At 43.1% G+C, this 60,948-nt stretch overlaps 1 protein-coding gene across 1 annotated transcript; it reads right to left on the reverse strand.

The window, feature by feature from the left end:
- Nucleotides 1–21,887: 21,887 nt before the first annotated feature.
- On the reverse strand, nucleotides 21,888–58,608 carry ANAPC4 (anaphase promoting complex subunit 4). The gene is made up of 29 exons (XM_045997089.1): nucleotides 58,508–58,608; nucleotides 58,281–58,419; nucleotides 55,793–55,898; nucleotides 53,909–54,041; nucleotides 51,605–51,679; nucleotides 51,231–51,257; nucleotides 51,094–51,138; nucleotides 50,362–50,446; nucleotides 49,578–49,682; nucleotides 47,434–47,517; nucleotides 46,242–46,328; nucleotides 45,742–45,806; nucleotides 44,988–45,030; nucleotides 44,801–44,877; nucleotides 43,063–43,163; nucleotides 42,931–42,982; nucleotides 37,211–37,266; nucleotides 34,691–34,737; nucleotides 33,409–33,465; nucleotides 32,999–33,055; nucleotides 30,931–31,024; nucleotides 27,140–27,237; nucleotides 26,489–26,550; nucleotides 26,372–26,410; nucleotides 26,171–26,272; nucleotides 25,303–25,377; nucleotides 24,245–24,418; nucleotides 23,469–23,592; nucleotides 21,888–22,968 (listed from the first exon to the last, which is right to left on the reverse strand). The coding sequence occupies exons 2-29, from the start codon at nucleotides 58,407–58,409 to the stop codon at nucleotides 22,741–22,743; spliced, it is 2,427 nt and encodes an 808-aa protein (XP_045853045.1). The 5' UTR covers nucleotides 58,410–58,419; nucleotides 58,508–58,608; the 3' UTR covers nucleotides 21,888–22,740.
- Nucleotides 58,609–60,948: the final 2,340 nt, after the last annotated feature.

Consider the following 60,948-nt stretch of genomic DNA (forward strand, 5'->3'; position numbering starts at 1 on the left):
AATAAGGACCGAAGCCCAAAAGACAGCTGTTCCGGTGAGCTTTGGCCACCAAATTCAGGTCCTGTTTGGTGCCAAATTAGCTACCAAAATCAGTACATGGCTTTTGGGTTTCAGAGCCCTTAGGGTGTCCACACAGAGCATCGGGGGCTCTGAAGTGACAATGGTGGGGAAGCCAGCTGGGACCCGGCGCCCCCACATTCCCACGTTGGCATGGCCCAGACCACGGGAAGGGAGGTCAAGGCGGCCCATTGCTTATGGCACCAGCTCCCTCCCAGGGAAACAGTGGCTGGCCACATGCACACCAAGGGCGATGCGGGCAGAGAAGGAGACAGGAAAGCCCCAGGTGACAGAATAAGCTACCCAAAGGACACCTTTCAAGGACACCTTTCATTTCCACTCTTCCTAGTGGGCTCTTGCTAGGCTGAGTTGGGAGAGATCACGAAGCATCTTTCCTTAAATGAGAAATCACCCAGGGCCTGTGCCTTGGTCCTCCTGCCCCCATCCCTACAGAGAAACGCAAACCAATTCCAAGCCCTTCCGTGGGCACCCCCCCCCACCCTGCTGTAGCCCCCTTTCTCCTCTGCTCAGCCCCTTAGGAAGGCGAGACCTGGAGTGAGGCAGAGGACACTGGGTGGAGGGTCAGACTTGGGGAAGAGGCATTGGCCATTGTCCCTACACTAGGTCAGGTGGAAACTCGGTCTTCGCTTGAGTCTGCTCTAAGATTCTGAGGCTCAAATGGTCACACAGGTTTTCCTTGGGAGATTGGAAAAGAGTCATTCATTCATTCATTCATTGATCCATTCTAGATGTTTCTCGAGCTCCTACTATGTCCCAGCGGTTTAGGAGACATCTGTGAATGAAATAACAGAAGTCCTCGTCCTCACTGGAGACAGAAGTCACACCTGGATTCCAATGCCCTGTGCAAAGACAATGAGAGCCTTGGAGGGAGAGAGTAAGGGAGCTCAGGAGCCTGGGGAAGGAACTGCAGTTTGAAATAGGGCATCAGATTGAGCCAACAGGCTCAGGAGAAGGAGGGAGCCATCCCGATGGTCGAAGGGAGAGTGTTTCTGGCAGAGGGCACAGGACAAAAGCCTGGAGGGGAAATGTGCCTGGCAGGTTCCAAGAGCAAGAAGGAGGCCAGTCGGGCTAGAGCAGAATCAATATAGGGAAAGGAGAAAGTTAAGTGTGTGTGAAAGTGGCGGGGCGGAGTGGGGTGCAGAATCTCTCAGGGGCTGGTCCCTGAGGGCTTTGTCTTTTACTCTGCAGAAAGGAACTGTTTGAGGCTTTTGAGAAGAGCAGAATCAGCATGTTGGTTAAAGGACTCACGCCGGCACCTCTAGGACCTGAAAATCATCAGACTAGAGCTGTGAGCCTCTGAGTAAAGAGGTCCACTATGACCCCAGGATTGTAGGATGATAAGTAGGGTATGGAGAAGAGCTGGGAGGGAGTCTGGGAGACCCGTGAGGAGGCTGCTAGAAGTTCTGGCCTGGAGCAGTCAGACGGTGGCACTGGGGGTGGACAGTGGGGCATGAAACCCGGGAAAAACTTCAAAAGCATAATCCAGACAGGGTGCAGTGATCAGTGAAAGGAAAGCATCCAAGACAAGCCATTGGTTTTTGGTCCAGGTACATGGGCTGTGGCACATGTTCATGAAATAACAAAAATTAATACATTAAACATGAACACTTTTTTTTTTTTAAAGTAGCTCCATGTCTAGGGCGGAGCCCAATGTGGGGCTTGAACTCACCACCCTGCAATCAAGACCTGAACTGAGATCAAGATTTGGGCACTTAGAAATAAGTCAGTTAGAGAAAGACAATTATGATCTTACTCGTATGTGGAATTTAAGAAACACAACAGAGGATCATAGGGGAAGGGAGGGAAAAATAAAAACAAGATGAAATCAGAGAGGGAGACAAACCCCAAGAGACTCTTAATCATAGGAAACAAACTAAGGGTTGCTGGAGAGGAGAAAGGTGGGGGATGGGATAACTGGGTGACGGTCATTAAGGAGGGCACATGAGCACCGGGTGTTATAGAAGACTGATGAATTACTTTGCCTCTAAAACCAATAATACATTATATGTGAATTAATTGAATTGAAATAAAGAGTCAGCTGCTTAACCCGCTGAGCCACCCAGGTGCCCTGCCATGAACAGTCTTCAGATGACACGCCTCGTGACCTCATGCCAGGGCCTGGGCTCGCTCTGCTTGCCTTTGAATTCGAGGTATCCCACAGATGAAACTGTGTGGTTTCAGTTTGCCACGCAGTTTTCCCTTTGAAGAAATATGTTAAATTGTGATAACCCATGTGACGTAAAATGTGCCTTTGTAGCCCTTTTCAAGCGTGCCATTCGGTGGCCTTCATCCTTTCTTCTCCTGTGTCCACCTCAGTCACACCAGCCCTCAGGGCGTCCCCTGCTCCTCCTCCATGGGACCCCCAGACCCCCTTTCCCAGCCGACAAATCATCCAGTCCAGCTTCTGGCCCCAGACTCCTCAGGGCCACCCCCATCATGTGTGGGCAATGACCCTCTGCTTGTCACCGAGTCACCTGAAGTGTGTGTGCTCCATGAAGTGCTGGCTCCATCCCCTGAATCTCTGACTCAGCAGGTCTGGGGTCAGCCTGAGAATCTGCATTCCTAGCACATTCCCAGGTGATGCCCCCAGGACCCCACTTCGAGAACCATTGGCCTGGGGGATACGGCAGATGAAATCTGACCACCTCTCATCCCTCCACTGCTCCCTCCTCTGCCCAGCCAGAGACCTTGTGCTCTGCTGTTGCAAGAGCCTCACAGGTCACCCTCTCTCTGCCCTCTCTCCCCTACACTTTGTTCTCAACACAGCAGCACGAATGATTCTTCTGGAACAGAAATCAGGTCATGTTCTTTCTCTGATTAAAATCCTCCAGCGGTGTCCCATCTTGGTCAGGATAAAACCCACAGACCTTGCTCTATCTGGCCTCTACCACCTCTGCCTGCCCCCTCCCTGCCCCCATGTGCAAACCACAGGGCCTCTGCAGGTGCTGTTTCCTCCATCAGGAATGAATCTATCCCAGATATTCACCTGGACTCCCCTCCCACCTGATTCAGATCTCTGCTAGAAGGCCCTGCCTAACCTAAAATAGCAACTTCTTTCCTCTTCCTTCCTTCCTTCCTTCCGTCCTCCTCTTGAGCTCCTTAATCTGCTTCATACTTCTTTACAAGCAGTGCCATTATCTGAAATAATCCTGCTCATGTATTTGTTTACTTCATGGTCTGTCCCTCCCCCCATTAGCATGTAAGACCATCAGGGCAAGGATGGAGTGTCAATGGATATCTATCACAGTGCCAACAGTGGTGAGAGCACATAGAAAGTGCTCAATAAATGTTTGTCGAATGAATAAATGACATCCTAACTTCTTAGCATGACACACAGTCTCTCCATAATCTGGCCCCTGCCCACTTCTCCAGCCAGATGTCCTGTCCTTCTCTCCAAGAATACTCCAACAATACTGAACACTGATGGGCTGGGGAGGCGACCCAGTCATTGACTGCACCCAAGCCCTTTGCTCAGAATGTACTAATGGTCTGGAATGCCCTCCCCTCCCTTGTGAGTCTGCAGACAGCTTACTCTAGTTCTAGTTCTAGTTCTAGTTCTAGGTCAGCTCGAGCTCTACATCCTGACAAAGCCTTCCCAGGCTCCCACGGACCAACCTACCCCTCTCACCCCTCTGTCTGGTACCTCCCATACTCCAGCCTCTACACCTCTTTTCTCACCTAGGTGCTTGTCCATCTGTGCCCTCCTCCAGCCACTTAAGGGCAAGGCCAGGGCCTCCTTCATCTTGAATCTGCAGGAGCCAACTGAGAGCCTGGTACCCACATGTACCCAAGGGGTGTTGGCTGAATAAGAGAAAGAATCAGCCAAACCTTCTGAGTTGCATTTCTCTTAACATCACTCTTAAAATTACAAAGGTAATCCATGCTAATTAGTTGTGCAAATACCCAAGTGTGCATATACAGGGAAAAGTAAAATTCCGAATTTTTCAGGACTATCTCGAGCTGCTTCTGACCCCAAGCACTTCCTCTTTAGCTTGGGGGAGCCCAGGCAGAGAGCCAGACAGTGCAGGGAAAGGAGCCAGCCCCAGGACCTGGCCATGGCCTACCCGGGTCTGCCGTGCACATACCAAGTAGAAATGAGAGTGAAATCCCCCGGTGAGGAGGTTGAGGCTGACACAGCAGACTAGCTGACCCCTCTACTAGACACCTGTGACCCCCTCTGCCTTCCCCTCCCCCCAGTCCAGGAGAAAATGTGTGGATGCCCCTCTCTTATCCCTTTGGGGTTGCCCACATTAAAACTTCCCGGAGAAGTTGCTAACATTAGCATCAGGAAAATGGATTTGTTCAAAGTTTGGCCTTTCTATTTCTTCTTCTTCTCCTGGTTTTGGAAATAAACAGATTCTTTCTCAATCTGGACCCTCACCATGGCCTTGGGATTCCCCTTTTTCAGAAATCAAATGCTACCACCGAAGGCCCTTGGCGGCCAGGCCCACACAGCACTCCAAGGCAGCCTGTCCTTCTGGTAGACCCAGGTGAGCCAGCCAACTTACAGCTCAAAAGTTGGCATGCAGCCCAATTTTACTACAGAAAAATGATGTCCTGGTTGGCAGAAATGAGTCCCTGAATGGTTCGAAAATTGTACTTCTTAATGTATGTTGTGATTTTTTTATTTTTTTCATTCCTAAAAGAACTCTGGGCATTAGCTTTCCAAAGTCTACTCCATGTCCCTTTTACCACTTTCGCCACGGTGCCTGGCTCTGGCCCCCAAGGTTGACACTTTGCCAAGGTCTCCTCTCACTGGTTTGCTTGACCAAATGTATCAGGTCCACACCTCAATATAAATCATAATTCACATCTGCCCGATACATAAGGTTCACGATTTGCTTTTGCATCAATTATCTGACTGCACCCTCTCCTCGTGGGGAGCGGAGACCCATCTTACAGGGGAGGAGACTGAACAGCAGAAAGGGACAGTGATTCGCTCAAAATCGCACAGCGGGTTACAGAGTGCACTGAGACACGGACATGCACAGTTTGATCCAGAGCCGGATGCTTCTCCGTCTACACTGCAGCACACCAGGGGAGATCATCTGCTTTGTCTGACATACAGAGAAGAAGCTCCCTGGGCTCAGACCTGGTTTGCGGAGACAGGGCTGAAGGCACCACGGTCAGAATCCTCAGTAAATACGGAGCCAGCATGGTGCCTTGCACAGAAAAATGATGACAAGATTGCACTAAGCCAGCACACTGAGCACACTTGCGCCTCCAGTGGCAAAACCAAGATGAAAAGACGAGCCTCGGGGATCCCACGCTGTGGTTCTTGCTCCATCTGGGAGCCTTCTTCTCCCTCTCCCTCTGCCTTCCCCTCTGCTCATTCTCGCTCTCCCTCTCTCTCACTCTCCTTTTTCTCAAATAAATAAATAAAAATCTTTTTTTAAAAATGAAAAAAAAGAACTATAGAGAAGACTAAGAGAGGTGTTAATTGCATCATTTTAGATTATTTATTTATTTATTTTAGAGAGAGAGAGAGAGAGAGAACACAGCAGGGGGAGGGCAGGTAGAGAGAGAGGGAGAAGCAGATTCCCCCTGAGCAAGGAGCCCGATGTGAGGCTCCATCCCAGGACCCCAGGATCATGACCTAAGCCGAAGGCAGACACTTGACTGACTGAGCCACCAGGCGCCCCAAATTTCATCATTTTAATAAGCATCACAGGGTGGGCAAAGCACTGTAATGAGACTCAGTAGAAAGGAGAGGATTATGTCAATTCTGACCAAATGTACGACTTGGGCCCGGCAGGGCTGGTTCATTTAGCTTCAGTAGCACTATGGCCAATGTCTTCTCGGGTGTTACGGAGTCAGGCTGTGCTCCAGCCGATGGTGGGAGCTTGACATTTCAACGGCCCAGGACACACAGCAGGCTTTCCACGAGTCAGGCTAGGACACGGTCTTCACGAGCTATCATCTGCCTTACGGGTCCCAGCTCACGTGAGGGATCGAGTCTCCTGGCAGGCACCATGTCATGCAAAAGAATTTTGCAGCTCCGGACATCTCAGAATAATGGGGTATTGTTTCCCAGTCACCCTGGAGTCAGTCCTTACATTTCAATAAAATGGTAGCCCCAAAGTCCTCACGGCTTTACCCTGGCCCATCTCTGGATTCTTTCCCATCCCACTTCCCCAGGTAAGACCCTTGAAACAGCTCTTGACCAAAGATGACTTGTAAATGGCCAATAACCACAGGAGAAGGTGTTCAGCTTCACAAGTCCTATGAAAATGCATGTGAAACCACAATGGGATAGCACCACACATCCAACAGAAAGGCCAGGGTGAAAGACGGGGGCGATGCCCAGTCTCAGCGAAGAGACGGTGCAGCTGGAACATTCCTACACTGCTGGAGGGAGTGTAATTGGTACGACCATTGGAAAGACTGCTGGCATACACCTCGTGCCTCACTCCTAGGTATATGCCAGCAGAAATGCTTATATGGGTTACCCAAAATACATGTACAAGGATGTCATGGCTTCCTTGTCATTTTGAAGAGCCTTTCACTGAAAACTACTCAATGTCTATCAGCAATAGAACAGAGCAATACATTCTGGTATACTCAGACAATGCAATATGATAAGCCAATGAGAATATCGGATTGTCACTCCATGTAACAGAAGAATCTCACAAAGACGCTGTTGAGAGAAAGAAATTAAACACTTTGCAAAAAAATACATATAGCCTGCATATAGGTCTGCTTATATGAAGTTCAAGGGCAGGCAAAGGTAATGGATGGTCAGAACGGGATTCCCGTGGGGAGGGGTCATCGCAGAGGCTTCTAGGATACTGACAACATCCTGTTTCTTCATCTGAGGCCTGGTCACCTGAAGTTCTCGGGTCCTGATAATTCATCAGACTACACGGCCATGATGGGCTTACCTTTCTGATTGCAGGTAATACTTCCCCAAAGGATTTTAAGACTCTGTTAGTTTAATAGGAACAGAGGATAAATACAGGCTTCAGGGGTTGAGGGTTGGAATGATATAGACAATCACATCTTTCCCTGTTGGTGGAGCGGGTTACTGATTAGAGTCATGGGTAGGTGGAAACAGTTACAGACGGAGTAGCCTGGGCACTACAAATAGAACAAATAGAAGTCTGAACAGGAGTCAAAAGACAGAATGGATGGCAAGTAGCAAGAACAGCGCGTGGTTGGCTGTTGGTCTGAACCATGCCTGCAATACAGACACGGATCACGGCCACAAGCCCCCACGTTCAACACAGTGGAAGCCTTTTTAATAGGCCCCAGGTGACTATCTGCCAAGGCAGGTGTCTGCTGCCCAGATCCATCCATTTATTCACCTTCTCTTCATTTACCAATCCCATCTAATATACTGTTTCTCAAACAAGGTCCCCAGGATACCCGAAACCCGAAAGGTTCACTGATGGAAAACTCTCAGCGGTCTGTAAAAATTTTTCCTATAAAGGATGCCATAAATAACTTAAGTTTCAGAAATCCCGAGCAAGAGGCTCAAAACTTTGTTCTAACATCAACAAGAGACTCAGAACATGTAAGTTTAAGTCCCTTGAAAATCAGGTCACAATCCGGTTGTCCCTCTCCCTCTGCTCTTCCCCCTCTTTCTTTCAAATAAAAAAATAAAATCCAAATATATATATATATATGTATATATATATATATATTCATATTCACAGCCTTCTGTTGTGGGTAACATGATAATCCTCAACTTACAGATAAGGAAACTGAGGCACAGAGCAATTCGGTGACTGACTCAAGGTTACTCAATAAGCATTGCGTGGGGAGGGAGGGGTGGATCTGGGGTGTGGTGCGGGGTCCTAGGACCACCAGAGTTCTCACTCCTTCTTTTGCCCACAGCAGGGGCTGCTAATATTTCTGAGCACATCTCCAAGAGCATAGGGAACTTCACACTTTCCACCCCTTGGCTCACGTAATTCTTTCACACCCTCTGTGGGCCCATCTGCCCCCAGTTTCCCACTGAAGGAGCTGAGGTTTCGTGAGTGAGCCAAGGCCTCCTAAGAGGGAAGGGGGCACCAGGACTCACAGCCATCCAGTCCAGGCCTGGCCCCCCTCCCACCATGGGCCCACCCAACTTCTGTGTGCTTTTGGATGAACATTTATCCAGGCGGTGGGATTTCAAAAGCAAGCCTGGGCTCACTGTTTTCGCCCCACATTTTCCGGGAATAGGGACGATGAGGCTCGTGACTGTAAGTGGGGAAAGGAACACAAGGGCGAAAAGGGTCCAAGATCTCTTTCTAGCTCAGTCTGAAGTTAGCCCATGACCAAAGACCCGAGACTTCTCATCCCTGTCACAGACCCCCTGAGGAGTCAAAGTGGGTCTTGCCAAGGGGGTGACATTTCCTCAGAAAATGGGACAGGACAACCAAAGCATTGTGGCTTGGGGTCCACCAGCCATAGCGATGTGCTATGAAAAAGGAAAGCTGGGAACACTTGGAAGTTGTTCTGATGAGGCTGGGGGTCCTGCCGGCCCCTTCCCTGGGGTGACCTTGGGCAGTTTACCCCTGGAGCCTGTGACTCCCCTGCGAATCGCTGACCTTGGCATTGTTGCAAGACTTAAAGACAGTCCACAGGGCACCACGACTGTCCCCAGGAGTCCACCCGCACTTCCTGTGAAGGGCAACACAGTGAGGAAAAGACACGGGTCCCAGTGCCACATGTGGTAGGTGCTAAGGACACAAATGCATGTGGAGAGGAAAAGCAGAAGGTGCCAGGAAGGAAGGAGGATGTTGATGTGAAAATATCCCATCTTGGGAGTATGAGCTCAAAAGGCATGGAACAAAATGGAAATGAAGAAGAGGCAGACACTTGGGTCTCAACGACAAGCCACAGAGGCACCTGGGTGGCTCGGCTGGTTGAGCATCTGATTTTTGCCTTTGGCTCAGGCCAAAATGGTCTCAGAGTCATGAGACCAAGCCCAGAGTTGGGCTCCATACTCAGCAGGGAGTCTGCTTAAGATTCTCTCTTTCTCTCTGTCTTCCTCTTCCCCTGACCCCCTTTCTCTCTCTCTCTCAAACAAATAAATAACCTTTAAAAAATAAACAAATACATGATGAGCCACAAACCACTCCATGGGATTTCTCACCAGAGGAGTCTTCACTCCCTATCTTACCAGGCCTCTCAGAATCTTCGACACTTGACCACCTCTCCTTCCAGAAAGCCCTACCTGGCTTCTCTGACCGTTCTGTGCCCGGGCTCCTCCGACCCTCCCACCTGCTTCTTCTTAGGTTCCTTTGCAGCTCCTTCCCTTTCACAGAGTTCCCACATCTGGGAGGACTACAGACAGGTTCTACCAAGACCCTGTGCTTATCTTATTCTCCGTTCCCTCCTTAGATCATCTCATCACTCTCAGCCCAATTTCAGGAGTTATAGTCAACTTTTATTTTTCATTCTTCATTTTTAATTTTTTTTTAAAGTAAGCTCTGGACCCAACATGGGGTTTGAACTCATGACCCCAAGATCAAGAGTCTCATGCCCTATGACCTGAGCCAGACAGGTGCCCCTATATCCCAATTTTAAACCACTCTTCTGAACACCACCGATAGCCAACAACCACACTTGGATATATCGAAGGCACCTCCCATACCATGTGTCCAAAGTCAAGCTAAAGATTATGCTTGGAAATAAAAACTACACACACCCCCCTCAATTGCATACATTTTCAGGGACATCAGACAAGACAGAGAAACCCACGAGACAAGGAGACAAGAACAGGATCTTGGGTGTAGAGGAGGAAAATCTTAATAATCGAAGAACAAGAAAGAGCTCTTGGAAATTAAAATATGCTAGAAAAAAATAAAATTAATTCAAAGATTGGAAGACGAAGCTGAAGAAATCTTTCAGAAAATAAAGCCAAAAAGCAGTGATATTTTTTTAAAAAGGAAGAGAAAAAATATTTTAAAAATAAGAAAACCAGTTCACACAAATTCCAGGAGAACAGAGAAAAATGTAGAGAAGAAAAAAGTCAAGAAATCATAATTTTTTTTTTAAGTCCCAGAGCTGAAGGACACAGGTTGCAGGGGTAAGTGGGTGTGGCCTTATTCTGACCTGTGACAGCCACTTTTTAAATTTTCAGGAGTTTTTCAAGGTGTTTTCTAAACACAACTACTAAGAAAAAAGACATATGTAAACTTACGATTAAATAAATTATATTAAAAACAAATGTAACGAACATTCAAAATGCCTTACTTCTCATTAGTTTGCGACATTTTATGAATTACTATTATTCTCTGTGCCTTCGAGGTTGTTTATACCTGTTGTGTCTGCAACGTACAATATCTTTGCTGTCTGACTTTGTCTTACTCTTTAACATGAACAGAACAGCAACCAACAACCCTTCCAGAAGTACACAGGTTCATCGATGGCACGAACGCCCCCTTGACTGAACTGGCCAATAAACCCATAGTCTGATTTTGTCCAGTCACGCCTGAATTGGAGCTAATGGTTGGTTACAATTTAAGAGTTCAGCAGCAACGAGGAAAGCACTCTTCAAGAATCGATTGGCCATGTAGAATTTAGAGCAAAGCCTACCGCATATTTTATTCTTCTTTGTAAATGGAGGGTCTGGCTTTCCAGATGAAAGCCCGTTAAGGTCCCAATAAACAAATGCAAAGAGTCCCACATGGAAACACATCACGGAGATCTCAGAATACTTGGGCGGGGAAAAGGATGATGCTAAATGAATCCAGAGGAGAAAACAGACACAAACCCACAGCCCAGGTCATCATGTAGGAAGGACAGGTCACTGGCCAACACAAGCTGCTGGGGGATAAGGGAGAAGTACCTTCTAAACCCTGAGCAGAAATGGTTTCTAAGCTGGAAACATGCACCCAACTAAAGTGTCAATGGATGTCACAGCAAAGACTTTTTCAGACACAAGACGTTTCAGGCTACTCTCATGTACCCTTCCTTAGGAAGCTTCTGGAAAACGTGCTCCTCCTAAATGGGGGGTTGACCCAGAAAGAGGGAGGAAAGGGACCCAGGAAACAGAGATGAAGAGAATCCTGGGGTATTGTTGGTAGCGGGGAGAGTGCCAGCTCCAGCCACAACAGCTCCAAGGCAAACCAGAGCAGGACAAAAGCCTCGTCTTGGTTTATGTACATTTTTGACAGTCATCTCCCACGTCAATTATAAGCCTGGTACTTGTGTTTGAAAAACCCGTGGGTCAAAAACCTTTGGGTTTGGTTCAATCAAAAGAAAGTGCATCTGAATCTTGTTTTCTTGTCTGTAACTCAGGTATTTTCAGGCTTTCCAGAGACTTTCGTGAGGGCTGCAAAGTACTGAAGGAGGGTAGGTGGGATGGACACCCCCAAGAAACTGGGGCCGGGGGCCCATGGCCAGGTAAGGCATTTAGTGAGCACTGATTCTGTTTCTCTGGCCACTCAGAACCAAGGTGAGCACCAGGTGTTTGCAGAGCATCACAACCTCATTGTCCCACAAGTCACCCACACCGGGACCCGCCAGATGCAACAGTCTTAAAACTGATAGTGTCACAGGGGGGAACGGGGGACACCTGGTGTGGAGGAAGGGGGCAGTACCCATGGGGGCTGGGTAATCCATGCCTAATCCATGGCTAATCCGTGCCATTTACTGTATCCACAGCCCTTCCCCAATACTCTGCTTTGGAGGTGAGACTATAGAGTGGGGCAGCTTCTTCCAAAATAACCCCAGTCCTGTGCATACAAATAAGCTCTTGCTCCTTGCAAATGGCCACAGGGGAGGCCACCTTTCTACTCCAGCCCAAACTACTGCTTTTCCCAAAGTTCAGGGAGGCCCTCCTTGGCTGCTGCCCACAGCCCCCTGTGGCATATTCTCTTGAATCCCCTCCATGGAGATAGGCTATCATCCTTTGAGAGTTTGGAGGGCATTCACAGCCATGATGTCCCAGGTGATAGGAAATAGGAATATTTTTTGACCAGAAAGCAAACCTGAACCCCAGCAGTGAGGTGATAGTGCTGATCTAGAGCAAGGCCCACAGGTGAGCGGGTTTGCAGACTGTGGGTCTGGGCCTGGACCCCAGCAGTGCAGGACCGCTGTCCCATTTCACAGACAAGGAAGCTGAGGCTCAGGGAGGGTAAGTAGTTTGGTTAAGACCTCGTGGCTACTAGGTGGCAGAGTGTGGCCTGGGAGCTGGCTCTGTCTGCTCCCCAGGCTCTGTCAGGGCTGGGGAAGGGGCTGGGAGACCGCTGCTTGGGGAGGCTGGCTTTGTGCAGGGTGCTGACACAGAAGGCCTGACGTGGGCGGAGGATGGAGGAAAGTTGGGTGACCCTGGGAGAACTGTGACATGGGGAGTAGCGGCTAATATGGACAAAAAAGCCTCAACACTTCCATGCAAGGGTTTAAAAAGCCATATGCCGCTTTTTTTGCAGTGAGTCCTGATTAGCAAATTATTGTAAAAAGTTTCCATTTTCTTGCTTCTGAGAATTTCAGGGGCCCTGGCGTGGCTACAAGGGTAGGCGAGGGGAGTCTCTGCCAGAATGTGGATTTGCAAACGTGCGGAGTTCCCCAGGTGAAATCCGAAACTGGGCCCATACACAAGAGGGCAATGAGGCAGTGAAGAAAAAGGCAACTCCAGACTGGTAGGTGGCAAGTGTCATCAAGTTGCAAGACCTGTAGATCCCCGCCCCCACCCCTGCCTGCCACAACCGTAAAACTTTATGTGGAGGCTTTAACGTGGTTCAGTTACATCTAGACCATCCAGATGGTCTCAACACCAAGACTACATCCTTGAAACAGCTTCCCCTGTGGGAACAGTGGGCAGAAGTACATTCCAAGGCCAGGGGAAGGGGGTGAGGATTGCTGGATTGCGACGGGGAGGGGGGGGGCAGCTCCTGGGTCAACCAGAAGTCACATCCTCTTAAGGATCTCTTCCAACAAAGGAATAGCAAAGAATGCCTTGAAATTGGGTTTTACACTTGTAAGGTCATTCACTGGTTTTGTATTAACACGGTACTGCTGAGATGCTTGAAAATGGTGCTTTTGCAACCGATTAAGTATTACCCTTCTCCCTGCAAACTTTTTGCACAGTGCATTTGCTTAGCAAATCTTTTTTTTTTTTTTTCCCAAAAAATAGACCAAAACTTCTCTACTTAAAATGAACAGGATCCGAATTAGTAAGATTGGAGTGGAGGTAGACGAGCGTTTCAGCCAGCACTTACCGCAGACTCACACGGCCCAGAAGACACCAGCCATGCCAGGATGGAAAGAGCAAACCAGGTTTTCCAGCTTGAGAAGGAAAAGAGCTCGTCAGTCAGGCCCTGAGGGCTTTCTTCCCAGTGCCTGGGCTGCCCACCCCCAACCCGCCCAAGGTCCTCAGTTCCTAGGGACTGTACCATCTCCCAGTCTAAGTAAAAGTTGGGAAACCTGCAGCTCGATGAGCCTCCAGCCAAAACCACACACAAGCCTGCCTGGTCATGAGTCCAAAGATGAACCCGGGAATGATGGCCTTTGCAGGGCTCAGGATGACGTGGAAATATGGAAACCCCTGTCCAGAATCCCTGGGCAGCGACAGCAGGGTGACAGACTGAACCTACAAATGGATGGTCAGTGGGCAGGAGCATGTATAAAAGGACTCTGGCCCCCAGCCTGCAGCAGCCTGGCCAGGACACCAGCACCCCACCCACCACGCTCAGCCTAGGGAGGCAGCCTGCCCGCTGTCATTCCTGCAGGAAGTCACACTACTCTCTCTTGTGACAATCCGGGAGACCAAACAATAATGCTTGTAATAACCCTCCCCAAGTGGCCAGGACTTGATCAACAAGCAACAGCTTCCTTAGTGTCTGCTCCCAGTTCCCACCTGGCACCGCCCAGAGGACGCCCAGGCTTCACCTGCATTGGTCCCAGAGGCGGCCCAGTTTCCAGGTCGCCTGCCTCCCGCTTCCCCGCCTGGACCCTCCTCCCCTCTTCTGCCCTCCAAAGCTTCCCCACCCCTCTGTCACCTTTGAGTCTCTGCCAAGGGATGGGGCTGGCACCCCTGCTCAGGGTAAGCAGCCTTTGCTTCAGCTCACTTGGTTGGCCCTCATTTAGCCCCAGTTAAGCCTGGCCCTTCCGAGCTCAAGGCCCAGCCCGACTGACAGGTCGCCCAGCTGAGCCTCACACAAATGAGCAAACAAGCGAACTACTGCCCTCTGCCGGGAATTCCGACCTCCTCCAACTGCCAGGCCAAGAAGACCTCGGGGACCCCATTTCCGGATGGGGATGGGGAGCCTCCCACACAATCTCCCCTTCGGGGATATCCATCGCAGGCCCCTGGACCTGGCAGAGCACTGCCTGATGACCAGGGTAAGCCAGAAGGCCCATGCTGTGCCTGGGTTGCCTGGGTGGAGGCATTCCCGCAGAGCACCCTCAGAAAGCCATGTGGCCGTGGCCGTGGCTGTGGGGAGCAGTCCCTCCTACCTTGGATGGCTGGCTCTGTGGACCTGGCCCTGTGGGCTGGGAGCCTCGTGCGCTGGCCCATGAGGAGCTCAAATGAGCTTTCTCAGGCCCCGGGGCGGGGGGGCTCTGGCTTCCCAAAAAGGCCTCGGGGAGCCCAGACCCCACCTGTTTCAGGGGCAGAGCTTCCCAGGGGCCACGGATCACGAGTGAGTGGCATTGTTGAGCCAATCTGCAAATCTGTTCCTTTAACTTCCACCTCTCAGATGGAAGCTGCATTATTACATGGCCCCGCTCTGCCACACGGCCCCCCTGCCCCTGCCAGTCTCTCTCACCCCATCACACCCCCTTTACCTGTCAGGTGAGTAAGCAGCATCGTTGGCCTGTGGTGTTCCGAGCTACTTTGTGCAAAAACAGAAGATGTCCCTGGTGTTTCCTGATGCTTCATTATCACAGTTTCTAGCCTACAATTAATGGCCTGAGTGTGTTTTGCTTGGGTTTCATGGAGTCTCACCGTCTTCCTCAGGGTTCACAGCTGACCGTCCTGGGTTCAATGGCTTGCCTGCCGTAGACTGCAGATTCGCCCTCTGCTTGGCCCATGTTTTCAGCCTGAAGATCAGCTCCCTGCCTCTCCCAAGCTCACCCGCTGTCCATCCGCTGCGGGCGTCCTTACCCACAGAAAGTCCGCAGACGAACAAAACGCAGCACAGTCTTGATGAATTGGGCCCTGCTGGGGAGAAAGCATGGCTCTCTCTCTGACACATGGACCCACACCTTCCAGAACCTTTTCAGGAGGAGAAGGAAGAGGACACGGGCGTTGGCTGTGGGCAGTACTGCCTGGGAGGAAACCACCCTCCTCTTGGGAGTCAGAACTTGGGCTTCGCGTCCTGGCTGGACCACATGCCACCCCCATTCAGTAGGAGGAAAAGCATTGCTCCACCTCGCAGCCTGTCTGCTCACAGAGCTGACAGCAATCCTGAATGAAGGAGCTCGGCCTAAGCGGAAGGTGCGTCGTCATCTGGTCCACGTGGCACAGACAGGATGGTGACCGGGCCATTGAGGGAAGACTGTGCTCAGGAGACAACTGTGGGCAAGGCAGCTGGCAGGGAGGTGGAGGGGTCGCGGAACAACCCAGACCCCAGATGCAAGGGTCCTGCCCTGCACCGCCTGGCCTCACCCCCCCACCACACCCCCTGCTGCCCGTGTCACTGCCATGGACAGGTTAGAAAACTGCCCTCCACCTCGGTTTCCTCATCTGTGAATTAGGGATGGTGTCAGTAAGAGCACTTGCCTTGCAGGACCATGGTGGGCGTCAGTGCATTACTCATGAGCGGTTGCTGGCACAGCGCACAGTGCCTCCTAAGACCTCGAACACGGTCAGCAATCGTTGTTACCTGGGCTCAGATCGTCGGTGTTGCCTCTGGGCTCCACCACCTAAGAGTGTGTCTGAGACACAGCAAAGCCCTCTGAACTTACTTTCGTTTCTATAATAAGGATAGCAGTGCCTTGGTTGCAGAGCTCATCAGAGGATTCTAGGGGACCTTGCAGTCCTTCCCATGCTGTTCCTCCTCTGGGACAGATGTCTGCATAGGAGAACCTAGACAAGCCGCAGGTGGAGACGTATGAAGGGGATGGACGTCCACAGGTGCAGGAAAAGACTGGGATGACGAAGGCCTCAGACCTGGCCCCAGAAGGCCTGTAGCCCCAAGCACAGGGATTTTCACGTACAGCCTGGCAGACCTGTAGGTTCTCAGAGCCAGGTCTGCCGACCCAGAGCCAGCAGGCCCTGCCCAGCACCTCCGCACAGTGGGGCAGGCAGATGGCTCTGTTTGAGCTCTTCCAGGGCCCTGTCTGGCCCTTGAGCCAGGTTCCTCAAGCCTGAAGCAGTCCCTTCGTGGCCTGCACGCTCTACCACACAGCTGTTTCCGCAAGCAGCCCTGCACCAAGGGCAGGATTCGGCCAGACGGCCATCTTAGACGCAGCATGGTTATCTGTTTCCAGCTCCTCTGGGGCAGTTGGCATGGGACCTGGGAGCTGGCATGGCCTCAGCCTGCCTAGGATCAAATCCCAGCCTCATCACCTACCAAGTAAGTGAGTTGCTGACCCCCTCCTGGCCTCTGGAAGCACAGACAGCTTCCCGTCTCTGCTGTTGTGCTCAGTCCTGTCCTCGCCACTCACAGGCGACCTCTGGTCCATGCCCTCCTCCTTCCCCATCATCACAGCTGTCACTGCTCGGGGACTGTCATAGCCATTCCCAAATCCCGGCTCCTCCATTCTTGACCCACCTGGCTCCAGTGAGTCCCTCATTCCCGGGGGCAGCCCCCAGCCCCACAGTCGCCCTGCAGGAAACACATGGGCTCCATCAGTTCTGGAACAGTCCCTGAAAATGGCCCTCTCTGGCCACCATCTCTCCTTGTCCTCCCAACACTGATTCCAGAATCCCACAATTCCCCACCCTCCAACCCCCTGCCCCTGTCACAGGGTGACTACCTTCCCCATCCCCTCACCCTCTCTATCTGGTCCTAATGGGTTGACAAAACCCCAACCTGGATTAAACTCAACGCCCCAGTGGAGAAGAAGATCCCATGAACTGGACCCCCCTGAAATGGACACCACAGGTCTCCTGGGCGCCCTCGACATTCCCACCTCCCCAGCAAGCAGGGGGAAGCCACAGCTCGGGGCTCTAGACTGAGACCTTGACACCTAAGTTCCCAAGGGAAATTGTATGGACCACCCACCCTTGTCCCCATGCGGCCCCCATTAGGATGCAAGGGACATCGTGCTCCAGCCCAGCGCTGAGATCTCCCCTGGTCGCTGGGTCTCAAATGTTTGGGCTTCTTAAGGATTTCACTCTCACGCTTCCCCTTCTCTCTAGACATGGCCAGTCTCTCACCCTTCAGCACGTCACTGTTGTGGATGTCTAACTATGCCTCCATGTCATCGGTCTTTTTTGAAGCTTCCTGATGCCATCCATGACCCCTCCTACTCTTGCAGCAAAACTCTTTGTGCATTGCCCCTCTGGGTGGCCTCTGCTTCTCACCTCACCCCTGCTCTACATCCACTCTCACCGGGCTGCCGCCACCAGCTCCACCACCCTGAGAAACCACACCCATTGTTGTCATGACTGATTTTTTTTTTAACTATAAGTCATCTTTTAAATACATCATTTCTTAAGCTTACAAAAAGAGAGGCCCTTAAAAATTATGTGGAGGCTGAAAACTAGGGATCCTGATTTGGAAATATGGGTGTAAGGTCACCAGTATTTGGTTGGAGGGCAGGCTCCTGGAAGATCGGTAATGGTCACTTTCAGTGGGTGCAGCCTGGACCATCCATGGCAGTATTTAAGGAGACGAATGTAATCTGTCAATCAGTTTGCAAATTTGGGGGTCCAACCTGTTTGTGAACAAATTCAAAGCACTGTATTGTTGTTAAAATTTCTTTTTTTTTTTTTTTTAAATTTTTTATTTCTTTGACAGAGAGAAATCACAACTAGGCAGAGAGGCACGCAGAGAGAGAGGAGGAAGCAGGCTCCCCGCCAAGCAGAGAGCCCGATGCGGGGCTCGATCCCAGGACCCTGGGACCATGACCTGAGCTGAAGGCAGAGGCTTTAACCCACTGAGCCACCCAGGCGCCCCTGTTGTTAAAATTTCAAGATAATTTATCTTTCATACTTCAAACCAGTGTCCACTTTGCTCTGTGTTAGGAAGTATTTCTTGAGCACCTACTATGTGCTAGGCACTCTGGTAGGCACTGGATATAGAGAGGTAAACAAAATGGGCATGATCTCTGTCACAGGGTTTATAATCTAATTTAGGCAATAAAATAAGCACCTGATTAGGACATATGTGCAAATTGGGACATCTGGCATGATGGGGGAGGGGAGGAGAGACTCTTGAAATCTCAGTGGGTTTTTCTGAGAATGACATAGCCTGAGGAATTGAGAGTCAAGAGTAAGAGAAGGGCATTCCTGGCAAAAGGCACGTCCCAAATCTCTGGGGCAGAAAGAATCCAGCTCCTCCAAGAAGGGGAAAGAAAACTAAGATGAGCCCCGAGATGATGCCAGGGAAGACTGCAGGGGCTGCCAAGCCTTGGGGAACATGCTCACAAGACTGAAATTGGCTCCAGATGCAACCACCACTGACTCAAGTGTTCAGACATAATAGCCAATCCTCATCACTCCCTTCCTCCACTTCTTGGCAGCATTTGACGTGATTGAAGGCTCCCCTGACTGGGTTGCCATTAAAGGCGTCACCTGGGTCTCCTCCTGCTTCTAGGGACCACTCTTCCCAAGTCTCCTCTGATGGCTCCTCCCCCAGCAGGGAGAGAATGGGCTCTACACCCCACAGAACCCCACGGCCATGGTCTTTGCCCCTTCCATGTCCACTCTGCGACTCAGAGATCTTGACTTTACAGCCTAAGATAGCAAACCGTACCATATATATTAAATTTTATCCTTCATACCTCTTCCTGCAGTAGACAGGCAGGGCACAGTGGTGCAAAGTAAGTGGTGGAAGGGAAAATAGGAAAACGTGTTATCATTGTGAGAAGACTTCGCAGCATCATTTGACATGCTGACAGTCACTGGTGCCAGTTCATAGTATCTGGTTGGGCTCCTAAATACCCAGTTCTACAAAGGCGCCTGGGTGGCTCAGTCGGTTAAGTGTCTGCCTTCAGCTCAGGTCATGATCTTAGGGTCCCGGGATGGAGTCCCTCATCAGGCCCCCTGCTCAGCGGGAAATCTGCTTCTCGCTCTATGATCTGAAAAGTGGGGGAAAAAATACAACTTAAAATAATAATGGTCATTCTGGAACAAGAATTAGGAATACAGAACTGAATAGAAACAGTTCCTAAAGTTTTCCAGCCTGGTTGGGGGAATATGGGAACACTGGCAGTTGGAAGGGGAGGAGGCACGAATTACAAACTTGACTCCCTGCTTTAACATTGAAAGTATCTATGCAGCTGGTGCCATGCGTCAGGCAGTCGCGTCCGCAGGGTGGACTGGTCATCTGGACGGCAGTAACCACACAATCCACTTAGCATCTGGGTTACTGTGTGTTCAGTCTGACTACACACCCCAGAGCCAGGGTGTCATTTATGAGTAATAATCACCTATTGGCTGGCCTGCCTGGCATCTCGGCACACAGACCCACTGGGCATCTATCATTCCATGGAACGTGAGCTTAGGGTTGAAATGTGGCCTTCCGGGATTGGGTTCTACATGCTGCAGTGCACAGACTCGGGATAATTAGGCTCACCATCGTTTAAACAGATTTACAGAACCGTGAGCATGTTGCATGTAAAATTAATCACATCAGGGTCATTCGTAGGGAAAAAATAATGTTTCCAATGCATCTAAGGGAGCAGCTTTTAATTAAAAAATGATAAATATCTAATTATTAAAAAATAGCTTCCATAGACTACAAAGGTTCTCAACTGTAGTGGGCATAGGATCAGATGAGTTGGTTAAAAATGCAGGCCAGGGCCCTACCTCCACATTCTGGGTGGTCTTGGGTGGCGCCTATTAATTTGCATTGTTAATCATGGGCCCAGGAAATGTTGATGTGATAGGTGTGTGCTTCATGTAAGATCCTGTTCCAGTGACCCCAGAAAGTGAAAAACATTATCTACATACAATTCATTTACTTAAAACCAACCCTTTAATAAGTGAGAATTTCTAAACTGAATATTCCTAAGAGTTCATGTACTATTGCCTGCTCTAAAATAATCCTTACTCTCATACTGTTAAGGTTTTTGTGACCTTGACTTGGTATAATCCTAAGTACCATCTCCCTCTACTCAGTGAGAACTAAAAATGATATGTTGGACAGTCAGATGCATATTCTAATAAATGCAATCAGTCTACAAACTGTCACAAATGCAAGAGGTGCCAAAGAAACTGATTTGCCCTGGAGAATTCATGCAACCCATGATTTCAATTATAGCATTCTCTAGAGGTATTTAGCACGTCTGCTTGCTGGATTTCCTCAAGAATTGCAAGTATTTAGATTAACTCAGACATCTGTATCTGTACCTATATCTAAGAGACATTCCCTAGTTATGGGGTCATAAACCCAAGGTTATTCTATAATGAATAGTTTTCTTCACATTTATATTCAAGTGCTCTGAATAAAGAAGAGAAAATGTTTTAGCATTTTGCTAAGTGTAAAATTTTTTTTGGAAAAAAGTAAAAAAAAAAAAACCCAAAAAAAACCCTACAAAGGGAGAGAATTAGCCAGACTATTATCATAGTCCCATTAAGTCAGGCACCAAAAAAAAAAAAAAGGTGAGGAGGGCTGCTATTTGAATTCCTAAAATATCAACACATTTTATCCTAGAAAAGAGCAGCGCAGAATTTTAATAAATGCTGATCTTTATCAGGTGTCTCCTATGGGCCAACCACAATGCTCTACAACACCCATTTAGTCCTCAGACAGTGAGATAGGTAATCGATTATTCCCACTGACCCCTGAAGGTCAGGGACCAGGATCCCACATGTCCTACTCTTCTTGTCATTAACTCAATTCAAAACTCAAATTCAGCATCTGCTAAATAAACTAGAAATGATAGTGTATAATGCTCAAATTCTTTGTAAATATTAAAAGTAAAGTTTCTAATGGTGTGGAAATCATAGCCTCTATCTAAAAATATAATAAAACATTATCTGCACAATTACTAAAACTTAAAAAGGAATTCAGGTATCAGCTCAAATTTTCTGCTTTGGTGTAACACAAAGCCAGTTCCTAAATTATTTATGATAATCATTTAAATCATTAATGGAAAAGCACTCCTCCTAAAATTAGGAATGATTCACAATTATTTAACTTGATGATAAGGGATAGTTAGTACATCAGTAGAACTAGTACTGATGCCTGGTTTGAGATGAAGGCAATTAGTTTCAATTCATCCCTAGCCTGGAACTGCAGAAAGCAAGCGTGTACATATCAAAAAATCTTTATAAATTTCATGCTGAAGTCACATGGGACAGATTACCGTCTAATGAACTGGTGGCTCATTGTGAAATTGTAATTCATTCTAACAAGCTATAATGTCACCTGAGAGATTACCTTTCTTGCTCACAAAAGCTCATTCAAGACATCTGCACCATGCCATGAAACTGACCAACCACTACAAAGTACTGATGTAAACCATCTATTATTAAGCAAGTTGGAGGCCTGCTATGTGCCAGGCCACACACGGACAGAGCTGGGCTCCTGAAGATCATAGTTCTCATCGCCAAACTCATGCACACAATAGTGGCTTCTCTTCAGTTTTCCCTTCAAAACCAACACAGATCAGACCAACTGAGGCACCTCGAGTATCTAAAGCATGACGTACCTAAATTCCAAGTGCAACGGGTGTTATGAAAGAAACAAATGACACAGAATCCGGCAGTTAGCCACTCATGTGGTTATAGTGCATTTTCCTGCCTGAAGATACTGAAAGCTTTAAAAAGTGATGCTTTTATTCATCGATGAACTGATACTAGAATTCATATATAAAACGGAAACGCTTTGAAAGTCTCATGAGAACACTACTCAACTTTAGGAATGAGCACCAGGAAATCAATAGGAGCTCATTTGCACTAATGCTACATTAGGCGAAGTTGATCCACATTTCTTGTGTTTATAAGACGTTGCACACAAAGCCACCATGTGTCCTTAGCCAATTCTAAACAGAGGAAAAAGACACATCTAAGAGCTGCCAATTCAAAGTATTCAGAGCTCAAATCCAGTAACAAAATGAGAAGATAATTACGTAGGTGTCAAGCAGTGTTTTTGCTGTTTAGATGATAAAGACAGTACCCATCTTTTGGCTTATTTAGCATTACAGTAAAGCAGTATAATTTTGAAAATATAATTTTGAAAGCATTCTGGAGACTGAGAATCAACTAGAAGGGGAAAGATGGAAAAGGAATAAATATCTATGTTTTTAAAATACTAAAGGCATCAAAAATTCTAGTGATGAATGACTACTTAAATGTAATTTCTTCTTGATACAGGAATGATTCCTGATACCTATCTTTTAACAGAAAAGACTGAAATTTTCTTCACACTCAATTTATGTTTTCTTTAAACATGAGTTCTGCACACAGTATTAAGAAGAAATCTCACCAAAAAGAAAGTCTATCATAATGACTCTACTACTAAGAGAAGCTGAAGCAGAATAAGGAAAAATAAAATGTATGGTTTATTTCTTTGTTATACAAAGAAAATTAAAAGTGATCCAAAACATCTTCACCCATCCTCCATGTCCTTCCTGACATAATGAGGACATACAAAATCAGGGCAAGCTAGATTAGGAGTCCAGCTCAGGGTCAAGTTTTTCCACTTTGATGACTATCTCCGGAGCAGATGTGGCAGCACTGGCCTGCTGGTTCTCAACCTCTGACTCCGACAACACTTCTTCCTTTATCTTCACGGGCTTATTACTGGCTTCCTCCTCTTCATCCGAAGATTCGTCAAGCTCCCATTCATCATCTATGTCCATTTCAAATACTCTTACATGACGGAGATTTGAGCTTAACTGGAGAAGAAAAGGTCAAATAAAGAATCTTTAAATTAATGGCTGAACTAATAAATAATATATAAGAAATCAAAAGTTTGAAAAATGGTTTTGTATGAAAGTTATTTTCCATCGATTTACAACAAAATCACTAAACTTAGCCTCATTTGCTATAAAAGGATCTCTATATACAATAGTGACAATTTTCCTAATAATTGAAATCAAGGGGTGCCTGGTGGCTCGGTCGCAAAGGCAGGAGATACTTGATCCCAGGGTCATGAGTTTGAGCCCCAGGCTGGGTGTCAAGACACTTTAAAAAATAAATAATTAATTAACATCTAGAACTGCATTACTCAGTCAACTTTCTCAGAATGAGAAAGCTACATAGCTAAGACCACAACATGTTCATAATCAATAAAAGCAATACACCATGAAATGTTTACACTTTCTGAAAGGACCTTATAGATCCAAAGTCACTTCCTCCCATTACTCTCAGTCAGTAACAATCTGTAAATACTTACCACACAGGACACTTTGCGAAAACCATTCCCAGCAACATACTGTGCTTTCATACTTTCCAGTAATCGCCAATGCTTTTCAAAATGCATGGTACGTGTGGGAATAGCACTGCACTGTTCATCTAGCCTGGAGAAGGGAAAAATCCAACCCCAAAATGAAAAGGCGATCTTCTCTCTGGTTTACAAGGAGGTAATATAAGGATCTACCATGGGTTTGCTTTCTACCAACATTCCCAGTTCCGTATCAGCCACTTTATACAGGGAAAATACTGCAATTCCAAATAGCTAGAATGGCATCTTAACTAAGGTTTCTGATTCCTGCTCAAGGAAAGCAAACAGACAAATTTTTTAATTAGAGAAGGGACCTACTCACTTAAATCTAAGAAAACTAAAGCCATCTCTAGAATTGGCTGTGTACCTCCACTGGCTACTGAAGTCCTGATTCTGGGAGGAAACCAATAGAAGCAAATCTAAAATAACTAATTCTGTTATTAACTGGGGTTCAAGCTAACCTTAAAAATAGTACAGAAGTCCCATTCGCTACTCCAAATAATTCCCCACTTTATTTCACCAAATACTCTTGATTTATTAGCAAAGCAAAAGGTCAGGAGAGCTGTTGAAGCCAGTATTTAAAAAAAAAATAGTACTTCTGTCCAGCTGATTTTCCTACTATCCCTAGTAAGCACTGCCTAGCATACCTAAGGAACCACAATGTACGATACACATTCAAAAGCATGTAACTATTTCGTCAGCAAGTTTCTTACTGATGAGTTAGTTACCTTGTAGAGTAAGCCCCCATGAACTGATACTCTGCAGCATCCTCGCTGTTATACACTGAAGATAATGGCAACTGGACCAGAAGTCTATCTCTCCCTTCGCGCCCCACGGTGTCTTTCAGAACGACTGTTACAGTCTCATCATCATAGAACTGTGCATCTAAGCAGCTGTAGGCGCTAGAAGTGAATGACGTTCTGTTACATCATAGATGATTGGGACAACTGAGAAAGTATTACGGTACCACGCAAAAATTTAATACAACAAAAACCAAGTGACATTCTATAATCATACACTGGAAATACATCATCAGTTTGCATTAAAATCAGTTACCAATTGCAGTGATTATTCACAAACAGAAGTAGGCCCTAAAAAACAGGTCACCATGTAAAAAGAAAAATCTGGGAGGGTGAGGTTGGTTCACAGTTTCAGAAAACTCCTGATACCAATAGTCAGGCCTTAAGGCTGTGGAAATTCCAGGAATGGCACCTTATAGATATACTGGCTAAATAAACAGGCCTAACTAGACTGAGAAGTAAAAACAAGACTGACAGAGGAAAAGTCACAACAACTTTAAAGACATTATCATAAAAAACTCCTTTTATGTAAGGAAAAGAGAGTGAGAAAAGGTTTGGCCTGTGAGGAGTGTCCACTCCACAGCCTCAGGGATGACTTTGCTACTGTTACCTTTTTATATTCTAAGAACATCCCAGAGCAGTGAGAATGAGGCCACCACACGTTACTGTTGGTTGTAACAACAACTTCAGCCACATGCCCCCTGGAGTCATCTTGCTTTCTGAGCAGATGGGGAGCTCAGAAGTATTAATCACAGGAAACCACAGTTATGTAAGTTCCTGAAGGGCAATAAGGTTCTATTCAATTGTTAAGTCAATCGAAGTATAAGCTATGTAAGCAATCCTGTGCACTCTGTTGCAAGTTACAAAGGCCTCCTAAGCATAACATAATCACTGTACCTGAGTCTGACCATATTTCTATAATTAAACATATGCACATATCATTTGTATTTGTATATAATTTCATCCAAACAAGATTCAAGATTTACCTTCGTCTCACTTTTTCGGTTGTGGCATACGTGAAGCTCCCAAATTTAATAGCAATTAGTCCATTACTTACAGATCTTGAAGAAAGAAGGGGGGGAAAAAAGACTGTGGAACAACTTGGATACCCAATAATCTAAATGCTTGAAAGAACATGATTGTCAGAGTTAGTATATTTACCTAAACAGCCAAGTCCCAGACCCAAAATACCATTATGCTCACTCGCAAAACCAACAACTAATTTAAACCCCTAGATACACAAACCGACATCAAAATTGCAACTCGTTTTAAATCTTAGTCACTCACTGATACCTTATAAAATTAAGGACAATTGGGAACAACCAAATTATTTCTCTTTGGCCCATCTCGGGTCTCAAAACATTTCCTTCAAATTCAGATTAAAAACCATTTACGATATTAATGGTATTCTGCACGTGATTTATTTTTTAGAACTTTCACTTCAGATTCTCAAAAGAAGTCTCTACAGGCAGGCCTCTTGTTTAATGAACGGCATACCTAACCCGAGGCTAAAATCCTTTCCATAAGGAACCCAAACCACAGTTCCAAATGCTTCAAGTTCATGAGATATAATCCTGAGTGTTCTGCTATTTTATTTTTCGTAATGCTAAAGAAATCCTACAAGTCACAACTACACCTGTACAAAATTAATAATCTAGAATCAAAAGGGATCATGAAGCTTGTGATTTGGCATTATCATCTCAATGATGTGAAATGTAAGACTAAGAACAGTGCACCGGCAAGCCTAAACTCATAAGGTAGCTTAACTGAACCCCAAAATATAAGGAAGCTTTACATTTATTACTAAAAATAATAAAATCTCACTCTCTACCTCAACTTTAGATTAATACTTACTGGGAAATATCAGTATGTCTCCTTAAAATGCACATTTTATAAAGTGAATCTTCTAAAATAGTAAAAAGAAGATAATGTAGATTTGAGGTTTTATTATTCCACCTGAGGAAAAAAATTTAATGTCAAAACACGGTATTTGGCTATCACATCAGAGAACAAAACTGTATTGCTCCTATGAGACAAGAAGAAACACACACTTACAGAAAAGGAAATTTGAATAATCTGCGTGTGCAGTCCTGACTAAAAGAAAAGAAAAAAAGGTAAGAAAAAATTAAATTGGCCACTAAATTTTACCACCCAAAAAGTAAAAAGAATTACCTTCTAGCATCCCTGTATAATGGAATACAGACTGCTTGATTCATCGATTTTCCAATGACATCCTAAATAAAATAGATTTTTAAAAGTACAATTAAAGCGTTTACATACACACAAGTACTCTACAGAAAGTACCTGACCTTCACTATTCAAGTCTAGTAAAAAACCATCTAGATCACCAAGCTTTCACACAAGAAACTTCAATGACAGTTCTAACAGCAAGGAAAAGAGACCGAAGAAATTCTGAAAAGTGCACCAGAAAGAAGTATGCATAGAAGATTAAGAACACCCAGCCCATCCCCTTCTCTCACGGCATCTCATGGCATCTTACTTCCCTCCTGCGTAAGCTAGACACACGGTAGCTCTCTAGCCGAGACTGTTTATAAGAAGTTTGTTCTAGGAGCAAATAAAATAATAAGGATACCAACATTCCTAATAACCTTATTTGTTTACTTCTTAGTTTATGTAAGAAACTAACAGTAAGAGGAAATGTTAGGGTGAACCCAATGAACCTGCCATTTTTGTTAGCCAAAGGGTGAACAGGAGCATTTCATATGGCTCACCTTAGTAACTATGACCATTTACATAAGTAAACCCCATACTGTAGATATTCTCACTCCTCCACAAAGGCATGCATTGCTTTTTCAAACTTACTGCTGGTTTTTGCAAGCACAGATCAATAATGTTCTCCATCCGCCTTTTCACAAAATGCAATGATTTTCGAGGATAATAAGGAAACAGCAAAGGACTTTCTGGTTTCAAACAAGAAGAAAAACAAAAACAAAATCACAAAGTTATAGTAAACCAAATGATTAGGAGAAAAATATCTGTCAGAGGCAGCCCAAACCGCTCATCTGACAGTGGCAATCTCCCTGGCTGCTTCATTAGCCCCTCACACAACCTCACCACCAATGACCATGGCCTCCTGCCTTTTCTTCACCATCCCCTGCTGCCAGCCCACTAAAACCTGCCGCACCCACTGCAGGCTGAGGCCTAGCAGCTCCGTACTCTTTATTCTATTTTCCCCGACCCAAATCTGACAGTTTGCTTCTGCTGGGTATAAGAAGGAAGGGGTGATCTGAGAACCACAAGACACAATAAAATAGAGTTCATTCTCTACTCTTTGCCACAACAGACTGACAACAGCAGTCCAGTACTGTTTTCGAAAAGTATAATATTGAAAACAGAAACAAGACACAAGAAACTAGTGCTGTGTAAATAAACATTTTACTTTGCAAAAGGCTACTTTACCAGTAGCGAGTAATACATAATTAAGCGCGCAGGGGTAGCGACTAGGCGAGATTCCATCCTGTTACTTCTATTGCTTACAACAGTTGGACAAAGTAAGCATCGCACTCTCCAAATTACAGATTTAAAAAAAATGAGGCCCAGGAGGTTTGGGCAATCTGCCTGGGGTGAAAATGATACGAATTCACACCTCTGAATCCAACCCTCGGATTCCCAGGCACACCCTCTTCTCCTGAGCTCTGTAGGCTTCCCTCACTCCCAGCATCTCATGTCCCAGCTATGCTGGACAAAGTGAGTTTTAATCAGGAACATTTTAAGCTTCCCACAGGTGAGACATGCTGTGGGAGCAGAGAAAGGTATCAGATCTTTGTCCCTGGTTCCTGGCACAGTGTCTAAAACCCTCAGAATTTCCTGAGTGATAAGGGTGACAGGAACATCTTTTGGTGTAACAATGCGACTGTGGGTAGATCCCTAGATAGTTTCAGAATGAGGACTGGTCACCAGAGAGACTAAGCCCTGATAGAAGCCTGGACTTTGGGGTGCCTGGGTGGCTCAGTGGATTAAGCCGCTGCCTTCGGCTCAGGTCATGATCTCAGGGTCCTGGGATCGAGTCCCGCATCGGGCTCTCTGCTCCACAGGGAGCCTGCTTCCTCCTCTCTCTCTCTGCCTGCCTCTCTGCCTACTCGTGATCTCTCTCTCTCTGTCAGGTAAATAAATAAAATCTTAAAAAAAAAAAAAAAAAGAAGCCTGGACTTTCCAGCCCTCATCCCCCAACTACCAGTGTGGGGAGAGGAGCTGAACTTGAGTCCAATCACCGGTCATCGATCACTTAGTCAATCCCACCTGCATAATGAAAACCCCATAAAGAACCCCTGAACAGAGGGCTTCTGGGTGCTGGGTGACACACCCAGAGCAAGCACGGGGGCTCTGAGCCCTTCCCCCCACACCCTGTCTCTGTAGCTCTTCCACTTGGCTGTTCTGACTTGTGTCTTTATAATAAAGCAGTAAACCTAAGTGAAGTGTTTGGGCTTTGTGGGTCATTTTAGCAAATAACCAACCTGAAAGGGGGAAGGAGGGAGGGTGGGGACAGAAATGTACGCCACCGAGGGACCTAATCCTCAGGACTGAAGCCACAGAGGCGGGACTTGTGGGACTGAGCCATGAAAGATGTGGAGTCTGGGTAGTCAGCATCAGAAATGAATCACAGGACACATTGGTATCAGAATTGGTCTCAGGAGGAAAACCCTCTCATTTTAGCGTCAGAAGTGTTCTGAGTAACCACAGCTCACATGACAGCATCCCTACTGCTCAGGAGCCATGAACTGGGCACCCAGCGCTCCACCTGCATTTACAGAATCCTCACAATGGTGTTTTGAGGAAGGCACCACTACCGACCTCATTTTACTGATGAGAAAACGGGCACAGAGAGGTTAGACAGTCTGCCCACATCATGAGAAGTCGCAGAGCAGATTCCAATCCCCGAAGCCCAGAGCAGCGACTTTCACCCATCCTACAGCCCGAGCACTCCCTCATGTACCCTGAGAAAGTACATGTCGCAAATATTTAGCACATGATTTTTGCAAAGTGTTAGAAAGAAGTTTCACGAACGTTTTCTTAACAGTTCCCTAACGATGCAGCGTCTGGGTGACACAGTCAGTTGGGCATCCAAGTCTTGGTTTTGGCTCAGGTCTTGAGCTCAGGGTCATGGGACTGAGCTCTGTGTTGGGCTTCATGCTCAGCTCTGTTTGGGATTCTCTCTCCCTCTTGCTCCGTCCCTCCCCACCATACACTCTCTAATAAATAAATCTTACCAAAAAAGACAAAAACCAGAAACAGTTCCATAATGAGAGTATTTCTTCACACTAGACTAAGAAATGATAATTAATGAACTTGTCCCAATTCACATACTAGCAAAACCTTGAGGTGAAGTTAATAATACGAAGTGTTATCTTGGTTAAACATCATGCTCCTAGCTAAGATTAGGCCTTCCTGTTCAGCCATAGATGTGAGGAAAAAGAGGGTAGGGCCCATTTTTAGCCCACCCAAGTTCCCAGGACCAGTATTAGGGCCCATTTTTAGCCCACCCAAGTTCCCAAGACCAGTATTAGCCCACTCTCAGACAGGGCGCTGGTGCCACCACTCCTGGAACACTGCCATGGGCCCTCCTCAGGCTAGGGATGCATCCTGATTAAACAGCAATGAGCTGAGTCAGCTGTACCTTTATTCTTCCTCCTTTCAATAACTAACTGAATCAACAGACCTCGAGAAATACAAAATGTCCTGCTCCGAAAAAGAATTTGAACTTCTAGGGTTAAAATAAAAGGGCAACAAGCCAAATTTTGGGCTTCAGAGAATTCTCTCCTTCTCCCATCCATCCTCATTCATTCAGATAAACAGAAACCAGAGAGAGTGGCAGAGGTCACCACTGAGTCGAGTTAAAAACTCGGGCTTTGAGGTCAGCAGACACCTAGCTTCATCACGCACCAGCTTGTGTGATTTGGGCCTTCTCTGACCTTCAGCTTCATTATTAGGAAATGGGGATAACAGGTGCGTACCCCCAGGATCCTGGCGGCATGAAGGAAAGAACTACATACTGGGGGCTATTACCCTAATGACCTAAGAAAGTGACAGGCAGTGATCAAATTACTCTGTGAGGCAAGCAAAGAAATACTGCTTCCAAAATATCTGCATCTAAAATAGTGAAGTTCTGATATATTTAGTGGTTGCTATTTTGTGTTGCATCCTGAATAATGTTGGATCATTTTACTATACCAACATTTCAAGATCCTAGAGAATGAAAAGCACAAGTACACAAAAAAAACTACAATGTCAGGAGAATAGTTACGCCTCACTATACTTTTAGGAGTTCACAAACGGGAATCAGCAAAAGACTTCTCTCACTAGCAGGCTGTATAATTTTCTTCCTAATATCCTATTTTTTTCATAGGGTACAAACAGACAAGAGTATCTGAGAATAAACAATCTTACCCTATCACAGTTTTAATTTTAAACTGTTTTCTACCACGGTAAAGTCATATACTATTTATTTTGTTGTTTCTCTAATCAAAAACAATAGGCACAAATGATCTAAAGACCTGAAATACATATTCAGTAATTGTCCGGCAACACTCCTAGTTTTTATACTGGTCTCAAAGCAAGTAAAAACATGGCCCAAATCCACAAAGTTCATTAAATACCTTTAAGGTGGTTGCTATTTTGAAGAAAATCATACCACTGGTTTCCTTCTGTGTTAGGCGGTGACACGAGATCATCATCTTCATCTTTCAAGTACTAGAATTAATACCAAATCAAAATTTTAAATGTCATAAACAAAGAAGGAGGCTTCAAAGACTTATCGTTAGCATTATTCTATTTAAAAAGTGATTGTTTTACTGCCAAGTGCTCTGAAATTGCACTGCTATTATTCTAAGTGAAGTGACCAAAATTCACTAGATGCCGAGCCACTTAGCAAGCTGAAAACTTCTGGAAGATCAGAATGCTATGGATGCAGAGACCACACACAGTTTAAATTTTGTGTTCCATTTTCATGAAGGACATTTTAATCTTGTGTGTGTATGTGTGTGTGTGTGTGTGTGTGTGTGTGTGATTGCGCATGCACACCTATGTTATAAATTAATTTTAAAAGTATCAACTTGTCAATCTACTCTCAGACAGTAGTCCTCAAAGTGTGGTTGATAGACCCCCTGGAACCCCAAAGATGCTTTAAGGATCCATGTGGTCAATACAATTTTTATTTATCTTATTTTTTATTTTATTTTTTTAGTATTCCTAGATTTCATTACACTATTTTTATAATGTCAAAATGTTATTTGCCCTTTCAACTCTGTTGACATCTGCACTAAGGGTCAAAAGCACAGGTGGGGAAAACTGACGCCGGGAGGCAAGGTGGTGGTCTTAAGCCACACTAGTGGGCACTGTATTCCTTTTTGTTACATACTGACAGTTTTACTTATTTAATGAAGCTATTAAAATAATTAATTTTATTAAATCTCAACCCTGGAGTACAAATCTTTTAATTGTTCTCTCTGACAAAGTTGGGAAGTAAACATAAAGCAGTTTCGCCAATACCAAAGTACAATGGTGACCATGAGGAAAAACATTTAAGAAATTGTTGTAGTTGTGGGGTAAGCCAGGCACTTTGTTGCTGTTAATGGAATTCCATTTTTATTTGAAAGAATGACTGGCAGATAAGCTATGATTATTCGTACGTGGGTATTTGGTAGATATTTTCTTGAAAATAAAGCAAGCCTGTCACTTTAAGCAAAACAACTGACAGTATTTGCTGCCAATGATAAAATTTAAACATTCAAGCAAAAATTAAAAAATTTTGGAAAATCTGTATCTACCACTGTGTACTTGACAGCCCTGGTACTTAAAGATTTTCTGATGATATTGGTGCAGATATTCATAAATCTGACTTTTGGATACTGCATGGGGAAAGATGTCAGCATTCAGAAGATCTGCATAACTCAGTGAGCCAGTATTTTCCAAATGACCAATGCATAATACTACAAAATCATGCACAGGTAAAAGATCCATTCAAAGCACAAGACAGATGAATGGATTTTAATGTATCAGAGTATGAAAAGTTCACTGATGCAATTTTAGATTCCATATTAAAGCTAACCTTTAAAACACTATCTCTTATCAAGACTTGGTGTAATATCAAAAAACATCCACAATTATCTGAAGCAGCCATTACAATACTTCTCCCTTTCTAAAACCTATGTGAGGCCAGATTTTCTTTACATACATTAAACATAAAAACCCAACACAGGAGACGAAGCAGCACTTATGAGAAGCTGTCTTCTATTAAGACAGACAGCAGACATTTGCAAAACTACAAAACGATGTCACTTTTCACTAAACTATTTAAAAAAATATAGTCATTGTTATTATAAATATTTATGTAACATGTAACAGTTAAGTGGAATTGCTGTTACTTTTAAATAATTTTGTATTCTGTTATATTCTAATGCCTACTAACGTCTCCCATTGATAAATATAACCTATATTAGCAAAACTCTTCAGAGTCATTAAGAATATAAATGAGTTCTGAGATCAAAAGTTTAAAAACTGCTCCTTTTTGGTTACTTTACTAAAAGAAAAGGTCTGCTGTGTAAGCTAGCATTATATTATTTTCCAGAAACTTTGGATAATAAAGACTAGCACTGCTAAAGTTTTAGCATTAGTTTTAATAATTTCTAAAAAAAGTAATATCCACATTCAATCAAATGCCCATACCTGACCAACTTTTTCTACATTGAAGTATTTTCCTTTTCGATTATAAAGGTCTGGAGCCTAGAAAGAATAAGCATAGTTTAGCTCTTAAGTCAACTCACAGAAGAGAAAGAAAAAAAAATTTCTAAGCTTAATGAAAACGTTTATTTCTTAAGAGAGCTATTAGTGGCAGTTATCTTTTTCTTCTAGGGATTGTATGACACACATCCAAACAAAAGTTGGATTTATAAAGGCTCTAAAATAAGTATTGCCATTAATTAGTTCAATAGTTTAAAAAGCACAACTGCTAAAAATGTCAATTAAATTGGATTAAATGTGATTACTTCTCACCATTACCCAGGTTTATGGCAACTGTTTAACTCTTTCAAAAAAAAAAACAAAACACCAGCATTATAGAAATAACACTTTCGTACCTCATTGAAATGTTCAGTAAGAAATTCGGCAACAAATGTGATATCTTTCTGAGTCATCTATCAAAATAAAAAAGGAACAAAAGGAAAAACAAATCAAGGAAAAAGAAAGCTTCCCCAAAGATCTTACATAATGTAACAATAAATGTGACTTTTTAAACTATCTACTAAAAGCCATGATACAAAGAGGCAAAGTTCCTTCAAAGAAACATCAGTAGAAATCCAAAAGATTATGCAACTGTGAAAATATGAAATCCTGAAGCTCTGACAAGCATGTAATTAAACATTTTAAACCCCTTTTTCCAATCAGCTAATCCAAGAGCTACAGAATTCCTTATGGCCTGAGTTGTTTATTATTTTAGGCCTTGTGCTAAGACTGTGTACAGGGTCCCTGCTCTGGAAGAGAAGACTACGTCCAGAGAAGTCACCTTGACTTAAGTGAGGACCTACAACTCAACAGTGATGCTTGCTTGGCAGTTGGTCTCTGCTTCTTGCAGTGACCCTGCATTCACCCCACCCCAGTTCTTCAGTCTTCACAGAATTACACCCGGGGATTATACCCAGGGGCCTCCCCCAATAACAGACACATTTTACTTCCCCAAACAAAAGAGTGGTCTCAGAGAAACAGCTAACGTGAACCTCGCTGGTTTGTGAGGCCAGTCATCCACAGCGCAAAAGATCTGCTTCTTCTCAGTCTCAGAATGGCGATCCCTTATTCATCCAGTCCACTGGAGCTAATTAATTCTAATGCTCTCCATTTTCACAGGCCGAGATTACCTCATCTATCTGAATCAGAGTTTGGGCAGGGGTGAGGATGAGTGACCACAGAAATCAGGTGGGAATGTTGCCCTAGTCTGAAAGTTCTTGCTTAAAGGAAATTCCACTGCCACTGTCACAATCCTTGTAATCAGAGAAACTACTGTTTACCAGACATAAGCATTGGGACTAATATTTAAAGTACCAGATTTCCAAGGAAATAAAAATGCATTCAAAACTTAAGGAAGGGAAAGAATACAAGCACCCTACATAATACAGATTACAAAATCTTATATGAACATGAAAATTATAAAATTAAATAGCCATAGTAAAGGTATTTTGTGAGATGAAAAAATAAAACAAATTTCTTAAAGAAAAAAAAGACAGACTCAATTACTAAGCTGCATTTAGGGTCTATAGCCTGACATCTTGTCAACTAGCAATGGTGTATGAATACTGAGCCAAGCATCCAAGGTAAGCTCAGTCAGAGCAGCAGTGACACACTGGAAAACGTACTACCACATACTACCTTATTCAGCTCTGGAAGCACGTGGTCTTCTGTCATTCTCAACATTGCTGGAAACAGAAATCAAAAAACTATCTTTAAAGGGAAGGTACAAACCTAACTTTAATATAGATACATTTCAAAGACTAAATGTGTTTCATTGGATTAAATCTTCAATATTCAACCAAAGAAATCTTTTCACCAAGGAAAACTTATTTTCCTTCTAAAAACTAAAGTGTGAAGACTCTAAATTTGACCTGTATTTTCAGGTTCAAAAAGGCTGGTCTAACAATCCTAAACTATTATTTTTTATTTTCTCCGTCAACGCAACGATGTGCACAGACCAGATTCATTCCTCTCCTAACATATGGCATTTGTTCTCTTAAAATCTGCAAACAATTCGGTCCTTCAAAAGCCTTAGAATACCAAACAAACGTGTTTCTCTCCCTTGGGTCTTTTGCTACACAAAGATATTTGCACTAAGACTTTTGTGTACATACATACACTTAAATATACGTGTATTTACAGACTCTCTAATATCTGCAGCCAATTCTTTTTGTCCTCTCTGAGGGCTGTATTTTTATATTATGTCCACCTAAGTCAAGGGGAATGCTGCATGTGTTTTTGCATTGTTTGACTATCCCTCCTAATTGCATTTGGTCAGGAATAAGCATGCTGGATGTGATTCTGCAAATATGGATTATTTTAGAAACCGTTCTTAATTAAAGTTCAAACTTCTAAATTATCTGAAAAACAAGCCATGATCTAGTGCACTCATTCATTCATTTATCCATCCAAAAAGTACTCACTGAGCATACTATGGGTGCTGGGGATATAGCAGTACAAAAGAAGTTCCTGCCTTCATGGAGGCTACATTTTCCAAAGGAGCAAACCCAGGCAGCACCACTAACAAGTGACAGAGCCAGGATTATAATGAGGTCTTGGGTTCTCCCATCCAGCGTGCTTTCTGCTGCCCTGCTCTAATGATAAGGATTGAGCAGTAATTCATTTCTCTCCTAATCAGGCTTCTCATTAGACTTAGGACATGCAATAGAATATAAACTGCCTCAACTACTCCAGTAATTACAAGTAAAACCAAACCTCTTCTGTAAAAGAAAATTATTTCAAAAATCTCATTGAGTTTTAATATTGTAATTTATTCTAATCAGCATCTCCAATATTAAATAGGCTGGCCTGATGAACACTCTGGCTCCCCATTCTGGATAGCATCGGTACGGTTTTGAGGAGAAAAAAAAAAAAAAAAGAATTTTAAATGCCAACATCTGTGGATCCCATTCTTTTTTTTACCACAAGCAATTACATTAGGCTGACAAATACAAAGTCTGTTTGTAAGATACCAGAATTGAAGATCTGGACATTTGTTAAAAGATGTGAGCACATTACAGATCATTTAACTTCTATTTTATTTACTCTTTAGAATTTTAACAAACGAGGAATAAATCTCATTTATAACCAAATTTTTGCCTGTGTTGGAAGGGAAAGTATGCTATTATTTCAAAGATATTAAGGGGAGGGGTCACAAAAATAGTTCAAATGGACCTACATAAAATATGCACGCGCTGCAGAGTAAGCATTAGAACATGGACTATGAAGTCAGTAAATCCTGGTTAACTACCTATAAATGAAAAGACGCTATGTAGAACAAAGAAAGGCAATGAGTGGTCTGCATTCAATTTAGCTAAGGCACTAGTGTCTGATGGAAAGGATGCTAGAAACTTCTTGTTTGGTGCTGTTCAATGTGGCAGGCACTGACAGTGTGTGGCTACAGAGTACTTCAAATGTGTATAACGTCACTAAAAAACTGAACGTGTAACTTACATAATTTTAACTAATTTACTTATTTTAACGATTTTATTCCTTTATTGTTTGAAAGAGAGAGAGAGAATGATGGAGAGGGAGAAGCAGGCTCCCCACTGAACAGGAAGCCAGATGCGGGGCTCAATCCCAGGATCCTGGTATCATGACCTGAGCTGAAGGGCAGCTGCTTAATGGACGAAGCCACCCAGAGGCCCTGTAATTTCAACTAATTTAAAGAGCCACAGGTGGCTACTGGCTACCCTAACGGATGGCATACCTCTAGAAACAGAAGATCAAGAAACAGAACAGAAAATAAGCTACTCAAGAGCAGAGGCCAGATCTTTGCTTTTTCCCTGTCTTGTTTTAAAAAACCTAACACCTACATAGCAGAGATGCAAAAATGTTATTTTAACCTAAGGAGAAGTTACCAGGTCAAAAAAAATTTAAAAAAAAAAGGTTACCCTTCAGCAGTGAGTGACAGGGACAACCGGTGCTACAAGCGATATCTGGGTAAGTTGGGGCTGGTGGCATGGAGGGAGGAAGGTGGGCTGTGTGTTGAAAACACTGACACCCGTGAAGGGTAAAAAAGGGGTCATTTATACCACTCGCTCTACTCCTACAGTTACTTGAAATTTTACCAGAATAACTGAAATATTCTAAATTGATACACCCACAATTTTTAAAGAAGGGTTAAAGTAACAAGAATGCTTCATTCGATCAACTTACCCACATAAAGCCAGCGAAAAAATGCTTTGAAGTTTTTCATACTACTATCTATAACTCTGAAAAGACAAAAATAAATCAGTGAAAAAATGCTTTGAGGTTTTTCATACTATCTGTAACTCTGAAAAGATAAAAATAAAAGAAATCAGAAATAAAATTATAATGTTATCATTCAATATCATCATTCAATTGTTCTGGGATATAATAATCCTTACCATTCTCTTTTATCCTATCTGAAGGACATTTAAACCTTTGATTTTACAAATCAAAAACATACCTAAAAATAAAGCTTCAGAAGAGCAAGTCCTGAGTCTTCTCAAAAATAAAGCAAATGACTCAGATTCTAACTGGTTATAACAGTCTTGCCACAAACTGTGTAATGGTCTTTTCCACCATTCAGTAAAGTATGAAATCCTTTTTCAACTTTGCAAACAAAAGAAGTCGGCAAAAAAATGTTTTCAGCATTTTTCTCAGTTAAAAAAAATACTCACTGGTCAGTAAGAAGAAAAAACATCAACACCAACAGAAAACCAGATTATAAATTTGTACTATGTCACTATCTCTGTTATCAGTGGACATTATTTTTGGAAGTTGATTTTTGATGCTTATAGTAACTGATCTCAAAAACTGAATTTCCTTGAGCTTTACAGAAATGGACTCCCCAAATTTAAGTATTAAAAGTGGAAGTCATGTTCATTTCGATGAAACTATCTTTAAATATGGACAGGGCTATCACTTTAAAAAAAATCTCTTTAGGCTCACATCTACAGGGTAACTACTCTAATCAAGTAATACCTGCATCTTTCTTTCCTAAAATTCCAAAGCCCCTTCCAAGAAAAAAGTTTCATACTACTGGAGAGGTGAGTCACCATCATTAACCTAGCTCTCTAGAGTAAAACACCAGACATAAAAAGACTGCCTCACTTCTGATATTACCAAGTAATATAATCAAAACTCTCTTGTGGCAAAACGAAAAAAGGAAAGAAAAGTTCCTTTCTGTCTTTCCCAATCAATACTCTGACCGGCCCCTATACCTGGCAAGCAATCCCTGCTCTGCTGGAGGCGAACATCAAAATTCTCACTGCCTCACTTTCTTCATCTATAATCTAAAATAACAATGCTATATTCAACTTCTTCCAGGGAGCAAAAAGTTAAATAAACTACCTTCTGTCCATATTGAGAAGTGATCACAAAAAGCTTAGTATTTTGTATCTACTCTCTGCAAATACGGTGAACCAAAAAATAATTCAACATATAGGAAAAGCAATGTCATCTCTCTTCTCATTTTGTCTTCTGAACACAAATGTCTCCAACCTCTACCTTCTAAAACCCCATTAAAATGATAATGGGGTGGGGGGAGGGGTGTACTATAAACTCACAAAAACAAAAAGGATGGTAGAAAAGACATTAATTTCAGAAATGTCAGAAAGGACACGTGGCTGACGAAGCTCAACAGAGGCAGTCACATGCAGAACACGGCGAGGACAACCAGCAAGGACACTTCCGGCCTGCAGAATCCCAGGGACGCTTCGGACCTTGCAAATGTCAGGCTCGACAGCAGCCCTCAGGATGACACACGGGGCTGGACACAGGAGGACAAACCGAAATACAGAGCAGTCAATATATTCTTTCCCCCTAAACATGAATGCCTATGGGTCTATGCCCCAAACCGAAATGAACAGGGTTTTCCCAAGAAAGCGCATAAACTGGGAAGAGCTGAGGTGGTCCTGTGCAGGTGCTGGTGGCCCACCACACAGCTCTACACGCCTGCCCGGGTGCCAAAGCCAGCTTTCTGCTGCCCCTGTCCACACAGATTCCAAACAACTTCAAATCACCTCACGAATAAACATGAGTAAACACTGGAGCATCAGGGATCTGAAGAAAGCTGGTAACGAGACCAAGACAAACAGATAAGTGTCCCGGGAAGTGGAGATCATTCAGGGAACGGCAGGCGTATAAAAATATCTAATTAATGTCCTCAGAGATTTGAGAAGATGTCATCTACAAAGCAAGAGCACAGCTTTGAAAAATGATTAAAGAAATAAGAAAACACATTTGGAAACTGAAAGACAAGGATTGCTGTGATAAAGAATTCAATGCGACAGTTCAGGTAACGGTCAAGTCCTCCACTCACCGTGACTACTAATTCCAAAGATGACAGCCTATACCCCGTCACTACCAACTTGAACCCTCTGACTCTCAACATCAAGCATGCCACTCACCAACAACCACCTGTCTTCCCAGGGACCTCTCTTCAGCACTCCAGCTTTCATCTCCCTAACTACTCCCTACTGGTTCCCCCACCTCTCCTCCCTGTCTCTCACTCACACTGTGTTCCCACTTTCCCCCCAAACCAGCTCCAATTCAAGGTTCATTTGAATCATGCCCTCACTTTAATTCCCTGGCCCCCACTTTGGCTTCGCTTTGGTCACCAAGCCTAGCAAATCTAGGTGCTCACCTGCCCTGTGCCCTGGCACACTTGGCTGACCCCCGCTAGAGAAAAGTCAGCAGCCACGCTGACCAGGGCACTTCTACATTCTCACAAGGTCTCCCCAAGTGGCCCTCAGCACCAGCAGCATCTGCCTGTTTCACCTGCCTGTTCTTTCTCCCACTTCCCTGAAGGCAACTAGCTCACAGCTTTTCCTTTATTCTTAAACCACCTCTCCACTCTTACCTCCAGCTGACAGAACATTGCCTATCTCATTAAGACGGTAAGAACAGTTGGAAGTGAACCTCCCCAAGCCTCCACGTGCCCAGATACTAGCATCTGTGACCCTTTACACAGCCTTCTCTCCTGTAATTATAGATACACTATCTTTCCAGACCATTCCCCATATGCACCACATGGCCCTCCCCTCCCATACTCTTACTCCATCAATCCTCTTCTTTCTCCGCCATCATCAACTGTTTCCCTTCCAGAACACCCCATCATATATAAATGTGCTCTAAATTCTCCTGTCATAAGACAGAAAAACCCAACAACTGTTTGCAACTACTGGCCATTCCATTCACAACAAAACTACTCAAGAGATGATACTTGCTGTTTTCTTTGCATCTGCTCTCATTCTGCATCCCAATGGCTCCATGACTCCATGACATGGCTCTGATCAAGGTCACCGATAATCGTTTCTAGTAATACTCTGATTATCTGTTCTACTCTTGGTCTTCATCTTACCTGACTTAGCAGCATCTGACAACTGATCCCTCGTTCCTTTTTACAATGTTTCCATTGCTCAGCCTATAGGATACCACCCAGTCTCCTGGTCTTTCTGCCTCTTTAGTCTCCTTTGCTAGCTCCCCATCAATACCATTTCTAAATGTTGGAATGCTCATCACTGTCTTCAGATCTGTCCTCCTCTCTAAGCACAGAGACTACCTCATCCAGCCTCATGGCTCAAAATAACACCAATGTGTTGATGGCTCTCAAACTGCCATCTCCAGCCTGGACCCTTCCCTTGAATATTAGTCTAATATGATCAACAATGTCTTGGACAGATACCCATGAGGGTATCTAACAGACATTTCAAATTTAATATGGCTGACACACTCATCAGGTCATCAAAATTCACGCCACTAAGGAGAAGCAGACAGACATCATTTGCCTCTGGATGTGACACCTTGAGAAGGACACTCCACCAGTTATGTATTTTCTGGCCAGGGATGTATAACCTAAATCTAATTGCAAAAAATACCAGATAAGCCCAAATTGAGGAACATAAGATACACATATATAATTTATATATTCTCTCCATAGTTTTCCACATTTCAGTAAATGTCAATCCTACTTTTCCAGGTGCTCACACCCTAAATTCATAATTACCCATAACTCTTTTATTTTACCCATTAACTCTTTTATTTTATCATCCACACAATCATTCAGCAAATCCTGTTATTTCTACTTTGAAAATGTACCCAGATTCTGACCTCTTCGGATTGTAACCACCATTTCTCTCTTGGCTTCTGTCCTTACCCTCTTTTAATTTATTCTCAAAACTAAGCAACTAACAAGAGGATCTTTTAAAAACCTAAGTCATATCCTGTCACTCCATAACCTTAATTGCTTCTTCTTATATCCAGAGTAAAAGCCAAAGTCCTTCCAACTGCCTACAGGCTCTACACAATGTAGCCTATCCTCCATGAGCTCTCTCAGCTCATCCTCTATCTCGCACACTCTGCTCCATTCACTTCAGCTGGAGGGGCTCCTGAGGCACACTCCAAACTTAGCGCCTTCATACTTGCTATCTCTTTTACCAAATATCGATGACTCACTCCTTCCAACACCATCATATTGGTGAGGTCTGCCCTATATAAATCGCATCCCAAAGGTCCCCCTTCCGTGCTTTGTTTTTCTCACTACTGCTGACACTATCTGCCTTGCTATGTATTTTCATCATTCATTTCTTTATTGTCTATCTCACCACATTAGAATATAAGACCCATACAGATTTTGATTTTATCAGTTTTGTTCACTGCTATACCCTCAGCATCTAGAATAATGTTTAAAATATAGTTAAGTACTCAAAAAAGATCCACAATGAATGACAATGTTGTATAATTCAGTCAAGAAAATTTCTCAGGAAATAGAAAAGAAACAGTTATGAGAATTACGTGAAGAAAAACAGAAGACACAAGTCAGTTCACAGCCTAGTATCTGACCAACCAAATTTCTAGAACAAAAAATCTAATTTAAAAAAACAAAACAGAACAAAAAAACGAGAGGAGGAGAAAGAGAAAAGGAGATTACTAAAATAATAACACAGTAGAATTAGGTTCAAATATTTTCTTATTATCAGAACAATGAAAAGACCCACATCTAAAAACACTACTGTGAAATTTCAACATATCAAGGATAAAGAATGAATCTTTGAGAGATGAAAAACAAAAACAAAAAAAACCCTATAGAGGGATAAGAATCAGAAGCACCAGACCTTCCAACAGCGACAGAAAGACCAGCATATAATAAAACAATACTTTTAAAGTCCTCTGAGAAAATGATTTCAACTTCATCATCCTATACCCATTGGAAACCATCAATAAAGTGTAAAGGTAGGAGAAAAGACACAGAGTTTATCATTGCATAACTACTTCCTGAGCAAGTTACTGGAGATGTTCCCAACAAAGTGATGAAAGGAAGCAAGAAGCAAAGGCGATCCTGATGTCTGGACTTAACCCAAGAAAGCATCGAAATGCCTGCCTGGCAGGCTGCTGGGGCAGCTACAACAGTGCATCCAGACCAGCGTGGAGGGAGGGAAGGCGGGAGGAGAAATGTCAGGGAGGGAGGGGTCCCAGGGTGTGATCCTGCCTTGGAGACAGGAGAAGAATCTAAGGATGTAAAAAAAGGCAAACAACATAAGAAAAGAGAAAACAAAGTCTAGGAAAAATGAAACAAACACAGAAGAATTTCTAAAACTGGATAAATAAAAGAACTGCAGTATAGTTATACAATTTAGAGGTATGGAGGTAAGAACTAAAAACAGAAACAGTTATAGGAGTTCAAGGATTCCCCCTGGAGAGGGACTGGAATAAGGACAGGCAGGAGAATACAATACCGCTTTAACTGGTAAGACAGTTATGTTATTGGCTTGTTTTAATCATGTAAAGGTGATAACTTTGATAAAAACTTATAAAACCAATTTTAAGAAAGTCAAGACAATTTACTGGGTTCTTGCTTATAAGAATAAAATATTCTCACGTCAATGATTCTAGGTATCCCCAATACTTACTGAAGAAGTTCATTTGCCTTGAGTATGAAAGAACCCACAGCAGTAATAGCATCTAAAGAGAAATAAATAAATATCATTTGTCCATTACGTAAAGTGTGTTTAATGTACTCTACCAGAAAATTAAATTACTACCTTCAATTCCTGCAGCATCTAGTCCAAGAGGTTCATATTTTTGCTTCCATGAAGCCATTCCTTTCAGTTCACTCAAATGGTATAATAAAGACTCGGAACCGCTATCAAAACAGAGCAGAAATAAGTTATTATCATTACCATCATCAAGGTGGCAGACAGCTACGACCTCACCTAAACATTTCCAAACTTTCAGAAATAAAAACTGAAAGTAACAATTTTCTTTCCATGAGAAATGATCATTTCTCAAACTTTTCTCTAAAAACTGTAACAGAACCATCTGGCCATTCTGACGATGGAGATGAATACACAACCGCAAGATTTAATCTTACGAGATCACATTATGTTCTATAGTTGGACTTGGCACCTTGAAGACAGTCGGATGGTCATCCTATTCACCCAAAAGATAATGTATTTAACATTCAACAAACATGTATAATCTCTAACTTTAAGTCAGCACTGTGCTACGTACTGGAGACACAACAGTGACCAAAACAAAAGGATCCTTACAGCACTGACAGTCTCATGGGAAAAAGGACACGCATAACCACAGACAACATATCATTCCCACTATCATAAGTGCCTGGAAGGAAATGCACACCAGCGTAGGTGTAATGGAATAACCTGACCTAATCTGAGGAATTAGGGAAAGCCTCTCGGAACACGTGAGATTTGAGGTAAGGGGTTCAAGTGAAGAGCAGGGTGGGAGTCTTCCAGAAGGCAAGATGGATGCACAAAAGCCCTGGGTAGGAAGAAAAAATGTCAAGTCTGGTAAGGCCACCAGTGTGCATGAAGCAGAGGCACAGGTGTGTTAAAGACCATGCAAAAGTCTTGGTCCTGAGAGCAATAGGAAAGCACTGGAAGTTTTTAAGGAAGAGTAACACGATCAGATCTGCTCTGGGGAATTTACTTGAGGGGCACAAATCTATTTGTGGACCGGAAACCAGGCCAAAGGCCACTGCAGAGATCCAAGGCTGAGGTGAGGCAGTGGGGGCTAGGGAACTCAGCATAAAGGGATATATTGAAATTTACACTGAGCAACCACATGCAAACTGCTTCATGAGGGAGCTGTGGATCAAGTAGCATGAGACCTGAAGATCAGAGTCTGGCTGTGACACTTAGTAACTTCAGGTCAGTTTGGATTTCAGTTTCTTTTTGTGTGAAAGGAGGATAATCATAATCAACACCTTGCAAAAGTGTTAAATGTAAAAACACGTATCATGTTTTATAAACTGTAAAATGATAAACATAATTTCCCTGATCAAAAAAGGATATATGGGGATGCCTGGGTGGCTCAGTTGGTTAAGTGTCTGCCTTTAGCCCAGGTCATGATCCCAGTGTCCTGGGATCGAGTTCTGTATTGGGCTCCTTGTTCAGTGGGGAGCCTGCTTCTCCTTCTGCCTGCAGCTCCCCCTGCTTGTGCGCTCTCTGACAAATAAGTAAAATCTTTAAAAGAAAATAAAAGGGTATATGTCTTTTCAAAATATACCTCCTGGCTGTCTGGCTGAGGAAAAAAACAAACCAGAAAGAGAGCCTACTCCAGTGAAAAGATGTTTGAAAATTATTTCAAGATTTACCATTATTGACTCTCTATATCTTGGGCACTCCAAGATTCCCTTCAAGTGCCAATGCAACAATTTTAGCTAGAAAAGGCTAAAAAAGAGAGAATGACAGCTGATGAAGAACACCGACACCAAGTACATACAGACACAACACCAAAAACTCGACATCACCTTCATACCTCTGTAAGTGACTTATAACCAATTTTTGTATACTGGAATATGATGACTCTATAGATTGGCCAAGCTTCTTTAAGCCCTAAGTAAGAGAAAAAATATATTTAGCATATAAGTAAGACACTGCATGCTGCTCTAAAAAATCAAGAAAGTACACACAGCCATTTGAAGACAAAGATAATTTAACTGCACCTTTACTGTTAACTGGTTCATTAAGAGGGTCTGAAGTTCAGCACTACAATGAAAAAGGAGTATTTTTAGTCTTCCCTATTCAAAATGTAAATCCATCACTTAAAACTTTTAAATTTTAAAAGTAAAAACAACATTTTTAAACAAACAAAAAGAAACTCCAATAAAAATTAAGACTTAAGGAACAGACAGAAAACAGAAAACAATAAAGTCTAGAAACAGACTGAAGTATACTTAAGACATACCGAATGCTAAAATGGCATTTCAAATCCATAGGGAGAAAGTGTAATAGTCAATAAATTATGCTGGGCAATTATCTAAACCTTCAGAAAAGAAGAAGTTAAATCTTCCATAGCATATAACCAAATAAATCACATCTGGAACATGCAGATGGAATAAAACATAAACTGTAACAAAAACTCTAAAAGAAAATACAGATCAATCCTTGAATACTCTTATGATGGGAAAGGTCTTTTTAAGAATAACACTAAGGCAGATATCATAAAGGAGAAAACCGATGGGACCATAAAAAATTAGAAATTTTTTTACACATGTAGAAATACATACATATATTATAGCCACAGAAAATGATTACATTTATAAAAAATGAATAGAAAAATCAATACTATTTTTTATTCTTATGTACCAGAATTTTCTATTTTTTTACAACAAACATGAATTACTTAAAAAAAAAAAAAAAAAAAACTCACTGTAAAAAAGGAAGAAAACACAAGAGCACCTAGTATGAGTTTACTACCTTGCTTTCCCCCATAACAGCAAGTGCATGAATTCATCCTGTACGGAAGTGGTTGTGCTCTTCTCCTAGACAAAATGGATAACATCATGATATGTATTTTTAAAATTATAACTATATGTATAATTCAAAATTAAAACCACAGGAGCATGAATCCCTTCCTTTTCCTTAACCTTCCTTCAAATCCTTATTTAAACTGATTATCTGACTATCAGTTCATGGCAAGTAGCCAGTCAGCTCTTCCAGTATCTGTCCTGACTCTCCACTCCCCACTGGCTCCACTTCACAGACCCGTCCCCACCTAGGTTGTCCCGATTCGAGGAGAGCCTTTTCTCTCTGGGGAAACAGTGCGAGGTCAGATCGCACCATCTGAAAGCTTAACCTTCACCTTTAATAAACCCGACCAGTATCCACCAGGTAGCTCATGAAGTCAATGAAATGAAATGAAAGCAGCACAGCGTGCCTGCTTTCACTCCATCCAGGGGAAACTTCACAAACATTACCTGCACAAACTTGGTGAGACGAGAATCCATCTGCATCAGTATTTCTTCCCAAGCTTCACACATACATGTTAGTGACAAATTTATATACTATTAAAAAGAAGGAAACAAAATATTAGAATAGTAAAAAAAAAAAAACCAAAAAACCAAAACCAAAAACAAACCAAAAAAAAAACCTATGTTAAATCAATGTGCTAAGTAATATATGCTTCTTTCTGCCAACTATCTCAAATCCAGAATTTACTTTCAATCATTTTTCACTCAGCCTGTGAAAGAGAAGACCACAGCTAATGCTTGATAGCCACTTAACCATCAAACATTCTGAAATTAAGTTTTTATCTGGTAAAACAGATATCCTCCAGCTTTTTATACATGTATGTTTCATGTACACTAACTGTCAAAATGCTGGTTGAGTCAGCTATTCAATTTTCAAACAAAATCCTTAAAAAGACACCAGCCAGAAATCTTTGACATGTCAGGGACTGTGGCAGACTGAAAGAGAAAAGCCACAGTTCTTTGTAGCTCCTCTATCCAGATGCAGACTCGGCCTCCCCAGTCCCTGAATCTGGGCTGGCCTTGTATCATGCTGTGACCAACACATAGCAGAAGGGACACCAAGTCCAAGGCCTCCAAAGGCTCTACATGTTCCCACTTGCACTCCTGACACGCCTGCTGTGGCTGCCACTTCATGAACAAGCCTGGGTTAGCCTGCTGGGACATGTCACGTGGGGAGCTACCACTACTGAGGGACACTCAGAACAGCCAGCTGGCCAATGATGCTTGACCAGGCCTAGCTAAGATGAGCTGAACCTGGCCCGGATCGACAGAACCTTCTAGCTGAGCCCAGCCCAAACTAAGACAGTGACTCGCGGAATCAGCTAATTTGGGGTGGATTTTTACACATATGAGTGAACTGACATAATGCTTGATTTGCAGTAAGACTTCTAAAATTCCAAAATGTTATTTCACTTAGGGGAGTATTTTTAAAAGATTTGAACTACTTTTTTGTTTTCTGGTGGGAATAGATTTTCAATTAAATTCCTTTTTCTTATTAACAGACATTATAAGATTATCAGAACAGACATTTATACCACAGATAGTTAGCTTTACAGAATGAAATTTGCAAGTGTTTTATTTATAGACTGTGAGAAACTTAAGAGTAAATATTCACATAAAACAAGCTACAAATAAATACCTGTAAAAGTGCTGAAATGTGAGTAAACTTTCTAGCCATCCTAGTTACTTCAGGTAAGAAAGAGTACAGTAGATTGGTTTCAAGCTGTAAAATCAAAATAAAGTGAGTTACAATTACACACACACACTTCTTTTAAAGATAAATCAGTCCCAGCTCAAGAAAAAGAAATCCTACAATTTAAAGAGTCAAAGTCAAGGTCTAAGTATGTGTCAGAAAGACCATGTCTGAATTCTGCTATCTTTGAGCCTACTACTTTGAAGACTAACAGAACAGAACTTTAGGATTTTCTAATCTGACATGTTTACCTGTGCACAGATCAACCCTTTCTAGGTTTGCAGGGCCATCTCCCTAGCTAGATAAATACAATCTGTTTTGTAACACTATTATGATAAAATTAAAAAACAATTACAAATATACATAAAAAGTTTTTAAAGAACTATATGCTACTGATAAATACAAGTTACATATCCATTACAGTAAGAATCATGTCTTTAAAAAGCTATTATTTAACAAAGTATCCATTCCAAACTTCAAAGAAATAGCAAATCTTTTTATTACAGCACCAAATGCAATCCTAGAAATCATATTTTCACAGAACCCTAAGCTGAAGTGCAAATGTGACCAACTATTCTGGGCAATTAGGAAGTCAAGAGCTCCCTGGTGTTCTGAATACAACAACGAATACTGGAAATCATCAGACAGAGTGCACAATGCATATTTTTGTTTAGAATTTGTGCATCCTTAGGCTAAGCATCAGGGTTATCTGGCACGAAAATCTAGGGAAGGGGCACCTGGCTCAGTTGATAGAGTGCAACTCGATCTTGGGGTTGTGAGTTTGAGCCCTTTGTTAGGTATAAAGACTACTCAAAAATAAAATCTTAAAAAAAAAAAAAAAAAAAACACCTATCTAGGGAAGACTTTCTTAAAGGCAAGGCTATAACCTAAATACTCTATAGGAGCCCACATGGCTTCCATATAAACAGCACAGAGTACAAAGCTTTTCCCAACGTTAAATGATCATCTGACATAAGAGGCAACGTGCTGGTGATGAACACGGACTCTGGAGCCATACTGCCCAGCATCACTTCCATGTGAGTGATGCCAAGCAAGTTCTGCAGTTTCTACTTAGCTATAAAATGGGGATAATAATAGGACCTACCTATTAGGTTACTGTGAGGATTCAAATGAATTATACTGAACCACTTAGTACTTCGCACGTATTAAACAACTGATCTGTATTAGCTTTTATTAGTATTAGGATCAGTCCCCCCCCCTTTTTTTTAAAGAATTTATTTATTTGACAGAGAGAGGGGACACGACCAGGGAAATAGCAGGGAGAGGGAGAAGCAGGCTCTCTCCTGAGCAGGGAGCCTGATGCAGGACTCAATCCCAGGACCCTGAGATCACGTCCTAAGCTGAAGGCAGAAGCTTAACCAAAAGATCCACCCAGGTGTCCCTAGGATCAGAGTCCGAAGAACACACTTGATACAGGGGTGCCTAGGTGGCTTGATTGGTTACATGTCTGATCCCTGGTTTCAGCTGAGGTCATGATCTCATGGGTGGTAAGACGGAATCCCATGACAGGCTTTGTGCTCAAGCAGAGTCTGCCCCTCCCCCCCTTCTCACACTATCTCTCTCAAATAAATAAATCTTAAAAAAAAAAATACTTGGTACAAAGACAGACTGATATAGCAACCAATTAACGTGGTCATCAATAAACTATCAAAACACTGTCTTTATGAAAACTATACTGGACTCTGGGAATAATGAAGTATTCACTACTAAGAATCTATACATGAGATTTAGAAGCTCCAAGTTGGTTTTTTTTTTTTTTTTGCTTTGTTTTAATAACCATTAGAATCCAAAGATAAGAATAATAAAAACTATAAAACCTTAAAAAAATACATTTACTGGGGCACCTGGGTGGCTCTGTGTGTTAAAGTGCCTGCCTTAAGTTCAGGTCATGATTCCAGGGTCCTGGGATCAAGCCCCCTATCGGGCTCTCTGCTCAGCAGAGACCCTGCCTCACCCCCCACTGCCTGCCTTTCTGCCTACTGTGATCTCTGTCAGTCAAATAAATAAATAAAATCTTTAAAAAATATATAGATATTTACTGTCTGCTGCTACCAGGTTTCCACACTTACCTGGAAGTATGAGACCTCTGAAGCAGCACCAGCAGAAACCTCTGTGACCACTGATAATGACTTCAAATCACTGGATAAACACAATGCAAGACAAGTACCAACGATCTGTAAGACAGTCAAATCCCCTGGTCCATTTAGTATCACTGCTACTCTGCACCTGCTTACAATACAGGCAACAGAAACTAATGGAACTCTCCGAAGCAAAAACCATACAAGCCTGACGCATTCCACACATGCAAGAGAGGGAAGATGTGTGTCCCCCCAGTCCACACTCCTCATGGACACACACCCCTCCATAAGGGGAACTAAATCAAGTGCTGGGGAGCCCACAACATTTCTCCCCCCTCAGAAATGGTGAGAATAGGACAGAAAAGCTGTGGAGAAGACCAAGACTGAGCAACCAGCACAGATCTGGTGCTGAGTAGAAGAGCGCGTCTCATGATGTTCCTTCACATTCCAGTCACAAACTGCAGTTCTTGCCCTGACTACAGGCTAGAGAGACACTGAGTTACAATCAAGTGTATCATATATCAATCTTTTTGTTAAGAAAAAGTTGACTAATTCCACTAATAGTATCTGAGCTTCACAGATATCATATCACCACTATTTTATCTTAGTAAGAAAATTATCCTAACTTCTAAAAAATGAATAACTCCATTAATTGAAACTGAGAAAAAAAAAACCTAGTGTTGGCTTTTTTTTTTCCCCATAAATCAGTTAGCTGGTATATTCTAGGTGGTATAGTCTAAGAGAAATGATGTGAAAATTTTAAAGGAAAACTTACCCCTGTGACTCGAGCAATTTTGAACATTCCATATGCATAAAGCTCAATAAATCCAGCGCTTCCTCCGAGGACAAGAATATTAAGCCTAATTAAAAGGAATGTAACAAGCTGAGGACAATAGAAAAGACCAAGTTCTTAAACTAAGATACAAATTGTTCTTGCTCTCAGATAATCTGCATGCTAAGGCTCCCCTGCGGGGAAACAAGCCCCAAACAAATTCACAAATACTCAATATTCAATCACGCTGGGCTGTTTCCTTTTCTCAGCGGAATATAAATTTGCCGTCGCCTAAAAAATATCAGTTTATAGTAAAATAAGGATATAGTATTTTAACAACTACTGTATTTATATACTCTCAATAACAAAATCTTTTTTCCAGCTGAGCAAAGCGCCATCACTGGTATCATGGCTCTGATGCTAAATGCATTAAAAGGGCTTAAAAAATCTGGAATGTTTAAATTTAAATTTTAGAAATTCTAGTAACATCCATCTTCCTTTACTTCATATTTAAAAGACCATACAATAAAAACAAGCAAATACTTCATATTTAAAAGACCATACAATAAAAACAAGTAAATAATAGACACTATGTCCGTATATTATTCAGTGGTGTTTGTCAGCAGGGAAATAACACATAAAGGAACTGCCCTTGAAACTCTGAACTCTGTCTCAAATACCAAACATCAATTTTAAGAAATCAGACTTGTTATTTAAGATATGTCCAAGATTTACCTGACGTCTCCCAAAAGCTTAATAATTTCATCAGAATTTTCTTCACTAAAATATAAAAACAATTGGGTTAACTTTCAACTATATCTTTCAACTAATAAAAGATTATTTTACCTCTAAACAAAAAAGACATATCTTACCTAAAAATTTTTGAGGTGTTGCTGTAACTAGAGAAAAACAGAGACTAGTGTAAAAAGCAATAACAATATATTTTTTAAAACACATTACCGCGATGTTTAAAGGTAAAGGAAAGGGGCGCCTGGGTGGCTCAGTGGGTTAAGCCTCTGCCTTTGGCTCAGGTCATAATCTGGGGGTCCTGGGATCGAGTGCCACATGGGACTCTCTGCTCAGCGGGGAGCCTGCTCCCCCCTCCCCGCCTGCCTCTCTGCCTACTTGTGTTCACTCCCTCTCTCTGTCAAATAAATAAATAAAATCTTTTTTAAAAAAAATAAATAAAGGTAAAGGAAAGAGAAATCTGCAAGATGAATTCCAATGAAATTAAACTAATACTTACTTTTTTGGCAGGGTAGGCAGTTTAGGTAAGAGAAGATTTGATTCATCCTCAGCATTATAAAAGGATGTTAGAACACTGAAAAGAAAAACAAAGAGGCTTTACAAAAATACCAAAGATTTTGTCTTTCCATTAAAAAGTACTTTTTAAAAAACTGCCCAGTTTTATACATTATATACATTATCAAGTAAACAGATGCCACACATATTTTACTGTTATAAAACAGTCATTGTAACAATCACAAACAACAAAGAGAAAAATAGGAAATTCTTCCCTTATAAGGGGCTTTGTTTATGGGGGGAAAAATCCCAGCCACTTTACTTAGAGGAAAAATACTAATAAACAATTTTCTCAATGTATTCAGCATGAGATACTAAGAATTTAGAATTTTTCCTTTTTGAGATTTGAGAGACAGAGAGGAAGTGAGAGAGAGAGAGAGCACACATGAGCAGGAGGTGGAGGGGAGGAGGGCAAAGGAAAAGGGGGAAACAGACTTGTCAATGAGCAAGGAGGCCAACATGGGGCTTGATCCCTGGACCCAGGCATCATGACCTGAGCTGAAGGCAGACGTTTACCCAACTGGACCACCCAGGTGCCCCAAGAATTTATGATTTTTTAACTCTAAGAACCAACACTAAACATATGAGTACGAAGGATGAATGGGTTTTAAAGAACACTGCAGTTATTACCTCATTTAACTGGGGGTTCTATGGCTTATACGCATTTGGGATTTGACAATCTGACAGGTATCTAAGACGGCACCACGCACTCTGAAATAGTCTTGCTTGTTCCTGTTTCTCAATTCTACCTCCAAATAAGGGTGGTAATGAGTGAAAAGGTGAAAAAGTGGCGACTTGGCATGCATTTTTTTCCCACTTAAAACACAAACTAGGTGTCCTGAGAGATCCTGGAATCTCCACATTTTATTTCTAACTATTGGCAGAAAGTATGTTAGGAATACACTTAGCAGGTACCTAGAATGGGACAGAAATGACATGGTATATTTGCTCCTCTAAGCATTGATAAATTCACATGGCTACTTGCAACCCTTGATTATTTGATGATACATCAATTATAGATAAAAGTTTTATCTATAGTGAATTTCAAACATCAGGTGAGATCCTTATTATTCTTATTACAGACTCCCCCTTAGTTAATTTGAAATTAACTTAACACTTAATTAGAAAGGAAAAACTACTGGTAAGAAAATTATCACACTTCCTAAAAACAAACAAACAAGAAAACCTTTTATTTGCAGTATTAGCTAAACAAACTCATCCTTTAAGCCATCTTGACTGCAAACCTGGTATATGACTTGAATGCAGACTAAGGCAACTATTTTCATGAGACCAGGAAGCTATCAGGACCACAGACACAGAAAGAACTCATTCAGCATCAAAACAAAGCACTCAGGGGTGCCTGGGTGGCTCCATCTGCCTTCAGTTCAGGTCATGATCAGGGTCCTGGGATGGAGTCCCACATCAGTGGGGGTCTCCTTCTCCATCTCCCTCAGCCCTTCCCCTACTCGTGCTCACTCACTCTCTTTCTCAAATAAAAGGTTAACTTAGTACTTTAGTTAAGTGCTTAACTTAGTACTTTCTATACTCTGAGGGTATTTACTAAGATGCAAAAAAAACCCAAGCTCCAAAAGAAATTGGCGGCAAAAAGGAACAAAGAACTTCAACTTGTTAATCAGTGATTTTAATTTCTATTACTTGAAAGTACAAATCACTACCATAGGATCTCACTCATGTAGAATTTAAAAAAAAAATGAACACACAGGAAGGGAGGAAAAGAAAAAGAGAAATAAGCAATAAAAAAACTCTAAACAATAGAGAACAAACCGAGGGTTGATGGAGGGAGGCAGACAGGGGATGGGCTAAATGGGTGATGGGCATGAAGGTGGCCACTTGTGATGAGCATTTGGCACTGTATTTAAGTGATGAACCACTGAATTCTACTATTCTACTTCAGAAACCAATATTGTACTGTTAACTACCTAAAATTTAAGTTAAGGAAAAAAAATAAATAATAAAGTACAATCACTGACATAACTACTAAAAATAAAAAAACAAAGAAAAATCTTAGCTTTTCAGGCATTATTGCTCCAAGAAAAAAAAATTATTTTCAGAAGGAAAAAAAACCTAACAAAGCATTACAAAATCTTATCTTGATAAACTGAAAATCCAAAGTGAAATGCAATGTGCCCAGGCTCAACACTCAGATCCTCCCAAGTGTCTGCTTTAGTCCGACAAGTGCACAACTGTCCCACTGTGGCTGCTGGAGTTCCTCCTTCTACTCCTCTACCTGCTTTCTGCAGTCACTTCCATCCAATGCATACAAGACACTGGGGCCTCCACAGAGAAAGAGTGCAAGCTTTCAGGTTTCTCTACATCGCACAGAACAATTTTCTTGGTGTCAGCAAGAGCAAACGCCAAAACTGAAACAAGAAGAGATGATCAGGACAAATTACCGTAACATTCGAGAAAACAAAATGGCTATTTTACTTCTTGCCCGGTTTTACTATTTTAAATGCATCATAATCATAGAAGTTACTTAACCTAAAAATCCTTCCTTCCAATAACATTTTTAAATACAGAAAGATATCTTTACATATACTTATGCTGTTATCTAAGCTTATTTTCAAAGGCTCAAAGTCTCGTGAGTGACCTACTACTTCCTAGTGTACTGTACTTAATGTCTTACACCTCTCACACATCAAAGCCTCTGGACTGGAGCCCTGCTTCCCAGCAGAAGACACAGAACAGGTCTCAACAGACAAACAATAATATCCTATCACCAAGAGACAATGGTCTAGTGAACAAGCCCAAAATTAAGATTAAGAAGCAATTCCATCTGCTTGTTTCTTGGAAGGCTCAGTGTGCCCTTCTGTCTCTAACCCTTAATAGGAAACGAGACTATCAAATGCTCCTTTCACTGTGGCTGAATTATCTAGTACAGTTTCTCCACGTATGTCACTAACATCTTCCTAACACATCAAATTTAAGAATTTCACAGTATATCAAGACACACAGTTTTGTAAGATGTGAGGCAATCCACATCTCCTCTTCTTCAAACAATTTAAAGCAATCTTGAAATAATCATTGCTTAAAAAACCTTATTTCACTGTCCAAAAACACAAGGTATATTTTTTAATGATAAAAACTTCATCTACTTATATACATTTCAACACACACAGACTTTCATGATTTATTTTTAAGATTCTGGTGTTTTGGAATGAATAGTGCAAGATCTCATGATGTTACTTATAAAAGTCCTCTAATTTTACACATATGCTCCCCCTGCCTTTTTTTTTTTACTAAAAGAACGAGAGCCAAACAAAATGAATATGGACAGGTAGCTGAGGCTTTCAGGGTGTTTTTACCTACTCATTTATATTTACTAGAAAAAAACAGGCAATAGGAAGTACATATCATTTTACAAAACTGATCCACCTTTTTTTTCTCAAAGCACCAATGATAACAGATGAACTTCAACCTGTATAATTTATAGCATTTTACTGTACTGACTCTATGTGTACAGCAGCTCAAATTATGACTATCACTGTAAAAACAACAGGTGGAAGCAGAGAGTTCAGTTGTCAAAGCTGAAAGAAGCTGCAAAATAAAGGTTAGAGGAGAAAGAGAAATGGATGGGGTCAGAGCTGATAGTCCTTCAGGTGAGATAAGCATTCATGCTAAGAGAATATTTATGAGCCACACATTTAATGCTAACATACATTTTGGGGAGAAAAGACCACAATGGTACTGAACGGACTAGTGAATGTAGCTGGAGCTTGGGCCATCATGGAAGGACAAGACAGCGTCAAGAGCAAAGCCTAAGCATTTTGCACATTCCATCAGATTTGATTTTAGCTTTACCTTTGCCAAGAAGTCAAATTTCATTTTAGAGAGCGCTCAGCCAAGGAAACAACATAGCAAAATTAATCTCATCTCTATGAAAACAGGGGCACCTGGCTGGCTCGGTCGGTAGAACACACGACGCTTGATCTCTATGAAAACACTTTAAAGCTTCCAAAGAGCAAAGTTTCCAAACTGATATTTAGTAAATAACAAGAATATAGTAAGAACAATAAATTCTTTCCAGAAACAAGCTTTCTTTACAAAATACTTTTTTGGGGAATAATAATAATAATAATAACAATGTATTTTCAAAAATTCCTATCATTACGTTTGCCATCTGGTCTCCACGCCAGACAGGTCACTTCCTTTCCTGTATTTTCATTGGGTGGAAAACTCCAAACTCGATGAAAACTTGCAAGTCGATGAAGTAAAACCTAAGACAAAACAGATACAAAGGCAAAAAATAAAAAACCCATTTCCAAAACTGAAATAAACCTAGATCATCACAATAAAATCTTTAAAAATAATCACAAGCATAATACTGTGACTTGTTTAAGACTGATGATTTACAGACCTGAACCCCTGAAACAAATAATACATTTTATGTTAATAAAAATAAATAAATAAATAAATAATCTCAAAGCATAATATTTAGCTATCAGAAGAAATGAGAAGACAACAAGGTCTGAATGAACTGAAGGTATATTCAAAGTGATGGGTGAAACAAGACCTATTTAACCCTGTACTCTATACATTTTCCTATCTTCAATGTCAACAAGAGATCTATTTCTTAGAAAGAAATGAGGTTGTCCAAGAAGATCACAACAGAGAAAGAAACAAGGAACATAAACAGCACTAGAAAACTAGCTGTAATAGTCAAATAACACCAAACTTGGAATCAGACACCTTGGGATGGAATTTCAGCTGGCCATAAATCTTGGACAAGTCACTTAGTCATTCTAAATTTCCACTTCCACAAGGGAAAATTCCCAGGGTCAAGATGTGCCCCCATAGCTCTTTCTGACTCAAAACTAAGGCTGTGCCTACTGCATTCTCTATACAACCATGGAAAATAAGAAATGGTATGTACCCCTGCAGAGCCTCCTTAGGCACTCCCCTCATTTCTGGAACTTACAGACTCCTGTCTGGTTCACTCGTGCTTTCCAACAGTATTCATCACCATTCTTGATGATTTCAAGACCCACGATGTCCTGACTTTTCAGTTCTCGATTACCTTTCTTCCAATGACCATGTCTTCTACTCACCTCAGCCACTCCCAGGGTCATGCCCTGACCTCATCCTTCTAGTTACAAGCACTGCCATAATGTCTCAAACCTTCCACCTTCCATCACTGCCTCTACCCTTCTAGCTCATCCCTACTAATACCCGACTTCACTTCTTCAACCTCACCAAGTCCTACAATCCATAGATTCCACCTATTCACTGTCCCTCACTCACACATACCCCCACTTCCATACTTAATCATATTAGAATCCAAGGATCATTACCATCGCGCCTCTGACATGTAACTTTAACTCCCTTGCATCTCTCTGGCTATGTCTCATTTGCAAAACAACAACCCTGGTGAAACCCAATCATGTCTACACCCACCCAGTCAAACAGAACAACAGAGACACAACCGTGCTCACTAGAGTCTCTCAAAGTACAAGACCACTAACCTCCCATGGCTCTTAACACTGACCAGCAATCTCACTAAGTTTCCCTAGTCCGCCTGCCTCGTCAGCTTTCCATACCCCTCCTTTCTCCTCAAACTTCCAGTATTTTCTTCTCCATCCTCACTCCAAGTGCCTATTACATCTACACATCTAGTCGCACTGATGCCCCATTCTCTCCCTTCCATCCTGCTGCTGCAGCTCTCCTCTCTGCACTCCTCTCTAGAGCATGAAGAGTTCCAAGGCCCAGTGGCAAAGGAGAGGGACCAGGAGACCTCAGAGAGGGCCTCGAGAAAGGAGACCTCAGTGCCTGATGAGAAGCTATTAGTAGTCAGCATAGCAACGCAGCTTTGCGGATACTAAGTATTGCTTATCACCTGGTGTCCAAGCCTGTCTGCACACAGCACAACTCTCACCTGGCCAGGTAATTCCTTGGAAACCTGCCCGAAGGCCAAAGGGGGAAAGATGCAGAGCTGAGGTTTCCTCACAAAATGGTTGCCAGGTAACCAGGGACTCTTGAGAGAAAGGTAGATGGAGCGGGTATACTTGATGAAGCCTAGTGTGGTATGAACTGGAACCCCTAAGTGACACCACTCACGTACACTCCGTCAGGAACCCAGGGAAGCATCACTCCCTTCCTCAATTTAAAGGCATTTTCAGGAGGAGGTGGTGATCCCTCCACAGTAGGAAACTTGGACAAGAGATTCTCGATTTTTTAACCTGTTCTCTGTGGCAGCTGCATGTATGCACATTCGCAGCGCGGGTCTGAGAGGAACTCATCTTCCTTCTGCTACGCAACCCTAAGCAAATTCAGGGCAGGGTCTGTGGATCCACGATGTCTAGTTGATGAGTGACACATCATGAGCTTTTAAAAAGCCCATCTAACAAATGACTAAAAGAGACCAGGGAATGCAGGACTGAGTGACTGTGCTGTGTGGAAACTATTGTTTTCGCCATGAAATAGGGGAAATGGGCACATAAATGATCCTTCCCGTAGATGCTCCCTTCTACTTTCACCTAAGGTTTACAGCTGCTAGGAGAGGAAGGGGGCGGGGTCCACAGGCGGCCCAGAACGTCCACAAAAAGGGAAACTGAGGCTGGGCCAGGCTGCAACGCGCTTGCTGTCGGGTCGGGCTCACTCACCTCGCCCGCCGTGTTGGCCAAAGCGATGAGATCCCGCTTGGGTGACCAGACCAGGAAAATTATCTCCTGCGGCAGCTGCTTCTCTCCCACCACCCGGAAGGACGGGAAACAGGTCGGAAAACGCAACATGGGGGCGGCCCTGCAATGACACCCCAGTCGTAGACCGGCAGGGGCCGGAGACCGCCCCGCCCCCGGCCCTCCCCGGAGAGCTCAGACCCCGTCGGTACCTGTGAGACCCCTCTCCGCGGCTCACGCGACCCCAGCGGCCTCGCCCACCCTCCACCGCCTTCGCGCCGGAGCCTCAGCGCCGCTCCGCCGCCGCGCGCTGCAGGCACTTCCGGCGCCCGGACTTCCTCGCGAGAGGACCTGGCGGCGGGGGCGCGCGGGGCGGGGGCGCGCGGGGCGGGGGCGCGCGGGGCGGGGGCGCGCGGGGCGGGGGCGCGCGGGTGTTCCCGAGGCCCAAGGGCCGCCTGCAGGTGAGGCGTGGTCCCCACGTGTGTACGCGCGTTCGCTGGCCGGGTCCGTTGTCCCGGAAATTCGCAGCTAGGGGCTCGCTGGGTGGGCATAGGTTTGGGGGTGAGTCCTCAGAAACTGTGGGAAGGAAAAGGAAGGGAAACAGTAGGTCCTGATCGGCTGGAGCCTCCCTTGACAGCCTCTAAACAGGTCGTTAACAGTCCCAGGTGCTCAGTAGAATCACCTGAAAAGAATTATTTTCTAAACCCTAACCCTAACCCAGGCAGCACTGTAGATCAATGAAAAGAGAACTGATAAGGAATGCGACCCAGTGCTAACTCTTCTAGGTGAGTCCGGTTTGCAGCCAAGGTGGGAGGGCCCTGCTCCAAAACCCCTGAGTAGTCAAATTCCTTGATTATCCCATTAAGCCTCAACAACTCATTGGTGGTAGTAGCCTCCCCCATTAATGAATGAGGGCTGTGGGCTCCCGCAGGGTTTATCCTACAGCTGTCTGAGATCTACCAGGAAAAAGAATCTGAAAGAATTTGGGTTACACAAAGGCACAGGGCATGGGCTCTGCCCTAAAAGGCTTACAGTTCGGCCTACCAACAAGCAAGATACTGCTTTATGCAGACAAATTTAAATGTTAGCAGGTGCAAAAGTTCACACAAGTTATGACCCCGCTTAAGAGAACGTGACCATATCCTGTGATTCTTGAACTTAAAATCTATGGTAGAAAACCATCTACCTTTCACTTATTCAAAGGAGAAAGAAATGGTAGAATCTTCAAGTTTAACAAACCCCATCTTCTTGCCCTCTATCTGGATCTAGCCCCGGGGAAATAGGTGTCAGAGGTAGACCATTCATTCAGCAGCAAATATTCAAGGCACTATTTTGTGGCATTGTTCTTACCTGATGCCTACCCTGCTCCCCTCTCTAGAGATAGGCTTTTCCCCTTGCCTTTGCTGCAAACAATTTAGCATGACCCCCAAATTCTTCCAGAGGCAACATTTCTAAGGTGAGAATGCACTTGCCTTTGTTATTCATGAAATGCATTTTCAGGCATTATTTAATGTTCTGGGGTGGCAGTAATGGATAATCTGGATGCTGGGGTCGGGGGAGGCAATATCCATCCAACTAACATTCTTACGGAAATGGAACGCCCATTTTCTTGAAATGTATTCTGAATATGAACCCTCATATAACACAGGGGGACTGTTAATAGGTACTACCTAGGGGCACCTGGGTGGCTTAGTTTGTTAAGCAGCTGCCTTCGGCTCAAGTCATGATTCCAGGGTCCTAGGATCAAGTTCCGCATTGGGCTCCAAGCTCAGTGGGGAGCCTGCTTCTCCCTCTCTCTCTGTACCTTCGCTCATGCTCTCTCTCCCAATAAAATCTTTAAAAAAAAAAAAAAAAAAAAAGGTGCTACCAAACAGGAGAGTAGTGCATTCACAGGGGAGAATTGCCCAGGAAACAGCATAGCTGTGGAGTTCCACGTGTGGCCAGGAAAGAGCAAATGATTTTATGTGGCCATAGCACCTCATGCATATTGGTGGGACTGGGGGACACTGTAAATTGTCCAAAGTTGCCATAGGACAAAGTAGCCACTAACACAGTGTTTCCAGCCTCTTCTTTTTCCCACTGACCCATAGAGGAGATTTTGGACCTTACTCCTTTTCTTTACTTTGCCCATTCTCTATGGAAAACACTGCTCTGGGAAATTGGTTTACCTGTACTTCTGTGGCACAGAATCAAGAGGAAAAGGGAAGAATGCCCAGGTGCTTTTTAAGGAGGCAAGGATAGGAGACAGAAATGTATAGGGGTGGGAGGGGAAGGGTTTGAGGGAAATAGAGAATACTCTTAAGAATTTCCATGCTCTGAAGAAGACATCCAGATGGCCAACAGACACATGAAAAAGTGCTCCGCATCACTTGGCATCAGGGAAATACAAATCAAAACCACAATGAGATATCACCTCACACCAGTCAGAATGGCTAAAATTAACAAGTCAGGAAATGACAGATGCTGGCGAGGATGCAGAGAAAGGGGAACCCTCCTCCACTGTTGGTGGGAATGCAAGCTGGTGCAACCACTCTGGAAAACAGCATGGAGGTTCCTCAAAATGTTGAAAATAGAACTACCTTATGACTCAGCCATTGCACTACTGGGTATTTACCCTAAAGATACAAACGTAGTGATCCGAAGGGGCACATAC

Source organism: Meles meles, chromosome 2 (assembly GCF_922984935.1).
Source record: "Meles meles chromosome 2, mMelMel3.1 paternal haplotype, whole genome shotgun sequence".
NCBI classification, from domain to species: Eukaryota; Metazoa; Chordata; class Mammalia; order Carnivora; family Mustelidae; genus Meles; species Meles meles.

What these genes read in the sequence shown, in the direction of transcription:
- ANAPC4 (XM_045997089.1), bottom strand. Translation starts at nt 58,409, where the DNA reads ATGTTGCGTTTTCCGACCTGTTTCCCGTCCTTCCGGGTGGTGGGAGAG. An exon ending in AAATAGCAACCACCTTAAAG is followed by an intron (nt 27,238 to 30,930) that starts GTATTTAATGAA and finishes GTTTGAAACCAG; the next exon opens with AAAGTCCTTTGCTGTTTCCT. An exon ending in ACCGAAAAAGTGAGACGAAG is followed by an intron (nt 24,419 to 25,302) that starts GTAAATCTTGAA and finishes ATTCACTTCTAG; the next exon opens with CGCCTACAGCTGCTTAGATG.